Source organism: Vicia villosa, linkage group LG2 (genome assembly GCF_029867415.1).
Source record: "Vicia villosa cultivar HV-30 ecotype Madison, WI linkage group LG2, Vvil1.0, whole genome shotgun sequence".
Lineage (NCBI taxonomy): Eukaryota > Viridiplantae > Streptophyta > Magnoliopsida > Fabales > Fabaceae > Vicia > Vicia villosa.
Window position 1 is genome coordinate 147,322,683 of NC_081181.1, and position 72,089 is coordinate 147,394,771.

At 31.1% G+C, this 72,089-nt stretch overlaps 2 protein-coding genes, 1 long non-coding RNA gene and 2 pseudogenes across 3 annotated transcripts; 4 read left to right on the forward strand and 1 right to left on the reverse strand.

The window, feature by feature from the left end:
• The first annotated feature begins 8,461 nt into the window (after positions 1–8,461).
• LOC131646994 (glutathione S-transferase T2-like) lies at positions 8,462–9,545 on the forward strand (annotated as a pseudogene).
• Positions 9,546–9,940: 395 nt separating this feature from the next.
• On the forward strand, positions 9,941–11,251 carry LOC131650265 (uncharacterized; annotated as a pseudogene).
• A 2,558-nt stretch (positions 11,252–13,809) lies between these two features.
• Positions 13,810–15,991, reverse strand: LOC131646995 (uncharacterized). The gene is made up of 3 exons (XR_009297696.1): positions 15,889–15,991; positions 15,631–15,789; positions 13,810–14,083 (listed from the first exon to the last, which is right to left on the reverse strand). It is a non-coding gene; the product is annotated as an uncharacterized LOC131646995 (long non-coding RNA).
• A 9,122-nt stretch (positions 15,992–25,113) lies between these two features.
• On the forward strand, positions 25,114–27,859 carry LOC131646996 (uncharacterized). Its single transcript, XM_058916912.1, has 4 exons — positions 25,114–25,311; positions 25,510–25,672; positions 27,361–27,404; positions 27,511–27,859. The coding sequence occupies exons 1-4, from the start codon at positions 25,198–25,200 to the stop codon at positions 27,664–27,666; spliced, it is 477 nt and encodes a 158-aa protein (XP_058772895.1). The 5' UTR covers positions 25,114–25,197; the 3' UTR covers positions 27,667–27,859.
• Positions 27,860–41,522: 13,663 nt separating this feature from the next.
• LOC131646997 (L-lactate dehydrogenase B-like) lies at positions 41,523–42,991 on the forward strand. Its single transcript, XM_058916913.1, has 2 exons — positions 41,523–42,192; positions 42,346–42,991. The coding sequence occupies exons 1-2, from the start codon at positions 41,584–41,586 to the stop codon at positions 42,787–42,789; spliced, it is 1,053 nt and encodes a 350-aa protein (XP_058772896.1). The 5' UTR covers positions 41,523–41,583; the 3' UTR covers positions 42,790–42,991.
• Positions 42,992–72,089: the final 29,098 nt, after the last annotated feature.

The following is a 72,089-nucleotide window of genomic DNA, read 5'->3' on the forward strand; positions in this document are numbered from 1 at the left end:
TTCTGAAAAATATCAGTATGGATTTATGCCCAGAATGAGAAGATGAGAAGATCTTATGTATGGTTAACTTCTGAAATGTGTTGGGATTATGTGCATATAAGATGTTCTGAAAATGATCAGTTAGAAGTTCTGATTCTGTTATTACTAACGTTTCATTATCTAAGTTGATTCAGAATCTCTTTTAAAGTAAAACAGCTGTCACCAGTTTTCCAGAAAATGAAGACGTGTTTACTATTTCTGGACAAGCATGCGTGCAGTTGAGGAGACGCCGCCCTAGGTAACTGTGCAAATCATTTCATTTTGTCACTTTATCTCTCCTAACGTCATTTCTCATTAAATGCAAATTGATGTCATGTTTTTCTGTAATCATTTCACTTAAACCATATTGCATTTATTATTTTATACCCCGCTTCATCTTCATTTCATCTTTTTCGCTCTCTCTCTTCATTCGTCCCTCTCTTTATGCATTCATCGCATAAACCCTAGCTTGTGTCTGTAACTAAGCATTTCACCATGAATCCTACATCAAGTTATTCAAGCCCAACAGAAGTTTCTTCCACTCAACTGGTTCTGAGCAAGCGTGGTTTTGCTCCGTTGAAGACCTGTTCCATTCCTACTGAAGAGATGGAAGTTCTTTGTGAGTCGTATGTTGACTTTGAAAATCTGAAAGCAAATGGTTTCCATCCTGATGCAAGGATCTTGACACAAGGCTGGTCAAACTATCTTGGTAGATTGGTTGGACCAATTTATCCGACTCTTGTGAAAGACTTCTGGGCTCATGCAACCGTTACTCCAATTGCTATCATCTCTTTCGTGCTAGGGCATGAAGTTGTGATAACTGAGAAACTGATCAGGAAACTGTACAACTTGGATGATGAAGAAGGATGCACTGGTCCTCTTCATGGTAGAGTTAATTGGCTACAGGTTGAAAAACAAATCTCGTTTGCTACTGGTATTGAATCTCATAAAACTGGTACATTGAGGGCGTTCTATCAAGTTTGGGCTGAAATTATTCTGGGTTCTCTTCATCACAGAAGGCAATCGTTCTCCTCCTCTTACATCAGTCCTGATCACAAATACACTCTCTTCTGCATTGGAAGAAGAATTGAACTAAATATCTCCAACATTCTGTTTCAGAATCTGAAGTTGGCTATTGAAGAGTCAAGAGATGAAGAACGTGAGAAGTACCCTCACCTTCCCAGGTATATTATTCCTTTCGCCAGAATGATATCAGATATTCTGATAGAAAGTGATTTGATGGACTCTCTAAGGACTATTGGAACGTCCAGGTTCTTTGGAATGATTCATGGCCCTGTCATCAATGGTGTTGATTTGTTAAGATTGCAACTTATCAGGGAGACAACTTCTGCTCCTGTGATCCCCACAGATATTCTGTCTAGAAGAACTCCTATGGAAGGCTTTGCTACATTGTTCCAAGCAGAACTTCACAAGGCCGTTAAGCATTACTTGGAAGCTTCTGTTAGAACTCAATCTTCTGTTGATCCTGCGTGGATTCATGGAAGAGTGCTTCCTTCTCAAGCTGATCTTCAGAAGAAGGCTCAGAAGAAGCAAGAAGCAAGGCAGAAGAGAAAGGCTGCAGAAGAAGCTGCTAAAGAAGCTAAGAGGCTGAAGGTTACTTATGACCCTCTTAAAGTAGATTCTTTTCAAGCAATAAGAACGGGTAACTTCTCCAGGCAAGTATATCAACCACCTCCTTCTGAATCTCAATCTTCTATCCAACCTCCTCCCTCTGAACCTCAAAACACCTTCACCATTCCAAATCCTTCTCAACCATCTCTTTCTACACCTGTTTTGAACCCCACTCCACTAAATGTTTTCCTCCCACACCTTCTGATATCCCATCATCATCAACCCTCCCCACTGATTTACCATCCTCATCAACCATCTCCACAGATATTCCATCTTCTTCAACCACAACACCTCCACCTTCTATATCCCATCCCTTTCCTACCAGAAAATCCAACCCATACTGCCTTCTCTACCCTGACTACAAATTCACCTTCAACCCTCCTGAACATAAACCTCATATTTACCTGGAATTGTTCAGAAATGAAGTTATCAGTAGGCTGGATCTCTTGAAGGATGCCTTCTTCAATGATCTTGATGATGTTTCTACTAGAAACCTCTGGAGAAGCTTTCGCCAAGATTTTCAAGTTGAAGCCATGGCTGTTCAGAAGAGACTTGTGGCTGCTGCTCCTGGTTATGCTGGTTATCTTCTTGAAGTTGATAATGGTGTTTATTATCATCCTATCAGAAACAGGAGAATTCTTGAGGAGAAGATGTTTGTTGATGAGCTGCTGGACAATCCTTGCAGAGATATTGTGGTATGGAGACCTAAGTATCCAGTTCTGAATGGAGACTTCAAGTCCTTGTTCGACTTTCTGAGGGAAAATCCTTCTGAGAAAGACCCCAATTTGGTCATTCCAAAAGTTGGTGACCCGCCAGAAGTTGAAGGTCCTTCTGCTCCAAGGAATCTTGCTGCCATTCTTCAAGCTCTTGAGAATGGAGATTCTGATCTTCCTGCTGCAGAATATGAAGGAGATGCTTCTATGGAAGAAGCTGATGCTGAAGATCATCCTGCTGGGACTATTCCTGTTGAGGAAAATCAAGGTGATGATTGAAGGATAGAAAAACACTTAGAAAGGGGGGGTTTGAATAAGTGTAGTCTTAAAAACTTGAAAGATAAAAACAATTTGCACAGTTATTTTTATCCTGGTTCGTTGTTAACTAAACTACTCCAGTCCACCCCCACGGAGTGATTTACCTCACCTGAGGATTTAATCCACTAATCGCAACAGATTACAATGGTTTTCCACTTAGCCCACGACTAAGTCTTCTAGAGTATCCTGATCACAACCTGATCACTCTAGGAACAAATGCTTAGACACAAGCTAAGACTTTCTTAGAGTATCCTGACCACCACGTGATCACTCTAATTACAACTGCTTAGACACAAGCTAAGACTTCCTAGAGTATCCTGATCAACACTTGATCACTCTAATTACTTACAAATTAATGTAATCAATTCTAAGAGTATTACAATGCTTCTGAAAAGCTATAATCACAACAGTGATATTTCTCTTAACGTTTAAGCTTAATCTCACTAATATATTACAACAGCAATGTAGTGAGCTTTGATGAAGATGAAGTTTCTGAGCTTTGAGTTTGAACAGCGTTTCAACAAGTTTTTCAGAATTGGTTCTTTCAAAATCGTCAACCTTGCTTCTCATCAGAACTTCATATTTATAGGCACTTGAGAAGATGACCGTTGGGAGCATTTAATGCTTTGCGTGTTCCGTACAGCATTGCATTTAATGTTTCACGCTTTTATCAACTACCTCGAGCCTTGTTCACGCTGTGTCTACTGACGTTGCCTTTAATAGCTTCCAACGTTCCTTTTGTCAGTCAGCGTAGCCTGCCACCTGTACTTTCTTCTGATCTGATGTTTGTGAATATAATATTTGAATATCATCAGAGTCAAACAGCTTGGTGCATAGCATCTTCTTGTCTTCTGACCTTGAAGTGCTTCTGAGCGTGATACCATGAGAACTTCAGTGCTTCTGCTTCTGATCTCAAGTTCTTCTGATGCTTCCATAGACCTATGTTCTGATTCTGCCTTGACCATCTTCTGATGTCTTGCCAGACCATGTTCTGATGTTGCATGCTGAACCTTCTGAGACAAAGCTTCTGAGCGCTGATTTGTGCATACTCTTTATATATTTCCTGAAAGGGAATTTGCAATGTATTAGAGTACCACATTATCTCACACAAAATTCATATCCTTGTTATCATCAAAACTAAGAATATTGATCAGAACAAATCTTGTTCTAACAATCTCCCCCTTTTTGATGATGACAAAAACATATATAAATGATATGAATTTGTGATCAGAAAGAGCAGACGGCTAAAGACAATTACACAGCTTTAGCATAAGCATGTGAATATGTCTCCCCCTGAGATTAACAATCTCCCCCTGAGATGAATAATCTCCCCCTGAAATTAATACTAGAAGAATTTTAATAATAAAAGACTTCCCTGATTATTTCGGTAGAGACGTTCACAGTGCTTGATCTTCAGAACATTAATTACTTCTGATTTTTGCTTCCATAGGACAGCTTCAGAACATTGAATTTCTTTAGATCCTCAGAACATTCACAGCTTCTGATTCCTGCTTCCATCGGACAGCTTCAGAACTTGAATTTCTTTGATCTTCAGAACATTCACAGCTTCTGACTTCTGCTTCCATCGGACAGCTTCAGAACTTGAATTTCTTTGATCTTCAGAACATTCACAGCTTCTGATTCTTGCTTCCATCGGACAGCTTCAGAACTTGAATTTCTTTGATCTTCAGAACATTCACAGCTTCTGATTCTTGCTTCCATCGGACAGCTTCAGAGCTTGAATTTCTTCTTTCATCGCTTCATGCTAGATTGTATCAGAACATTGTTGAATGTACCAGAGCATCATCAGAGCATCTCTACATCCTGAAATGTTACAGAACAAAACTAAACGACAGAAGTCAGCATGAATGAATCAGAACATAAAATATGCTTCAGAAAATATAATATGTATCAGAGCCATATAAGCCATATAGAATGTATCAGAACAAATAGACATTCAGAATCAGATCATATTCTATCATCAGAATATCTGAACATTCTTCCTTCTTGCTTCTGCTTCTGATTCTGAAGCTTCATGGCACTCAGCTTACTTCAAGAATCCAAGAGCTTGATTCATCTTGTTGCTTCTTATGTTGCTCTTTAAAAGAGAATCTTCAATTCCTGCAACAACACAACTTAACAACATAGAACTTTGCAAGTTCTGTTAGAGAAGCAACTGATTAAATCAAATCATTTATCACATATTTCTCCCCCTTTTTGTCAAATCATCAAAAACATAAAAGATTCAGATAAAAACAAAAAGAAACACACGTAAGAAAAAGATGATTTTCATTTAAGTTCAAACAGACAAGTACAGAAGTACACGAAGAGAAGGAAAACAAGATGCACAAAATAGATGCAGCAAAAGCAAAAACAGAACAACTAAGACTCAATCTAAGATGACCCTAGCCTTGACAAGATCTTGGCCAACATCTCTTGAACCCCATTGTTGTGCTCATTCTGCTTCTCTATGAAAGCTCTAAACTCAGCATTGACTGAGCTTTGCTCATCCTGGTTCTTCTGAAGAACTTCCAGAGTCCTTGCAAGACGGGAAGGTTCATCAGAAGAAGCTTCACAGCTTCTATCCAATGGGATGGCATTGTGATCTGTAGCTTCCATTGATAGATCATTTGCAGGGATTTCCTCAACAGGAACTGATTCAGCAACATGATCTTCTACATCTGCTTCTTGCATAGAAGCATCTTCATATTCTGCAGCTGTAATCTCAGAATCTCCATTCTCAAGTGCCTGAAGAATGGCAGCTAGATTCCTGGGGGCAGAAGGACCTTCAACTTCTGGTGGATCAACAACTTCTGGAATGACCAAGCTTGGGTCTTCCTTAGAAGGGTTTTCCCTCAGAAAGTCAAAGAGGGTCTTGAAATCCCCGAGCAGAACTGGATATTGAGGTATCCAGACAACAATCTCCCTGCAAGGGTTAGCTTCCATTGCAGCAGCAAGTCTTGCTTCTTCCAATTCATCCACAAAGGGCTTCTCCTCAGCAGCAACACAATTTCTGAGAGGATGGTAGTATATACCATTATCACCCTCCAGAAGGTAACCAGGGGCAGCAGCCACTAGTCTTCTCTGTACTCCCATTGCTTCTACTTGAAAATCCTTGCGAAATCTTTTCCAGAGATTTCTTGTAGAAACATCATCCAGACCATTTAGAAATGCATCCTTCAGAAGGTCTAGACTGCTAATCACCTCATGTCTGAAAAGTTCCAGGTAGGCATAGGGTTCAGGTTCAGGCGGATTAAAGGTGAATTTGTAGTCAGGGTAGAGAAAACAGTAGGGTTTGGATTTCCTGGTAGGTAAGGGATGGGATATAGAAGGTGGAGGTGCGGTGGATGAGGAAGAGGGGATATCTGAGAGAATGATTGATGAGGATGGAATATCAGAAAGGATAGGTTGAGAGGAGGATGGAGTATTTGTAAAGGGAATTGGTGAGAAAGATTTATCAGAAGGAGTTGGGGGAAGAATACTTAGAGGTGTGGGGTTTAGAATGGGAGAGGAGAAGGATGATGGAGAAGGATTTGGTAAAGTGAAGTTTACTTTTGTTTCAGATGGAGGTGATTGGAGAGATGGTTTAGGGACAGAAGGAGGTGGAGTAAAAACCTGCCTGGAGATTTGTACAGAAGAAGAAGATCTGGTTCTGCGAAAGGAATCTCTGATCCTTTTATCCCTTCGTTCTTCAGAGTCCACCTTGTCAGGATCATAGGTGACTCTCAACTTCTTGGCTTTCTTAGCCTCTTCTTCTCGGGCTTTTCTTTTGAATTTGATGAACAAGAAGATGAGTTCATGATGATTATGCTTTGAGATCAAATCAAAAACTAGGGTTTGAAAAGAAATGCAACGAAGGGGATGCACAAAAGAGAGAGAAAGAGAGAAAAAGAGGGAATGAAGATGAAGCGGGTTATTTAAAAGATTTGAAAATAAGGAAATCATTATGCATTTAATGAGAAATGACATTAGGAGAGAGAACACAGTAAATGAAATGATTTAACACAGTTACCTAGGTCGGCGTCTTTTCAACTGCACGCTTTGTACTAACCGTACATACACGTGTTCACCATCAGATAATAGATGACAGCTGTAAAATTTTCAATAGACTTTACGCCTTCTGATTCTGATCACTGCTTCTGATTGTCATTCTTAAGGAATGATCTGGTTCTGATAGGATCATCTTTCTTCCCAAGAATCACATCTTCTGAATGAGCTGAGGCAAGTCTAGGTGATCTTCTGGCTGTTGGCTCTTCAGAAATCCTGAGATTCTCTAAAGATGCAGCAACTTGATCTTCTGATCCATTGCTTCTGAGACTGCCAGCTTCTGCAGCATTGCTTCTTGGTTCTTCAACTTCTGATATATCAATATCTATATATATATATATATATATATATATATATATATATATATATATATATATATATATATATATATATATATATATATATATATATATATATATATATATATATATATATATATATATATATATATATATATGAGATATGAGTATTGTTGGAACTTTTGGAAAGGCATATGTACTGATATTTTACAAAGATAGCCCCGTATTATTATATTGTGAATTATCTTTACCTTTATACACTAATGTCTTTCAACAACAAAAATTTTAAAATTTTAAAATTCCTTAATCATTTTATTATATAATAGTATAATAGTACTAGTTAATAGCAAGATGTTTGATAATGCATTGACATTTTATAAAAAACGCATAAGGTAGCATTGTGGTATGCACGACATTGGGATATGAAGGAGGTGTCGTGTTACATGGAACCTTGTTGAATTTGTATGAATTAATGTGGTTTTTGTGACTTATGGAAACAATCCATGGCATGTAGTGTATATTCCATGTGGTATGCCTCTTTGGTGTTACGAAAGTCATGGTTTTGCCATGCTCTGATTGTCCCCAAAATCTCTAGTCCCCACCTCCCACATCACAATAGGTCCCATGTGTAGCAATTTTTATGCGACATTGGTGGAATACTTATAGGTTAAATGTTCTTTACCTATACAATCATCTCTAATTCAACTTTTTAAATTATGTTATGTAAGGACAAGAAATTGATATGAGAAACAGTGCCATGTTGTATTATGTTATTGATTTTATTTTTTTTTTAAAAGCTGTATTTTAAAATTTTAATAAATTTAGCCATTACCTTTTTTGTTTGTTAAATTTATTCAGATTCTAAAAATATATTAAGCTTAATACATTTTTCAGTCCCTTACCTATACTTTTAGGTCTATTTTGGTCCTCTTTCTTTTAAAAGGACCAAATAAATCTCTTACATTATCAAAGAGAAACAAAGAAGTCCTTTATGTTAAATAATGACAAACAGTATTAGGCCATCTCCAACGGCTGGCAATTGCCGTTTCGTACGCCAGCTGGAATCAAATGGAAAAAATAGTGTTCCGCCACGCAAGCATACGTACAATTGCATTGCAACGGTTATTTTGAATAAAATATTAATATAAATTGAAAATTGTGCTATTCAACGGCTCTCTTGCTTTTTTTTTCTTTTTTTTTTAATAATGTGCTATGCAACGGCTCTTTTGTTTTTTTATTTTATTTTTTTATTTTAATAATTTATTTGGTTATAAATAGAAGCAAATGTTAGTCAAATTTTATCATACAAATTTATTCCTTACTCTTAGTATTTTAATTTTTTCTCTCACAATTTCATCTTATTAGCCTTCAATTGATCATATATTTTACCAAATTTTTCATCTTCTTTGTTCAAATTATTATTGTTAAGGTCAAATGGACCCTAATCGATATAATTTTCAACAATCTATGTTCCATCTCATGCAAAATCAGCAAAATTCTAATCCTCAAAATTCTCAATTTCCCTCGCCGTCAACAAACTCTACCGTATTTTTTCCGCCACTAAACAACCCAAATATTTATTTTAGACCACCGATAAATACTCATGGGATGAATTTTTCTCATCATGAACCCGAAACACCAAATGGGTTTATGTCTGAACGCCAAGTTCCACAATTTTCAACTCAAGTTGGTATTGAAAATATTACAGTTGAAAAAGAACAAAGGCGTTCTGTTAAAAAAAAACCTCGAGAGGTATTCACAAGGGAAGAGGATGCACTTCTTATGCAATCATGGCTCAATATTTCAAAGGATCCAATTGTGGGAGTTGATCAAAAAGTCGATAGCTTTTGGTTAAGAATCACCGATAATTATAACCAATATCGTGGGCAGTCACGAGAAAAGCTACAAGGCCAATTAAAATCTCGATGGCATCGAATAAATGGCCTTGTTCAAAAATTTGTTGGGTGTTACAAACAAGCTGTTCGTGAAAAAAAAAAATGGGGCATCAGAGAAAGATATCTTAGTCAATGCACATGCTTTTTTTGAACAAGATGAAGGTGCACCATTCAATCTTGAGTATGCATGGCGGCTTTTAAAAGATGAACCTAAATGGATGGGAGCATCCATTGAAAATTCTTCAAAGAGAACAAAGAATTCTGTTAGCGGTGCATACACGGCATCGCCAAACTCAGAGACACCTTCAAGTTATGAGTTTAACTCATCATCTCCAATGGAGCGTCCAATGGGACAAAAGGCGGCAAAACGAAAAGGTAAGGCAAAGGAAAATGCAAATGCAACTGAACCTCCTTCTAGTGTTATTTCTGATACAATGAATAAAAGAATGGAAGTAATGGAAAACCTTGCACGACTTAAGGAGGAAGAAAACAAATTAGTCAAGGAAAAGATGGAGTTTGAAGCAATGCAATTCATAATGTCAGACACTTCTAAGATGAACGATAGTCAACGTGAATTTCATGAAAAACGTTGTAATAACCTAAAAGAAAAATATGGATGGTAATAATATGCAATGTTCTAGTATTTATTATATTTAAATATTATGTAGTATCAACACCTATTGTAATAAGATGCAATGTTCTAGTATTTATTATATTTAAAAATTATGTAGTACTTGTTATGTATCAACAATTATTGTAATAATATACAATGTTCTAGTATTTATTATATTTAAATATTATTCAAAATTAGTCGTTATTCAAACTAGCCGTTATTATTCAAACTAGCCGTTATTCAAACTAGCCGTTATTATTCAAACTAGCCGTTATTCAAACTATCCTTATATATACTTTCATTCTTTTCTCACTTTTCTACCACCATCTATCATTCTTCTATCATTTTTTCTATCACCCTTCTCTCATTCTTCTATCATTTTTCTATCACTTTTATCTCACTTCAATGGATTCAAACAATTCAAACAACCTCAACAAACTTTTTTGGGAGGTGATTGAAGAAGAACTTATGGACAACACAGACGAAGAACTATTGTTGTCAATGCTCGAGAAGGAACGTCAATCTGGAAGTTCATCAAAGCGAAAAAGAAGATCAGTGATAGATCGGAATCGTGAAGAAGGGAATATACAATTATTCAACGACTACTTCTCAGAAAATCCAGTATACACTGATGCCCAATTCCGTAGAAGGTTTAGAATGCATAGGCATTTGTTTCTTCGAATTGTAGAAACCCTTGGAAATCATGATGAATATTTTCAAATGAGGGTCGATGCAACTGGTAAAATGGGTCTTTCACCATTGCAGAAGTGTACTTCTGCTATTCGTATGTTGACATATGGATCTTCCGCTGACATTGTAGACGAATATGTTCGAATTGGTGAAAGCACTGCAATTGAGTGCTTAGAGAGATTCGTAAGGGGCGTGAATGAGGTATTTGGGGATGAGTATTTGAGAAGGCCTAATTACAATGATGTTGAGCATCTTTTACAAATGGGGGAGTCACGTGGATTTCCAGGCATGCTAGGTTCCATTGATTGTATGCATTGGGAATGGAAGAATTGTCCTGTTGCGTGGAAAGGACAGTTTTGTCGAGGTGATCATGGTAAACCCAGGATCATGCTTGAAGCAGTGGCATCACAAGACTTATGGATTTGGCATGCATTTTTTGGTATTGCAGGTTCAAACAATGACATTAATGTGCTAAACCAATCTAATGTGTTTAACGATATTTTGGAAGGACGTGCTGCTACTGTGCAATATACAATCAATGGGACTCCATATAATATGGGATATTATTTAGCGGATGGTATATATCCTGAGTAGGCTACATTTGTCAAGACCATTTCAATGCCGCAAGGAGAAAAGAGAAAACTATTTGCACAACACCAAGAATCAGCTAGAAAGGATGTGGAACGGGCATTTGGAGTGCTTCAATCTCGATTTGCAATAATACGTGGTCCAGCGCGTGCTTGGCACATGAAAACCCTCAAGCATACCATATATGCTTGCATTATATTGCACAACATGATTGTCGAAGACGAACGACACACATATGGAGGTGATTTTGATTACTGTTACGATAATGGAGGTAACAACAACTCAACGACTGAAACATTTAACGGTCCTCATCCGAATCTTGCAACAAGACTACAAAGAAGGGCAACTCTTCGTGAAAAACAAGTTCATCGCCAACTTCAAGGAGATCTAGTCGAGCATATTTGGGAACGTTTTGGACATGAAGACGATGAAAATTAAATTTGAGTAATTATGTTATGTAATTTATTTTTATTGTTTTGATTATGTTTTTATTGTTTTTAATTATATGTCATGTATTTGAGATTAATTTAAATTATAATTTTAAATTTTATGTTTAATTTTATTTATTTTATATTAATTAAAATTTAAATAATTATTTTAAATCAAATAAAATTTAGCATGAATAAAATATTATTATACAAAGGAAAATTGTGGGACCCAATATGAGTTCTTTTGAATTACACCATTGGAGTGAAAATTGGAGTGAGTTGCTTCAAGATGATGTGGACTAATGGGTCCCACAAAGAACCAAATAATGGATTGCACCATTGGAGATGCTCTTAGTATTTACACTCGTGGCAGCTGACTTGGCATTGAAAATATTATTTTTTTCAAATTCTACATAATCCTATTTATTCAATCAATTAAAAATCATAAAAATCATAATATGATATTAAAAAAAATATAAAGATCAAATTTCATAAATTAAAGCAAATAAAGTTAAAAGAAAAATTGACATTTAATTGAAGACCAGACAAAATTCTTAAATCTTAATTCCATTCCAGCATAGTAAAATTCTAATTGTAAATTTAGCCTTTTTGCAGTATACAAATCTCTGTTTTTGGAACATTCACCATTGTTGCGTAGTAGTTTGAGAACGACTGAACAAATAAAGCTCTAAAAAAAAAATAGTACAGATTCTATTGTTGGAAAAAAAATGGCAGTTAGAATTTTTCCATTATTTTCTGAAATTTTAAATAATTGAAACAACAAAATTGTAGAAAGTAGAAGCAACAAATTCCTAAAAATTATTTCCAGATTTCCACATATTTCTAGGCGGAGCAGTGAATCCCGCGCGGTACAGTAGTCAGATCTCTGTTGTGCAAGCGGTGGCGATGGTACGGTGGTGGATATGAGCAGCGGTTCATGGTGGTAGGAGTGCACGGATCTGGACAAGAGCTTTATTGTTTAAATGGCTGAATAGGCGGCGGTGGTTTGTCTGGTTGTTATTGGAGATAGAGGGAGGGGACCAGATCTGGAGGCGGTCAGATCTTTTGAAGAGAAGGTCTTAGTTGTTTAGGTTGTTGAATAGGTGGTGGTGACTAGTGGTGATGTAAGGACGAATATATTTCATGGTTTGATATATTTCATTTGCAAATTAAATAACAAACTGGTATAGTGACTTGCCTGCAACCAAAGTGTCAATGGTTCAAATCTTGGTAAGAACTGACTAACAGATCTAACGGAAAGGACTAACGTGACACAGTCCAAAATGGACCCTGAGACATAGGTACGGGACCAAAAAGAATATTAAGCCTATATTAAATTGATCATTTAGTAAATAAAGACATCTTATTAGAATAATAAATATATGTGTGTGTGTTTTTTTTTAAATAAATAAAAAAGGATTAATTAGAATAAATAAGATCACTCTAACTTATTGTCCTTTTCAAAAGTTAATCGATTCTTAAGTGATGAATATAAGAAAAAGTCCTCAACTCAAGCATTACACCACATTTTATCGAAAGCGGTAGTTGCGGAGGTTTATGATCAAATCATATGTCGGAAGTGTTATCTTTGAGGAAGATACTAGTAAATGTTTATATAATGTTTTTATAAGAACCTTTTAAAAAAACGAGTACCGAAGGACTTAGACTAGGATAAACATACCAAAGATTTTGAGTAAGTACTCCTGCATACATTTCTTCAAGGTTTTTCTATAAAGTAGCTTTGTTCTAATTCTTGTCTATCAGAGCTAAATTGTTTGAGGACAATCATTCTGGAGTTTGATAAATAGTATTTTTACTACTTTAAAGTGTTTGATATGATTGTTATATTATTTATCTTTCATTTTTGTTCAATTTACTTTCATATTTCTATGTTTCTTTGGAGCAAAACCTAGAAGAGATTGTGAGAAGACTCCATGAAAGAACTTCCACCATAGTAAAAAATTGGGGACCAAGGACGTATTGTCTTAATGCGAAATTAAGTCTAAGTTTATGACTTTAAACCTATATAAGGCCTTTGTAATTTTTATATTGTTACACACTACTTTACACATTTCATTGCTTTAGATTTTCTGTATTTTTATTTTGTGCTTTCGTATTTCTTTGAAATTTTGTAAAAGCCTCTTTGGAACACATAATTTTTTGTATTTCACCTATTACTTCAATACATATTTAATCATATTATTTGCTTTATAACTATCTTGCTATTATATATTATCATTTATGTCTTTAAAACCAAAGATTTTAAAACCAAAGATGAATGCTTTTACCTTAATATGCATGTTCGAGTAGTTAACTTTTGAATTTAGTACAGTGGAGAATGTCCAAATGACAATTCTCATGTAAGTTTTTGTTTAAATAATGATAATGAGAATGATAGGCTTGTTTTGGTTTTTCTGCATTAAATATTACTAAAAGAATATGATTGATATTTAAATTAGAAAGACCAAACGGATAAGTCATTTATGTTTTTTGTTATTCTAAATTAGAAAGACAAAGAGAATATGATGGGAATACTAAAAAAATTAAATAATTGATTTTTTCCCGATAATTATCATTTAAATATATGTTTTGTAACATCCCATACATAATTGACTACTATATTATGCATGAAACGTTAAAATCGATATTGAGTACATACAAAAGCCATAGTTATAAAAAGATCCATATAAAATACAACATGAAATTCCAATAAGAATTACAAAACATGTGTCTTCAATGGATCTTGCACAGCGGAAAGTCAAAACCAACGAGGTCTTCGAGCCAACACCACTTCAAGCCATCAATCCGAACCTGCTATCTATCAAAAGCTACTAAACTGCACCTGAAAAAAAATATAAGTTGATTGGGGTGAGATTACTAAATCTCAGTGAGTCCTCCTATCCTATGGGTCCACTCGGATCTACAGGGTACATGCATCAAAACCGAATCCACCATTGATCCGGGGGTTAACCTCACATCCGGTACAAATACGAAGAAAAACAAAGTGACTCGTCCACCATTGGACTTGTCTCAAGCAAATACACACTGTATAGCAAACAAGTATGCAAACCCGCATCCACACACGGGGAATCCAGAAGTGTAACTACCTCGGCTAGATTATGGAATAAATGCATCCTCGATGAGTAACCTCCTGCCTATATGTCAAGGGACTTGTACAAGCACACTGCAAGACGGTTAAACGGGTTCGCACAAGCCTAAATGGCCGTGAGATGACTTTTGCCTAAATGGCGTCATTGCTCCGTTAACCTTCTTCACGCGAGTGAGTTACGCCGAGTACAAACCGCCACCTTGACGCCTGAGCCCATCGGGTGAAAGCCTAGTGTTAGTCTACGTGACTTCACTAGAGGTGAGTTACCACATTATGCATTAGCCTACATAGCCGCATAACCCCATCATACCGAGCACGCAAGTGTGTTAACGGCAAGTGAGTAGAACCCCGTACGGAAACTCACGAGCACACTGCAACGGTAGCTCAGATGCACACCATATCGAACAATACACATGAACGGGTTATTCCATTGGACTACACGGTCCGGGAGGGCTCATAGACCACATGGTCGGAGCAACGTCCCAATCTAGCCTTCCGACCACTTTGATTCAAGCATACAGAAATATGACGTAATGTCAAGGTCACAAACAAAGCAATCAATCCAATCGTTTAACCAAAACGACGACATCCATAGATTTCCATGTATAAAACATAATGGCATAACATTTACAATTATGGATATCACAGCCATGATAAGCAATAGATAATATATGCCACGCATAACATGAGAATTATTAATCGAATGATAGAAACATAAGTTCTCATACTAATTCATTGATTCACTAAGTGGGGTTCCACTATTGTTAAATCAAACATTCTGGTTTGGGGACCGATTTTATTGGAAAGTACACGTCGCTAGCTTTCCAACGATATAAAGGTTACGCAATTCCGATACCCGAGCCGAAAGTTACGAATTTCTGAAGTTTGCTGATTTTTCCCTTTTAACCCAGTGTAACGGGTTACGCCAAATCCGTAACCGGTTACGGGCACGAAAAATAGCCCAGAATTGCATTTTCAGCAGTGTAACCGGTTGCACAAAACCCCGTAACCGATTACACTGTATCAAAAATGAATTTTCTGCATTTTAAGGGTTCCAAGCTAATTCCAACTCTAATCCAAACACTTCTAACATCCTAATATCATTCCAAAGGAGTGCATTATCAATTATTAGTAGAATTAACATGGAACACAAGTATACTATCAACATGCAATATAGTTTTATCATCAAAGAACATATATCATGCATCAAATGTATCTCACCATAGCCCCATAACATGCAATTTCCCAATTTCTACCCAAGTTGCTATCTAAGGACTCACCTTGCTAAAAAGGAGGTTGAGAGGATGATCATGCAGCCATTGAACCCTCACCATAGTCAAAGTTTCACTCCATCTTCATCAAACCCGTATCCACTCTTTAACACACAATCAGCATGCATGTCCCAACTTCAAACTCGTTTTTCTCCTTCAAAACAGAAGCTATAAATGCGAACCATAGATACAAATCAAAGAGAAATTCGTTAGCTTTCCAATGGGACCAGAATCGTTACGATCGGAGTTACGATTTGAGAGTTATACCTGATTTAGTGGGGCTGTACCAAGGGTTGCGAAAATGCCAATGTTGAACATGAGTTCTTCTTCCTCTTCCATGCTTCTAGTTCTTTCTCTTAACAAAATTCTGGTTTGGTAGCATAAGTATGGGTCCTCCCTAAAATAAGACCTAATATTCCATGCATATAGTCTTAAGTGACAAAGATGCCCTCCAACTTAGTGGAAATCACAATTGTGCCATATGGTTCATTCATGACAATTTCATTATGTTTCTAACTAGGTCCAAATATTCCTCTTAATAAACTCCAACTACAATTGTACACATTCTTACACTTAGTAATTTGAATATAAGGATGTTACATGTTTAATATTTATAAATATATTAATTTTATTTTTTATCTCTTTAAAAAATAATTGATTTATCAAATTTTTATCGGACAAATTTTGTATTACTAATTTTATTTATTTTTTCAATTTAACTATAGCAGCACAAATTGAATAATAAAACATTTTGAATATAATTTTTTTAATTATTATAAATAAATAAAATAGTTAGTATTTAAAATTTTGAATTAATTAAAATATAATTAAATCAATTTTAATATTAAAAATATTTGTAACTAAAATAAAAAACTTAAATTTATTTGACAAATTATTATTCAATTAAATTATTTTAACTTTATTTTAAATAAATAATTTTTAATTTTATTTGAAATTTTTTTATTTTAATTTAATAAAAAAATTGTTTGAGGAAAATATTAATTATTGCATAATTAAAGTACAAAATCAGACTATTAAAATAATTAATATTTAAAATATTTGATTAATGGTTGAATTATTTCTCTTATCATTTATTTAATATTTTAGATATTTAAAATATTCAAAATGTCAAATTAGTAACATTTCAAGTTATTTCTGTAACAGAAACACTAGTAGAAAACCTGTGTGTCCGCACGGATAAGTTCATTCATAGCTTAAATCATTCAATAATACTTGATTGTTACTATCATAATATATAATTGTTATTATAAAATCATTAATAACTGTAAATATTTAAAAATAAAGGTTTAAATGCACCTTTGGTCCCTGTAAGTTAGCGAGTTTTTGATTTTCGTCCCTGTAAGTTTTTTTTCTGGATCTGAGTCCCTATATTTCACTTTCGCGTTTGTTTTAATCCCTGAAATCAAAATCCGCAGGAAAACCTGCAGAATTTCCTGCAGATTTTGGCTTTAGGGACTAAACTGCAATCAAAAAGTAAGATATAGAGACTCATACCAACAAAAAAAACATACAGGGACTAAAATCAAAAATTCCCTAACTTACAGGGACCAAAGGTGCATTTAAGCCAAAAATAAATATGTAACAAACCACCATGATAAATCTGATATGTTTAATCACTATAAATATTTAAAAATATTACTAATAACTATAAACATTTATAAATATTTATTGATTAAAATAAAAAAGTATTGCGGTGATACTGACCTGTGAAATAATATTATTTTGATTATTAAAAATAAAACATAAACTAAGCAGATAAAAAATTTAATTAAGGGTTATTCCAAGTCCATGCCAATATGCCAACAACTACTTTATTAGGCTCGTGGGAACTTCGTGAATCTTTCATGATTAATTTTTTTTGGACTAAATAGCATTTCTCTTTCATATATAACTAGTGTCTTACCCGTGCGTTCGCACGGGTACCCGTCGTTTTCGCGCATTGTGATTGAGAAAAATAAAAGATATTAGTAAAAGATTAAGTTTTGGGTAAAATTGAAAAAGTTATAAAAATAGTAATATTTTATTTAACAAATTATATTGAAGGAAAAGTTTTAAAATCGCAAATTCACGAATTATAATGAAGAAATATTCAATCAAATTATATAATTCAATTAGCGATAACTATTAGCCCAATCTCAAACTATCAGCTAAGGAGAATCGATTATTTTTTGCTAGCTAAGGAGAAAATTAATTATTTTGGCTCAATTATAACTACAAACTATCAGCCAAATCTCAAACTATCAGCTCTATCTTGTAGGCCAATGAGAAACCACTACAAACTCCATTTATAATAATGATTCATTCAAAATGCATAATTAATAGAAAAATACTTTGACCAGTTACTTCATGTTCCCGTTAATATTCATTATTTTGATAAGTAACTTCGTATTCCCGTTAATATTTCAAATGTCTTCCCGTTAATTTTCAAAATTTTGATTAGTAACTTCATGTTCTTGTTAATATTCATTATTTTGATCAGTAACTCCTTGTTCCCGTTAATATTCATTATTTTGATCAATAAGTTCATGTTCCCGTTAATATTCCAAATTCGTTTCTGTTAATATTCAAAAAAATTATCAGTAACTTAATGTTCCTGTTAATATTCAATATTTTGTCAATAACTCCGTGTTCCCGTCAACATTTATTATTTTGATTAGTAACTTTGTGTTCCCGTTAATATTCAAAATTTGTTCCTGTTAATTTTTAAAATTTGGATAGTAACTTAATGTTTTCGATAATATTCAAAATTTTGATCATTAACTTTGTGCTCCCATTAATATTTAATATTTTAATCAATAACTCCGTGCTCCCGTTAATATTCTATATTTTGATCAGTAACTCCGTGTTCCCACTAATATTCAATATTTTGATCAATAAACTTCATTTCCCATTAATATTCAATATTTTGACCAGTAACTTCATGTTCTCCTTAATATTTAATATTTTAATCAGTAACTTCGTGTTCTCGTTGATATTCAATATTTTGTTCAGTAACTTCATGTTCCCGTTAAAATTCAATATTTTGATCAATAACTTCAAGTTCCCATTAATATTCATTATTTTGATCACTAACTTCGTGTTTCTGTTAATGTTTCAAATTTGTTCCTGTTAATATTCAATAGTTTGATTAATAACGCCATGTTTCCGTTATTATTCAATATTTTTAGCAGTAACTCCATGTTCCCGTTAATATTATATACTTTGCTCTGTAATTTAATACTCACGTTAATATTCAATATTTTGATTACTAACTTCATGTTCTCGTTAATATTCAATATTTTGATTAATAACTTCATGTTCCCGTTAATATTCAATATAGTTTGATCAATAACTTTGTTTTCACGTTAATATTCAATAGTTTGATCAATAACTTCGTGTTCTCGTTAATATTCAATATTTTGATCAGTAACATTATGCTCTCGTTAACATGCCATTTTTTATTAGTAACTTCATGTTTCCGTTAATATTCAATACATTTAATATTTTGATCAGTAATTTAATATTATCTTTAATATTCAATATTTTGATTAGTAACTTCATGTACCCATTAATATTAAAAAAAATTCTATTAATATTCAATATTTTGATTAATAACTACATGTTCACGTTATATTCAATTTTTTTATCAGTAACTTCATGTTTCTATTAATATTCAATATTTTGATGATATTTTTGAAACAAAAATAAATTAATTTTAACATCATTTAAAAATATTTGATGATAATTAAATTTTGTTATAATAACAAAAATCTTAAATTGACAAATTATAATGAAGAAATATTCTATCAAATCATATAATACAATTAATAATAAATATTTAATATAATTGATTAAACTCAATTTACAAATCAAATATATTATTTCATATATAAAATATTTGAATCAATAGTTAATTATTCCTATATATAAATATTTTTGTTTTGGAATTATTTATAAAACTATTTAGGCTTAATTGCAACTTTAATCCTCCTATTTTGTCTTTTTCTTGATTTTGATCTCTCTATTTTAAAAATCACTATTTTAGTCCTTTTTTAAGTTTTCTGTGCAATTTTCGTCCCTCTATTTTGTTTTTTTCTGCAAAATTAGTCCCTATTCCTGTCTCTTTTTCATTAGAAAACTCAAAAAAGGGACCAAAATCGTGGTTTTAAAAATGGAGGGACTAAAATCGAGAAAAAGACAAAATAGGGGGACCAAAGTTGCAATTAAGCCAACTATTTAAATCAATTGTAAACTTATTCTCGTTATTACATTTAATTAAATGTGTTAATATCAGTACCATATGTGCGTACCATATAATTACCCGCGTGTATCCGTAATATATTATTTTGTATTTGGATAGAATTGACCCATTAAAGTTTTAATGGTAATATTTCAATTATATTATATTATATATAGATAAATATATATATTGATTATTGATGAACTTGTTCAATTAAATTTTAAATTTTATAAATGACAAACAAATTGTATGATTAATAAAAAATATCATACAATTTTGATATTATTTATTCATATATTACTTATGTTTCATTCTATTACTACTTATTCATACATTACTTATTCATACAATACTTATGTTTCATTCGATTACTTATGTTTATTAACACCCATAGTTATTTTTAAATATTTTCTTTTAAAAAAAGTCAATAGATCTAATATATTTATTTTATTTAATAATCTCTAAAAAATTTCATTTATATATATATATATATATATATATATATATATATATAACTTTCATATTTTATATTTTAAATAATTTAGTAGTATTAGTAAGAAATCTTATTAAAGTGAAAATAGAAAATAGTAGTTAGTTTTTCTATACAGAGAATGACGATGGCACAGGTTGTATTTTAAATATTTTGAAAATATACTTTATTTTTATAATAATATCTATGAATTTTTTATCAAAAAACTCCATACAATATATAAAAGCAATGATATGCCTAAAACATTTTATTAAAATATGTATCTAATAATATTTATCCTTTTGTTAAATGAGAGGTTAAAAATCTTCTAACCATATGAAATTTGGTTTCAAAATTATGTTGAAAAATTCATTATTTTGGAAAGTTTCTATTAAATAATTTTGAAGGAAATCAAGTGAGATAAATTATATTTATTAATTTTTAATGATAATATGATTCACTCAATTTTTGGTGATACAACATCAATATAATTGGAGTACTAAATATATTTGTAACGTATTTATTTTATACCAATTAAGATATTGGTAAGTAATTGATATGATTTTAATGTATTGATTCTATATCAATTAAATTATTCCCAACATACTGATTTTAAGGTATGGGTCGTTAAAAAGGCTTTTATATCTTAGAAAGTTAGATAATTCTAGGTAAATCATACAAAAGTACAATATTTACTCAAAATTATATTATTTTTAGGTAAATCATACAATATTGTAAAAACAATATAATTTTGTAAGATATAAAAGTACAATATTTTCTCAAATCTAATAATTGAAATATACATATGGTAAGTACTAAAAGAATAAGAAATCAAAAGTTGCAATCACATGCACTAAATCATAAATTAAAAGTTGCAATCAATCGATCAATGATTACTAAAGATAATTATGATATTTAACTTTTTTATAAGTAAATGATTTATGTCTTTTCATTCTAAACTCTTTATTTACCTAAAAAAATATATTGTTTTTTTCTTTATTCTTTGATTCTATTTTCTTATACATTTCAAAATTATGTATATGTTTTGAATTTGTAATATTTTATTATATTCTATAATTATTTTTTTTTGTTCGACCTTAGAATAAATAAATATCAATAATATTTTATAAAACTAACTTTATAAATTTTATATATATATATATATATATATATATATATATATATATATATATATATTTTGATAAACTTAATTTTTTTAATTTGACCTAACTAAAATATTCTTTAGTTATATGAATTAATATACAATATTATGTTATTTATATATTATAATATCTATAATTTTTATAGCTACTAAGATTTAATATAAATATCACTCAAAGATAAAATCAATTAATCAATGAAATTTATTTATTAAAATTTGAAATAATATACCAATTATTTCCATATCAAGAAAATAGGTGTGCTGCTTCATTATTTCAACAAACCATTCTTCATTATTTCAACAAACCATTCTTTAAAATCACGTTCAAATCGACCATAATGCTTGGATTATTATGGATAAGAAGTTAAAAATTGTAATCACATTAAATCAAAAAATTAAAAATAATAAATCAAAAGTTGCAATCAGATTAAATCAAAAATTAAAGTTGCAATCAAGTAAAATGATTATGATATTTAATTTTTTTATTGGTAAATGATTTATGTCTTTTCATTTCAAAACTCTTTATTTACCTAAACAAATATAATGTTTTTTTCTTTACTCTTTATTCTATTTTCTTATAAATTTCAAAATTATGTATACATTTTTAATTTGTAATATTTTATCTTTATTTTTTGTTTTGTTCGACCTTATAATAAATAAATATCAATAATATTTTATAAAACTAACTTTGTATATATTGATAACCTTAATTTCTTAATTTGACCTAACTAAAATATTCTTTAGTTCTATAAATTAATATAAAATATTATCTTATTTACATATTATAATATCTACAATTTCTATAATTACTAAGATTTAATATAAATATCACTCAAACATAAAATCAATCAATTAAGATTTATTTATTAATATTTGCACTTAAAATATAAAAAATTAAAGTTCATTCTATGAATTAATATAAAATATCATGTTATTTACATAGTATAATATCTACATTTTTGACAAAACTTGCGCAAGCATAACCCAGTAATTTCAAGCAGATTCTCCATTGTATATTGACATCAACCAACTTGATTTCTACTTCTACAGCTCAAACTTTCGGGACAGTCAAAGAAGAATATTTATTTCAAACGAATCGTATACGATGTTTTCTACTGTCTGCACCAGAAAAAAAATCCAAAACACATATTAGGACAATATTTAAATTGTTACTAAAAAAATAGAAAATAGGGATTGGAAACAACCCATGTAAAAAATGAACCTTATACTATGGAGTGACGCCAATTGGTACTTCAGAATGATACATTACAAATTACTTCAGAATGATACACTACAAATTCAACCTGCAAATAACATGAAAGATATTTTCTATCAAGATAAGAAAGAAAAAAATGTTAAATTCCAGTTTATCCATGAATAGTCGTGGGAATGGCTGTAATTGCAAAAATAGTATCAACCAAAATTTTCCACATGAATAGTCGTGGGAATGGCTGTAATTGCAAAAATAGTATAAACCAAAATTTTCCACGATTAGGTTTGATGAATATGATAGATACTGTGAAAGTATGATGGTTATATATAGCAATGATAAAAGTGTTTTGGAACGTGGAATGGTTATATATAGTAATGATAAAAGTGTTTTGGAACGTGGAAGGTGGAGGGCTTAGAAGGCAGAAGGGGCTTGGAAGGCAGAAGCATTATATGAGGTCATTAGTGCTGTAAGCAGTTGTGAATGTGAATGGCCAGAGAAAGTAAATAATTTGTAACTGCGAGATCATGAGAGGTTGGAGGTTTAAAGTTCAATCCTACAATGGGAAAGGAATGATGTGGAATTTTGTGAGAAGAGAGGCTGATGTGGCATAGCTAAGAGATGAGGAAATGGTAGACTTTTCTTATATGATAGATATAGAAACTTTTTAAATACGATTATATACAATATTGAGAATTTAGAGTACCAATAAATATGTAGCGAATCACCAACATGATAAATCCATTAGGTTTAATAACTATAAATATTTATAAATATTATTAATAACTATAAACATTTACAAATAGTTTGCAAATTAAAATAATAAGATATTGCGGTGATAGTGAATCGTGAAATATTGATAAATTTTGATTACACATGTAAATTTGAAATTTAAAATGAATTAATTTATTATAAAATAAATGATAATTATATAAATTCAATTATATTAAATAATAAAAGAATGAGAGAGAAAGAAAAAGAAGTGTGAGAATGAGATGATAGAAGTGAGTTTGAAAGAAAAGAAAAAGTTTTAAACAATTGTTATGATTTTATCCGGCGGGTAAAAGAGTGTTTCAACAAAATTTGAAAAAAGTTGGTGCCACTTGGATGAAAGGTGTTCTGGACTGGGCCAACGCCTGGCCCAAACCCAATCGGGTTATGGACTGGGCCAATGCCCGGCTCCGTTGGACTAAACGTGTGGCCTCCTCGTCAGCCGGACGTAAATATATGACCTTCAGTCATTCGACCCCACTAGCTCTGGGTCGAGCAAGACATGACCTGGACAAGGACACATGCCTGACCCTGGGCAGGCGCTCCCTGCGAGTGCTTCCGTCCAATCCCTCAGTCGGGACCCTCCTCCTCATAGGGCTCCTTCACTCCCAACCATTCGGATTAAACGGAGTCCACACGCTCCTTGAAAGACCGAGTCTCCTCCTTTAACTACAGAGTGGTTAACCTAGGATGGAGACCACGTGCTGGTGTCCGCTACACACGTAGGATCCTAGCAGTCTCCGAATCGGGGCCTGGGTATTCAGTCCAATAGTGAGACCTTGGCCCAGCGCTGGGGACTATAAATACCCTCTTCACTAGAGGGTCATGTAACATCATTCACTCTCTCTTTTACCTTGTACCTGCACTCTGATTGCTTCTTCTTCTCACTTTGACATCAAAGTACCTTGCAGATACACCCCCCAGTTCACAGAAGATCCAGTTCATTGCCGACCTTGAAGATACATCTGATCTGGTACGATCAAAAGGAATATTTTAATTGGTTAGTATAATTTCATTTAATCAATTATTGTAAAGGACTTTTTGTAGTATAAATTATATTTTGATAAAAAGGTATATTATGGGGAGACTAAGCATGTCTCATTCTTACTTAGATAGTTGACTTGTCAAAATGTTTTTTAAGAAAAAAACACTTGTCAAATTAACTTTACATTTTATGAATTGAAAAACCAACCAAAACAAATAATGTTTTAAAGTTACCTCTATAAACAATTAAAATGAATAGAATTGAAAAAGAAAACTATAGAGACACAAAATTTCTATCTACATTATATATCAACCAAACGACATATATTTTTGCATACACCAATTCCGCAATATCCGCAATAGTTTCAATCATGTTAATAAACCTCTAATTTGGCTAAAATCAAAATTCATTAGCAGTTATTTCAGTTATAGTAGCAGCCCTAATTGTAGGTAGGTATGGCCAATGAGGCATCCCTAGTGTTTAAAAACGATCTTCAAATAGGGTTGAGGGGACAATGGTGGACCCTAGATATCCTCAGTTTTGTTTCTTAGTTTCAACTCCCAAACATCTGCATGTTCTATTAAAGAGCACCCTCTATCCCATACAAAACCTACATTTAATGCACCTTCTATTCTTTTCTCTGTTTTTCCAAAACAATGCATCTTCTATCCCACCATTACATATAAGTGAAACCAACCCTTACCCTAGAACAAGCTCATAAAAACCTTTATCTTAAAACATGGCTTCTCTTCTTCTTCTTCTCCTCCTCCTCCTCATCCTATGTGGTTCTTTGCATGCATGCACCCCTCGTCCTCTTACTAAAAATGACACAACAAAACATCATTTTGATAAGGTGGTATCAAATATATTTCTAGTTCTGTCTGAAATTTTTATTTATTAATTCCTCTCTATCTACTTTTCAGTCACTACAATGAGCATAGAAATAAAAATAAAAATAAAAATTTTATAAATACTAAAATATATTTAACTTTTTGTATCATACTTTTCGTTTGAAATTATTGCTTTTCACTAAAATTTGTGATTATCGCAGGATTTAGACAGTGTTAAAACGTTGAAGATGTTAACAACATTAAGTGTGAAGGAACATAATAAGGTAGAAGAAAATACAACACAGCAACAGAAAATCGTAAATAATGACATAAATATTGGTGTCGGTTGTAGCAGTGCATCAACTTTGAAGAAAGTGATCGTAGGTGCTTAATTTCTATCACCCTATTTGTTGATTTTTGTGTGTATTAACATAGTGATTAGTAATTCATAATCCTTCCATTTTATATTATAAACAGATTTAAATTTTTTAAATATTAAATAATTAGTAAATATGTTAATAGGTAAACCAAATATATCAATTATTTAATAAATTTAAAAAAATAATTTTGTTTACTAAATATAGAGTGGAGAGAATACGATTTAACAAACTAATACATTTAGTTTATGCGTTTAAAGGTGAACACTGCTAGTGTAAAAAGGTTTTACACTCTCATCTATTAAAAATATATCGTTATATTATGTCATATAAATGATTTAAAAATTAGAGTTTAATTTAGTAGAATTCATTATCGTAATTGATTGATAGTGTAAAATTATTTTATACTCTTAATGCATCATCTCTCTTCTCTTAGTTTATATATACAAATAAAAAATGATTTTTTAAAAGTAAACGTGATATTAAATAATTGAAACCAATGTACACCCATAATTATTTGTCATTTTTTGTTATAAATAACAATTATTGGTTTTTTGTTTGTTTTCTTTGCCAATAAAATTTGATGCTTATCAATAATAATTGAAAAAAAATGTTATTTTGATCAAATTTTTATACCTTTATCATATGTCACGGAACACAAATACGGTGAGTGTTATTTATAATTTTTACCGTTTTATATTTTTTTTCTTTTCAAATCAATTTTAGTTAATGATATGTAAAAATTGATTAGTAGGATATATTGTTTGCTTAATATATCTTAACATTAAAAAGTAATATTATTGTGTTAACGAGGAAAAAAATAATATTAAATAGGAAACCAAAATTGATTAATTAATCGTAATAAATTGATTAATATAGGTTAAAATTTGGTTATTAAATATGATGATGTCAAAAAATAAAATTTTAGACATTGTAAAACTTTGATCAATGACATGCATAAGGTTAAGGTTAAGGTTGACTAATACAATTTATAATTTGGTTAATAAATTCTCAAATATAAAATAATTTTAAATAGTAAAATAAAGTTGGTTAATAGAATATAAATATTATTTAACATAGTTTTTAATTTAATATCTAAAAATAATTAACGTTATGTGATTTATTGGTTAAGGGTCATGTTAACTAGTGCTCTAGGAACACTTTTTAAAGATTTTAAATAAAAAAATATTTAAAAATAAAATTTTCATTTTCAATGCATTAATTACAAGAATTTTCAAGTAAACATATTTTTTTAAAAATTCAATTATTTTTATTTTTAGTGGATTAAATACAAGTATGTCAAAACAAAACATACATTTTTAATCATTTATTAGCAGTTTTCATAAAATAAATGATTAACAGAACAATAAAATCAGGTAATGACACAACTATATATTTGTATTTGTATCATAATCTTAAATTTATTTTATAAAATAATATTTTTTATAAAAAGCTTGCAAAAGAAAAATACTGTTCAAACAGTGGATGCGGTATAAATATTGGTGTTAAATTTGGTGTCAACGTAGAGCTAATAATACCTATGTTGCACTTGGTTGTATATATGTCATTATAGTTTGGCTAATAATTTTTGTAGCTGCAGGTGTGAAAATTATTTATTTTTTATAGAATGCATCCAATAATTTCTATTTATGGTAATTATATTAGTAAATGATGGTGGTCGATATTCTATTGCAGAGCCATCTTGCCAAACAGGTTCGCCATCTCTTCTTGTAGCAAAGGTAATATAAGACAGACAAATATTTTTAATTTTGAAGAATTGATACATACATCCGTGTTTGTTATTTCAGTGATTGAAAACGATGAGACGTATGCTTGTTTGTGTAGGATGAGAGGGGACATGCAAGGTCAATGCTTGGACCAGGTAGACACCATGTTGAAGAAACAATGGTTACAAACACCAATGAGAATGCAGAAGACATAGTTGAGATGGATTATGCACAACCACATCGGAAACCACCTATTCACAATGAAAACCCATGACTCACTACATTTTATGATTAATTACTTTACAAACAAAGGCTTTTGATAATGTGTGAGGATGTTATAAGTTCTTTAATTTTTGTTGAAGTTAGATAGGGTGAAGTAAATCATCAAATATAAGTGCACATGTAATGTCTTGTTGAGATGTATCTTGAAAAAAATTTAGAAAGATTCAAATCTCAAAGTTTTATTTCAATTGCCAATCATTAGTTTTTTTTCAATGGTCTAGATTTAGTTGATTGTGAATTTAGGATTTATTTAATGATGAGAATCTCGATTAAATTTTTTTTACTCATAAGATAAAGGTATAATAAAGAGTTTTTCTTTTCTCACCCTGAAATCTCTCAAAAACTTTTTGAAATGACAAAAATGTCTTCTAGATTTTAGAATAAAAAATTCTCATTTAAGTTCTGAACCCCATCTTCTTCCCCCTTTCTTTAGTATTTTGCAACTTAAAACTCATAAATCTCAAATTTCAACCTAATTTAATTTGGATCAAATCTTCCTCGAATCATACATATCTTCTTATTTTAAAACAAGGTAGTACACACTACTACAAAACAGGAAAACAACAACGCCAAAGTCATCACGATTTGCCCAAATACCGTGGTTAAACTTCTAAACTCATGTGCTAACAATTGTTTTTTATTTTTTATTAAAAATTTTAAGGTTATAATTACGGTTAATTACCTAACCGTTGTGATATAACCCAATTTTCTTAGGTTCGACCCTCAGGTTCCTCAAATAGTTAATTCTCTTTACGTTAATCCGCGCCTATTCAATTTTATTTATATTTAATTAAAAAATAATAGGTATATCACTACGGCTGCTTTATAAAACCGTTGTTACACACTGTCGCTTCTTTATATATGTTAAACACTAAGTATCCATTTTTCCACTGAAAAAAGAAACAAACCCTAACACCAACACCGTCGACATCGTCGGGAAGAAGACAATAACACTCATACTCATTGTTGTTGTCGTTTCAAATGTCGCATTTGAAGGAAAACTCATCCAAAGGTTTTACTATGTCTTCTTCCACTGTAAAATCTAGATCTAGAAATTTCTGTGGCTGTGATAGTCATATGGTTTCGCACCAATGCAAGAAGAGACATGATAAAGGAAGACTTTTTTGGAGTTGTCCATTTTGAAGGAGTGATGAAACATGTAATTTGTTCATATGAGATGAAGACGTGAGAGAAAATTTGGGAAATAAAGATGAGAGTAATAAGAAGTCGGAGTTGGAATTTGTGGGCTATTTGAAGGTCATGTATGAAGTTTTAAAAAAGAAGAACAAGAATTTGAAGAACAAACTGAAGCCAGAGGGATTTTTTTGGAAATTTGAAGTTGTTGTGTTTTCTTATCTCCCTCATGTTTAATATTTACTTTGTTATGAAATGTAATAGTTGAAGTAGGGTTTGAAATTTGAAAATTTTACATTGATTCTTATCTGCTTTATGTTTAATATTTACTTTGTTATGAAATGTAATAGTTGAAGATGTAGTGAGCTTGACAGGAATGCAACTAAAAGACGGTTTCTTACGAGTAAGTTCATCACAAATTGTTGAATTTTCAATTACAATTATTTGTTTGATAGTTTATCTAATTTGTAGTTTAAGCTGATAGTTTAAGTTGATAACCTTAAGACAGTTAAACAAAAATATTAAAATTTCATTACATAAACTTTCAATACATAATCAAAAACCATAATCATATATAAACCCTCGCACTGAGATAAAATTAGACCAACCATAGTCGGCCTCGTCATCATTAGAATCGAAAAAAATTAATTATTTGCCTCAACCTTCTTCTTCTTCTTCTTCTTCTTCTTCTTCTTCTTCTCATTCTTCTTCTTCTCCTCACCCTGAGATCTCTTATTACTCTAAACACAACACCCTCTTCAGCAACATCTTGCATTTGATGTTGGTTTTGCACCACAACACCATCTACAGCAACATCTTGAGGATCAGGTTGGTTTTGCACCACAGCTTCCTCTACAACAACATTTGGATTCTCAGCATTGTTGTAAGCTTAAGCAGGATAACACATGTTAATTCCTTTGAATGAAGTTGTTTTTGTGTTTTGGTTCTTCCGCTTTTATATTGTTCCTTCTGATTCTTCATCTTCTTCTCTTGGAAGTTTAAAAACCAAAGATGCTCATTATTGTTTCTTTAATTCTATACGCTTTCTATTCTCTTTGGAAGTTGGAAAGATTGAATACCTCGACCTGTTCAAATTTATCATGTGTACTTATAATAAAAGTTTTGATAACAATTCAAAAATGGTGTAGTGCTGATTCTGGTATGATACAACTGACATTTATTCACATTTAATATCACAACGGTTATTAGAAATAACTGCTGTTAAAGAGCATGCACTTTCCTGTTTACTACGATGGTCACTGGACCGTGATTGAAAGTGTCGCATATACTACCATACGCTACATAACAACGTTTGGTCCTGCATGATTATATATCTTTCCCAACCGTTGTTAAATGTCTTTTCCGTAGTAGTGACATCTTTGCATGATCATGTGATTAAATATATTATGTTTTGTCCTCTTCTGGATTATTAATATAGTTCAGAATGTAGAATCCTGAAATGTCCCAAGCATGGCTTCAAACCATAGAAACCAAACACGCTTTCAAGCATGCCTTATCTGAACCATGACAGTTCATAATGCTTAATTTTGGTTTATGCTATTTTGTTGTCGAATCGCATGACTAGTTTATTTTTTTTTTTGTTAGTAAAGAATAGAAAAAACATGTTTAGGATGCATAGTAGGGGAAACACACAAGAAATTACTATCTTTACAAGGTGGAATAGAAAAGAATAGAAAAAACATGTTTAGGATGCATAGTAGGGGAAAAAACATGTTTAGGATGCATAGTAGGGGAAACACGAGGTACACGCCGATAGAGATGGACTATTTGAGCCATAATATTAGCCTCGAAAGCATGAGGTGAAAACTAAAGAGGAATTGCCTAAGATGCATAAGATATACAAGGGAGACTTGTAAAACATATGTTTTATGTCAATATGGAGAAGAAATAGCTAGGCATGTTTTGGAGAGAGATATGATTTTTCTCAATGAATAATTTTATACAATTTTTATTTCATTCTTATTTGTGCTACTTATAATTTTTTCGCATATCGTGATGACCCCCTAAAATGTATAAACAATGGGAAGAAGTTTATCCCCCTGAAGATTCATGAAGAGGATTTGTTCACTTATGAAATTTGAGACAATAGAATAGATGACCTCACCATCAAAGGGATTAGAATAGTTGACCATAGCCTGCTAGCATCTTTCTCAAAGATGTGGCACAAGGAGATGACACATGACGATGTGTGATGGCATCTACATATATAGATCCATGGACGTCTCTTTGACAACATTTCTTTTACCAAAGAAGACAGATTGGAGTTAACATTCGAGCTACTTGGATCACACTTAACGAAGGCCCTAAAATAAATTGAAAAAGCAAAGGGGATCATGCATGGTTAAACTTGAAGCTGCATGTCTCTAATACATTAAGGGGGAAACCTCTATGTTGTTTTATTGCTTGAACCTTAAGCTTTACATTGAATTTAGTTTCATATTTAAGACTCCTCAAACTCAAATCAAACAAGCATAGAAGAATCATGGCTTTGTGTAAGCTTTGTGAATCAAATCACAATTTGTTCATGAGTCGAATCACAAGTCATATTTCAACCTCTGCAAAGTTTGAGTTGAATCACAATTATATGAGTCTCTCTTTAAGTGCAGATCTTGTTCCTTATTACTTTGGTGCTTGGCTCAAATCACCAAATGCTCTTTACTCGAATCAAATATGATTTTTCCAATAATTTTTTAGCTTCATCTCTAGCACCTATAGATCTTTTTCTCTCTAAAACCTTTCATAATGTTGTTGATGTTATAAAACAAGTTCTTTCATTAATGATTTTAAAAGCCACAAACCACTTGTTCATTCTTTTTCAAAAGAGTTTTGAATCTTTCTTGAGCACTTACAAACGATTTTTTTCATCTTCTATCTCATTGTTTTCCATGGTAGCATGAATATAAATCTTGTATTTGAATATTCCTAATTGATTCAGGACATTCATTTTGGTTTTAACGTTTCTTGGAAGATTTGTGTAAGATTGTAGAGGCTTGCAAGAGTGTGTGGTGTTGTGATTGGTTATGAGAATTTCAATGAAAAATAAGGAGGTTATTCTCTTCAGGTTCACCTTGGTAGTGCTTGTGGAAGTCTACAAATGGGGTATAAGTTCTTCTCAATCTTCGGACAGGCCAACGCTCAAGATATCGGCATAATTGTGTGAAAATTGTCGTAGACATAGACTTATGAGCAAGTTGTTATGGATGGAAGATTCAAGAAGCAATATCGAGTAAATATTTTTCCTAGAGTTCGGTTCATGGAGTCTTGTATAAGTCAAGATCCAAAAAAAGAAGAAATTTAATTTTTAGCATCTATTTTTTAGACTTGGTGAATGTACAAGCACTTGTAATATTGTTGCAATTCATATTGGAAAACTAACAAATTTTTCTATGGGAAACCATTATAGAGTGGTTTAAGCACAACACTAGGATGAACATGTTAAACCATTGTAAATACCTGTGTAATCTCCTCTCTCTCTCTCTCTCTCTCTATCTCTCTCTCTCCCCCTCTCTCACTTATTTAAATTCGTAGTTACTCGTATGATTATGTTATTTCTATTGATTTCTAGAATTGCATGTTGCTAGATTTATCTGTTAGTAGTGATTTGTTGCTAATGTAGTAGGTTTTGTTAGACTTGGAAATTCAACCTTCTTTTATTATGGATTAAGCCTGAAGACTTTGATAGTAGAATCTTGTGCGTGATTGAAAATCATTTGATAACATATCTTGGGGAATTATGCTCATTTGGAGAATTATGCTTATAGTACAATCTTGTGCGTGATTGAAAATCCTTAATAACACCACTTTTTAAAGAAGAAAATTATATACTTATTGGAAAGATAACATGTATGTTCACTTAATGTCTATTTACAAGAATCCTGGGTACCAATTACCGACATGCCTTTTATCCCTTAAAACGAAGTCGATAATGTTGTTAAACTCCCAAAAGATTGGACTAATGATGAAACCAAGAGGGCTTCATATGATTTGCTGAAAGAGAATATAGTTATATTTGCATTAAGCGCCAAAGTATATTGTACTCTATCTCACATCATAAGAATGCACAAACTATGTGGAACGCTCTTCAAACCATTTACGAAGGTACTAAAGACGTTAAATATTCTCAAATTAATATGTCGACAGAGCAGTATGAACTTTTCCGTATGGATCCCAGAGAATCTGCGGAATTCATGCAGACTCATTTTCTCCATTAATTAAAAAGCCAGAACATTTCCGAAAGACCATTTCTAACATAGATTTTGTTAACAAAATTATGAGATCTACAACTTCACCCCCATACTTTCATGGTCCCATATAAAACCATGGGTTGGATGCAACTTGATGGAGTGAAAGATATCTCCCTACATAGAAAATGATGATCTTGCAGGCGTACAAGGGGAATATTAGACAACCTCTTGCAAAAAGTATTTTGTCCACATGGTTTACTTCAGTTAAATAATAACCTTAGTCAGCCTCATTATTCTCAACAATACTGTCAGACCGCCAGATGGAAATCCTTTGGTGTAGAATCAATGGTACCTCTCCCACGCCTTGGATCCATTCCCATTGGAATAATAAGTTATAATTGGGTTGAGACCTAATGACCATAAACAAAGTTGGTTGACGATGGTGCCTACATCAATGTCTATTTGAGTCACTCCTAAAGCTTTACTGGTTTTACCCTCATAATTCGACAAAACCATTTTATGGGGTCTTAGGTTCGTATCAAACTTCCCAATTTTCTTTAGCAGAGAATATGTCATGAAATTCACCGCCACTCCGCCATCAACTAACACCTTATTAAAAACTATTCCATCTTGCTTAACCCAAATAAATACTGGTCTGAGATGTTGTTTCACACCTTCATCAGACATTTCAAGAGAAGCCTTTTCTTCCTCGACGTAACCATTTTTATTACATAATAACAAATATGTTTATGGATCGATAGTTTTTCTATAAGACCATTATCTTCTTCCTATGTTATCTCAGTTATTGTGTCATATTCTATTGGAAGGACAAAAACAACATATATATATATATATATATGATGTCTAATTCCTCTTATGACCCTGAATTAATGTTATATGTCAACATCTCATCATCTTTTCTTGGCACAAATTATTTTCCATTTGACTTTACCAATGGTGGAGGTAAGGGGGAAAGTCTTTCTTTTAGGGGCCTCTTTTCCATTTGGTCATCTGCCATCTTTGGAATTTTACCATTTTTATTTGATTCCTCGGCCTAAAGAGTCGTTTTCTTTTTTTCTTTGATATATTTTCCATTGAGTCTGAGTCACTGGGTTTTACCCAAATAGTTTTTTGAACCATATGAGTATTTATAAGAGATATGGGAATTATCATTGTATGAGGAACCTGTTCCTACCCCAGTCACCTTTCATTTATGCTAGTCAGCATTCGGTTTTTCCACAAGTAAAATCCACTCACTAATAGGAGCAACAACTGGTGGCACATAAGCCATTTGACTCCTCCATTGGCGTGAGGGTTCTTGTTATTTTTTTACAAGGAACACCTTTTTTGTAGAAGGCATATATTTGGGCTTTTTTCATTCCTATGACTCATCCTAAGTGGTGGAGTTTTGAAATCTTTGAGGCCTTTTGTGGCCTCTTTGATGAAGACAGTGTTGCATCAAGGGAAAAACATGACCTATGAGCCTTTTATTTTGCATATGTTAAGGAAATCTATCAACTCCTCTTCATCCTTTAGATACATAACTTTGACATTCTTAGCATAGTCCAACATATTCTGCTCTCCTGATTTGAAACTGGATTCTTCAATGATCTCGACCATCATAACATCGACAGGTTCGACGAAATTTGCTTCTTCGACTTGCAAAGGGTTAGAATCAATCTTCATGGGCATTTTGATTTTGTCTCCAAACTTCAACCTTCCATCTTTCAGAGCATTTTGTACTAGATCCCTGAAAAGGACACATTGAGAGCTTTTATAAATTATGATACTTGCAAAAACAAATTTTCTTTATTTATTTCAATGGTGGTGTCTTTAGGCCTTCTAGAACTACGATTTGACCATCAACAACCATAAGATAAAAAATTTCATCATATTTAGTTACATCAAAAGTATAAGTCTTTATGATGAAATTTTCATTCCTACTAGGTTCAATAAGATTTTTCCCATTAGAGGGTCTTAGGACCTTGCAAATATATGGAAGACCTAGCTTTAGTTAAGTCAAATTAACCTCACTTTCTTCGACACATTCAAAAATTATGTCTATTTCTTGTCCTCTTTCATCTACTTATACATAAGAAACTTTATCTCTCCTAGGGTGTCAATTTGATATGGCCTTCTTAGCTTTCAACTGTTTGACTTTTCTAATTCTGTATGTTAATTGGGTCATATCTCTCTCATATATTGGGTGTCCAATTTCTTCCTAATGGAATAGTCTAAGCAGCCAGCGATCATTTTGACTAACTCATGTTCAGACACCTGAGTAAAACATCTCGACTTCATTAGCCTAAACCTATTCAGATAGTAATCTATGGACTCATAGAATTTTCTCTTCATGCTAGCTATTTTTTTACTGGCCCATATATATCTGCTCATGGAATACCCTTTATAATTTTTTCTAGTTACATATGGAATTTCGAGGGAGGGTAGTGAACCAAATGAAAGCATTTTTTGTCAGAGAATTAGGGAAATATTTCATCTTCAAGTTATAATATTGGCTAGGTCACCAGCCTTAGTCTAGTATCGTGCAATGTCTACAATAGTAAATTCACTAGTATCACCTGCAAACTTAGTAAATTTGGAGATTTTCCAACCCCAAAGAAATTCAGTTTGCAATACATACTCATACAAGGCAGAAACAAAGTGTGGCCTATGCAGACCAACATTAATACCATTTTTGGGCTAGGATCTATTCAACCACATTGACTATATTATTTTTCCTCCAAATTATTTTGTTGGACATTCCTAACTACTTGATCTGCATCCTGGTTCCTATTTATCAACACTACTTCTGGGCCATTTCGACCTAAATCTCCTTCAACTACACTGTGTATAGGTTATTCGATGGGTTAAGGCATAACTTGGTATGGCATTTGGTCATTAGGAATTGGCTGAATAGGCGCTCGGGGAGCACAAAAGAAATCATCAATTCTACCCGTTTGATGTGACAATTTTTGGTAACTATGGTTTAAATTTTGGATCAACGGATTAAACATAGTGTCAATTTGCTGTGTAAGCATATTCACCATATCATGGTTACTTTCATTCATTTGTTGCCTCACAGACAAGAGAGAACTGGTAGTTATGGGTGGCATAACTTGAGACATATATTCTAACTCTCCTTGAGGTTGTGCCATTCGACTGGGATTGCTTATAGCAGATCCTGATGCTAAGCTAGGTAGGATTAAAAGGAGATGCAATAGTCATTGCATTATCTGCAAATGTAGATGCATTAATTTGTAGGTTTGTCATCATTGCAATTGGCATGCTATAGGGATATTCCCTACTATCAACGGGCATCATAAAGTTTGGGAGAAAAAAAGGTCTACGGTCTCGCATAATAGCTAGTTTGTATGACCTTGGGAGTAGTCGAAAAACTCGCTGAATATGGTGGAGAAACCATCACTTCTGGTAATGTTGTCAAAACTGACATTTGGCTTATAACCGGAGTAGTTACTCCAACACATTGAAGTCCCTGCATTACCGACTGTCAATTTGATCGATTATTCTTCTATATTTTGAGCATTGTTCTGGGGAGGGGAGGATATTTCAATGTTGAACGAGGTATCTCAACGAGAGTTTTACCACTCCTTAAACTCATAAACACTCAACAATTGAAGACATTGAGAAGAACACCTGTCAAAGGTAAATTCACATAAACTTTTGTCCAAAAACTTGATATTTTACACAATAAGGTCCCACTAGGTGTGCCAAATTGTTTACTAGTGTTTTCAGTAAATCAAATCACAAGTTTTAATTCACTTAGGAAATTAAACTTTCAAAAAAATTTTGTGAACAAGGGCAAAAAGTTTGAGAAAGTATGTTTTTATGTTTGGATATTAATGTTTGAATGTAGGGAAATTGGATATAAATTCCAATTAGAATAATGCAGAATTGTTTAAAGAGACAAAGTATAATAAAAGTAAAATAAGATACTTTGACTAAAAAGTTAGAAAAGCGTCGCATTTTCATACATGTTTCCTCACAAACTCTTTTCTCTCTGTGACTTGGATACTCGAATTCTATAAAGAACACAAGTAAAATTTGTGAATCCCTATTACATAACTCAAATTGACTTATATACTACATACAGCAATAACCTTTAATAACGGTTACTGCTTTTAATGGAGTATTTGTGTTAATTATATATGCTCATGGATTCAAGCGTTTGAGATTTTTTTTCAAAAAAACACTTTATATTCTAAAATGTGAATGTATTTTTATCAAATCTAGAGTTTATATATATATATATATATATATATATATATATATATATATATATATATATATATATATATATATGAGGAGGGATCAAATTACACCCTAAGAGTTACACCACGAGTTACACTCGTTCAATAACCTCATTTCGAATTAATATTTTTTAAATTCAACCGTTGGATTGAAACATAATATCATATAGATCATACCTATAAAGTTTGAGCTTAATCTATAATGATTTGTTATACGATCAAGATATCCAAAGATTAACGTCAAAATGAGCTTTCATATAACGTTAATTTTGATGTAATTCAATGACATAGTAAATCATTATAGATTAAGCTCAAACGTTATAGGTATGATCTATATGATATTATAGTTCAATCCAACGGTTGAATTTAAAAAATATTAATTCAAAATGTAGTTATTGAATGAGTGTAACTCGTGGTGTAACTCTTCGGGTGTAATTTGATCCCTCCTCTCTCTCTCTCTCTCTCTCTCTATATATATATATATATATATATATATATATATATATATATATATATATATATATATATATATATATATATATATATATATATATATATATATATATATTCGAGGGTGAGAAAATTAATTATGTATTATAACAATAATATCTTTTAGATATGATATATTTTCGTCTCATTCCACAAATTTACAATATTTGCCAACAATAATCCTACACACTTTTTCAATTTTCCCAACTATTCCATCTTCAAAACTCCTAGAAGAATTTGTGTATTCTTTACAAACTTTTTATGGATTCGTGAGTTTCTAGATAAAAATCTTCCGTCCCATATGCATGATGCCGGCGATCCTTTGACATACATTGTCTTCGATCCATAAAGCATCGAAACTTGAAACCCTACTTTTCTTCTCCCCAAATTGAAAGCAAAGCAATTTGAACTAAAACAAATACGAAAGAAAAGCAGAAATTTATTTGATTAAGAATCCTATAAATAAAATATTTTTCTTTTGTATTTTTAAATAATATTTTATGATTTTTTTAAAATAATAAAAAAGTGAGAAAAGGGGTCATGCACTGTTTTACACTGTCAATCAATCACGGCCATGTATCATACCAAGTCATACTGTTATTTTTAAATTACTGAGATGACATGGCAGAATGATATATTCTCATTGGATGACAGTGTAAAACTTTTTTACACGGTCAGTGCACCACCATTAAACCCTAAAAAATATTTCATATTTATTTTTAATGAATTAAAAGAATAACTTTGACATCTACTAACTTAAATCTTCATTAATAAAACATTTAAATATTTTTTTGAGAAACTCTATTTAAATTAATTTTTTTATTATTATTTTTTTCAATTTTTTAAATGAAAATATTTAATACTACAAAAATCATTAAAAAAAAAAAGAAAACAAACAGGTTGTATAAATATTATCGTACAAGTAGGAGTGAGAATATGTCAGGCCGAATTAGACTTTGTTAAGGATAAGTCTGACTTGTTAAAAAATTTAAAGTCTAAGTCTGATCTATGGCCTATCATAGACTTATTTTTTGGTCTGAACCTGGCTTTTTCGAATGTCTGATTAGCATATTAATCTGTTTAAAAAGCCTATATCATCTGAACATATGTAAATAAGCAATTCAACTAATGTTAAAATATACTAGAGAATAAAAAATATAATGAGACTAAATGTATGTTCAAAATGACTTATTTGAACTCACATAGTAGCATAAGTTTCATGAGATTATTTGTTTGGGAGAACTTATGAAAAAAACTTATGATATTATTGATAAAGTATTTTTAACTTATTTTCACAAGTTTTTCAAAATAACTAAACTTTACTTTTGTATTTTAATATAGATTTTTTTATGACATGTGCCCTAACATATTTAACTAAATAGGTTTATAAAAAAATCTATGCATTTTCAACTTAAAAAAACCTGACCTAGCCTTAACCTATGTTAGTTGGCGTGTCCTACTTTCACCTCTATCTAGGACAAATATTTTGTAGACCCAACTTTAGTATTAAATTATATTTTCATTATCATATATTTATCATTTTCAAGCCCAACTTTAGTATTAAATATTTAAAATTTAATATTATTAATAATGTTTTTATTTGGAATTAATTTTTTTTATCAATCACTTTAACCATTTAGAAATTTTATATCATATTGACAAAGTTATACCACAAGTGACAAGTAAATGAGAGTCAAATTTTGAGAAGTCTCCACATAAAATACAAGAGACACCGGATGAATCAACGATAACCTTCAAGTTAAAAATATTCTCTCATGAATAATCTAATTGTCCTAAATAAGAGGGAGAATCAATTCTCCACGGATATGAGGGAGTAGCAGAGTTAATAAGAGGTGGTTGAATTGGATATGTAAAGGCAACAGTGAAATTGTCTTATCTAGCATGCTTCCAAGTCCACCTATCCTTATCCTCAAACAAATTGACATCTAGGAGGAATTGGAAGGAATAAAAAACAAAAGGTTCTTCGTGAACAAATAAAGGTCTCATCCATCTTAGATCCCAAGAAATCCCCCCATCCACCCAACGACCACACTCCCTTCTTGATATTGAGAGATTGTAAAAAAATCTATAAAGTCTAATCTTTTAGGGGACATTCTAGAACTAGTGATCCTCCTAAAAGGAGGTTTTGAAGACATGATCTCATTATATTATTGATCTCATCCTCAAATCAATTAAAGATATCATCTACTTTGGACTCAAGAAGAGACATTTCTTTCCACTAAGAAGAACAAAATAAATCTTGAAAATCTACCCTAGACAAGGAAGAAACAATTGAATCGTCATATCTAGTTGCAAGAATATCATTTCAAAGACCAAAAGCACCCAAGATCAATTTGCACCTCAATTTGGCCAAAAAAGACTAACACATCAAACCACTTTACTCCAGAGATCTTAGAATCAGTTTTTACTCCATCCCACAAAAATCTCCCTGAATTCTAACTAACTTCTTCTACACCTTCACAATATTTTTAAAAAAACAAGAAAAAATATGTATAATATTTAGAAAAAAATTAAGAAGTATCACTCAGATCTTTATACTAACATACATATTACTTTCAAAAATTTAGCCTCTAGATCACCAGGTTAACAAAAAAATCTCAAGTGACTTTCAATCTAAAATTAGCCTCCGCCAACAATCCTAGATATTTAAACGGAAACAACACAATCTTACATATTTAAATCTTCTCATGCTATTTTGGTCATGCCTTCTCTCCTTTTTCTAATCTAATGGTTAAATATCACACTAAGTGAAAACAATAGGACAAATGAAAGAGAGAGAAATTTGAATAAATGGTTGAGATTGGAGCATGATAGAAACATGAGAGAAAGAACACGAGAAGATCCAAATTCCAATCCTACTAATCCTACTGTGAATAAACTATTATACTAAAAAATGATTGTGGCAAATTACATACTTTACATTTTAATTTTACATCAAAAAATTTCTTATTGTATTTCTTTATAATCTGAAATTTTATTTTAATTGTTTATAAATTTTTGTAATAAAAGATTAAAATAAATTTTAAAAAAGAAAAAGGATAAAAAAAATATTTGATACTTTAAATAAATGATGATAAGTATATTTTGACATAAACTATAATTTAATCATATTAACATACAAATGTTTTATGTATTTAAATACTATTATAAATAAAATAAAAATATGCATTATATTAAAGGCTTATTGTCTATAAAATATAATATAATATTAAATATTAAATTGGAGAACCTTTAGTTCCTTGCTTAAAAAAAATCAAACTTTTTAAAGTAAATTCATTAGTTCATTCGAACATATTACCTGTCACAAGTACATTTCCCTCCAAACATTTTAGCAAACAATTACAATTCAGTAAATATTCTTTAATTTCTCTAAAGAAAAATATAGCTCTTACTGTATAGTAGTTCAAACTTTTCAATGTTTCTTAGTGGTAATACTATTTGAAAAATTCTAGAAAGTGTTGAAAAGCCCACCTTTCACTTTCACCCCCTAAACTAAATGCAAGAAAGTTGGTCATAAAATAGAAGTTGAAGAAAGGTGGCTCAAGAAAACGGAAAGTAGAATGGTCTCACAAAGTGTTTGTTTGTGGACTATTAAATTATTCTTTAACTTTCCCTCCAAGAAATAGTCCAAAACCATTCACTTCCACCGTTGTTTCCAATTTCACTTTCTTCTCAAAATTTCTATAAATACACGCTTGCAATTAAGCAACATACAGCAACAAATTTAACTTTCCCGTCACAAGTTTCACATTTTACATCTCACTTTATTCTCTCAAAACTCAAACCACCAAAATGCATAAAAGCACATCAGGTTCATCCTTAGGGCCAGATGGATTGGACCTAACTCAATCCTTCTTCAAATCCATCTTAAACGCGGCGCCACCATCTCCAACCAAACGCCACAACAAGATCTCGGTTATCGGCGCAGGTAACGTGGGAATGGCTATAGCCCAAACCATTCTCACACAAGACCTCGTCGACGAACTCGTTCTTGTTGATGCAATCCCCGACAAACTACGAGGTGAGATGCTTGATCTACAACATGCAGCGGCTTTTCTCCCCCGCACTAAAATCCAGGCCTCGACTGACTACTCAGTGACGATGGGATCAGACCTCTGCATCGTCACTGCTGGGGCTCGTCAGATTAACGACGAGTCCAGATTGAATTTGCTGCATAGAAATGTTAATTTGTTTAAGAAAATTATTCCACCTTTGGCTCGTTACTCTCCTCATTGTGTTCTTCTAATTGTTTCCAATCCCGTTGATGTGCTCACTTACATTGCTTGGAAACTCTCTGGTTTTCCATCGAACCGTGTCATTGGTTCCGGCACTAACTTGGATTCCTCTCGCTTCCGTTTCCTCATCGCTGATCATCTCGATGTCAATGCTCAAGATGTCCAGGTACAATCTTTATACTTAGAATATGCATGCATGTTTGATATTACAGTAGATTTATAAATCTACTAAAATATCTTGCATGCACGCAATAGCAGTTGCAGATTGCAATTTAAAGTAACAAATTCAATATTTTAACGGTTTATTTTGATAATGTAGGCATACATAGTGGGAGAACATGGTGACAGTTCAGTGGCACTATGGTCTAGCATTAGTGTTGGAGGAGTTCCAGTTCTAAGCTTTTTGGAGAAACAACAAATAGCATATGAGAAAGAAATGCTAGAGAACATACACAAAGAAGTTATAAACGGCGCATATGAAGTAATCAGTCTAAAAGGATACACTTCCTGGGCAATAGGGTACTCAGTCGCGAACTTGGCTCGAACAATTATGAGGAATCAGAGGAAGATTCACCCGGTTTCTGTTCTTGCAAAGGGGTTTTATGGCATTGATGGTGGAGAAGTGTTTATCAGTTTGCCAGCACAGCTTGGTAGAGGAGGAGTATTGGGTGTGACCAATATTCATATGACTGAAGAGGAGATGAAGAGGCTTAAGGACTCTGCTACCACTATTCTTGAACTGCAGAATCAGTTGGGTATTTGATTCTTCTTTCAAGAAGATCCAATAAAGTTTGCATTTATAATTCTTGAAGTAAGAGTTAATCTTATTGTTATAATTTAACCAAAAGTTATAGTGCCCTTTGGCACTTCTGATTAAGACATTGTATTCAAATTTTTAGTTCAGTTTTGTTGATTCAAAGCAATGTGTGATGTGTGTTTCTTTGCCAAACAGAAAAATTACTATACTCAAGAAGTTTACTTAAAGTTTTTCATCCTTATAATTTAATACACTTTAACATATGAGGTTCCTTTGCTATTAAATTTGTTTATGACCATTCTTACTTCTTAAATTTGTTCCATCACAAAATTGCATTGAGCCACCTCTCTATAAACCAACATTCTCTCTTTAAGAAAAGAAAAGCTGATTAGGGGAATGAGTTTAGCAAAGATAAATTGAATCAAAGAATTAGTCACATAATAATATATCTTTGCCATGTACAAATATGGGTCCTATCTTTTTGCCATGTACAACTACATGAATTTGTCTCTTCTAATAACATTCAAGTAAAAGAACACGGGTCCTTCCTTTTTAGTGTTGTTTGAGTCTTGAAATATTCCTTATGCTAGATTGGATTTCATCCCCTCTCCCTAAATTTAATTTTATAAAATAAAATTTAATTAGGAGAACTATATATATATATCATTCTGTTGGACACATAATTAAAACATCAAAAGTGAATTTTAAAATCTTAAACAAAGAGGCCCAAAATCTTCATTAACACTATTTTTGATAATTATTTTAGTGCTAGAGTTTCTTGCACTCTAAAGAAAGAATGAAAATAAATGAAATTGTAAGAGAGAAAATTGAAAAAGTTGTAATTAATAATCAATTGAGTAGTTTATTAAGAAATATTTAGATTTGGATGAGGAAATTATTTATATGCTTATGAAGTATATCGTGGAATATGTTTGGTACTACGATGAGAGTCTCTCGTAGGTGGGGATGGGGTATACTTGCATAGTTAAAACTCCAACGCACAAGTCAGTGAAATTAAAGAGGTATAACTTGCAAAAATGAATGATTCATATCTTAGTATGAGGCCAAATCACAGTTTATATGGACAATGGTTTGAAGCGTCAATTGTGAATGTGGCGTGGAATGCGAGAGGCCTGAGTCGAATCTAATGACTAAGATAAGCGTAGAGTCTGACTTCGGTGTGTGACCCCCTCGTGAGCACCTATTTGTTTTCCAGGCTTGGCCGAATGATCCCTTGGATTAGGATCTCGAGTTGGGCTTGTCTAATTAGATCGTATGATCGGTCCATAACAAGAACAATGATACTATACAACCATTTATACACACTAACTTGTATCATGAGTTATTGATAATGAATCGGGAAGTTCACTTAGAACAATTATTGCATTAGTTGTTGTCAATCTGCAAAGTTATTTTCTTTCTTGTTAGAGGGAGTCACTAGGAGCATTGATACATAGTGTAGGAATGAACGCCTTTGTGAGAGGAACACCACTTCTCCACCTAAAACCTTAAGGTTTTAGGTGGACAAGTGGTGTGTCTCTCATAAAGTGCGTCTCAAGTTAAAAAGTGTTCCCTTGTTGACCCCCTGTGTTGCCTCTAACAGTGGTATCAGAGCCTTTGGTTCGAGAAAAGGACCGACTTACTTGTATCGAAAGTATCTCCACATGATCGTTGGTATGTGTTCCGCATATGCGTAGAGTGTCACGTCACGTGTGTCCATCGGCGATACAAGTGTATGTGGAAGAGGAGTTTCCACATGGAGGGGGAGCATTGTAGACTCACACTTGAAAGGGAGTGTTGAGAATAATGCAAGTGTGAGTGTGGATAATAGTCCCACATTGAAAATGCATGATGACTTGAGCATATATAAGTGGGAGAACTCAATCACCTGTCACCTTAAAGTTTTAGGTGGACAAGTGGTGTGTCTCAAATTAAAAATTGCTCCCTCGTTGACCCCTTGTGTTGCCTCTAACATTTCTAAGCTATCTTTCTTCACAATACTATTAAGCTAGGAATGGTTGCTTTTTTTAGCATAGAAAAAATGTGCTCCAAAGAATTGAAGCGTAAGAAAAACAAGTGATCAACATCCCCCCTTATTTGGAGGTGCTGAGAACATTAGCACATTGTCCTATGTTCCATTTAGACCCTAGAAGCTTGTTTAAGGTCATAGAGTATTATTACTCTCATAATTGAGAGATGAAACATAAACAAAAAATGTCATATTATTCATTATGAAAAAAAAAAGCTAATTATACACTATGAAATAAGTTTATTTATACAAAAGGATAATCATAACTAAACTAACTAACTTAGATAAAACAAGAAGTTGTTATAACTAATTAAACTAGGTTTTTTCTTTACCCACTTTCCTATGGAGGTCCACTCCAGCGAAATCTCCAACTTACCCCTGCTTCGGAGATTCATCTCCGAAGTAATTTTTTTTAAAGATTTTTTTAGACTTCGGAAATGCATTTTCGAAAACACCAAAAAATTGGTGTTTTTGGAGATGCATTTCCGAAATGCATGAAAATTCAGTTATTTTTTACAATCAGGTAAGAAAACCATTACAGGACAAAAATTGTAATCGCATTGATAGTAAATTGGGAAGTCTCTTAATTATTCACCATTACAGGACAAAAATTGTAATCGCATTGATAGTAAATTGGGAAGTCTCTTAAATGATAGTAAATGTAGAACGAGTTGTAATCAACCTGATTTGAAATTTCGAAGTTCCTTTTCTTTCTCCCCCACCACTCTCAGACGGTTACCTTCTAAGAAATGTGGTAACACTTTCCTACTTAAAAGCCTGCTCTCTCACCCATTTTTCTTCCAATCACATCCAAAATCATTTTCGATCTTTACTCTTTTCCTCTACTAAAAACATTGGATGAATAATCAAAACAAACCCTAAATTAGGTGTATTTTCCCATTAGGGTTTCATGATCATGAGAGTAGTGTGAGGGTTTTATGATAGGGTTTCATGATCATGAGAGTAATGTGAGTGGAATGTAAGAACAAAAAAACAGTAAAAGTAAAGAAAGTGTAATTACCGGGAATATGAAAAGGAGGAGGTAGGTGAACAAGGGTTGGGTTTGGTTCAGTGATGTTGAGTTCAAAGATCGGGGGCCGACGTTATCAAAATGTTGACTCATCCTCACCTACCCGTGTTTAACAATATGTAACTTTAATCTTATGTAATGTGATCGATGTAATCTTCATCCGATTAAATAAAGCGAATCGTTCTTGTTTGTTATTTTTCTTCTGTCCAGACCTTATTTCGGAAGTGCATTTCCGAACTCCTCCAAGGGGGTGAATTCGGAGATGCACTTCCGAATACACCAATTTTCTGAAAAACAACTTTATTTCGGAGAAGCATCTCCGAAATCAATATTTTTCATTAAAATATTCACCTTTTCGGAGATGCATTTCCGAAAACACATTTTTTTCAATAAAAGTACGTTTTCGGAAATGAACTTCCGAAACAAGGGGTACTTTTGTAAATTCACCAGAGGTGACCAAGAAGGTTAGGAGGTGGGTAAAGAAATTTCCTTAAACTAACAATATTTACAAGATGCATAATACGTAATAGGTTTTTTCTTTACCCACCTTCCTATGGGGTGACCCCAGCGAAAACCCCACTTTACCCCTGCTTCAGAAATGCATTTCCGAAATATTTTTTTTCTAAATTTTTCCAGACTTCGGAAGTACATTTCCGAAAAAATCCCAAAAATTGAGATTTTGATTAATTCGGAGATGCATCTCCGAAAAAAAATCTAAAAAATCCCAAAAATTAACTTTAGGATATTAATTAATTCGTATATCATAAATTTGATATAATTTATGAGTAAGGAATAATAATAATTATATATTTTGATATAATTTATGAGTTATGAATAATAATTATTATATATTTCTATTCTGATTCATATTTTAAAATTTAAAATAATTTATTTTAAAAAATTAAAATAATTTCACTTATAAAATGAGTTATAATTTTTTATTTATATATTCATATATTTATAATAATTATTATGTATTTACAAAAAAAATTTAAAAAATGAGTGTTTTAATTTATATATTTATATATAATTATAATAATTATTATATATTTATAAAAATTATTATATATTTATATATTTATAGAGTAATTATTATAATTATTATATATTAGTTATAAATATATTTATATATTTATATAATAATTATAAAAATTAAAAAAATGAGTGTTTTAATTTATAATAATTATTATATATTTATATATTTATATAATAATTATTATATATTTATATATTATATATTTATATATTTCACTTACAAAATTAATAATTATTATTATATATTTATATATTTTTATTTTGATTTATAATTAAAAATGAGTTATAATTTTTTATTTAGTTTAAAAAAATTATTAAAAAAAAATTTGTCTTAATTTTATTTAATGAATAAATTTTATATTTAATTCTATATAATTCAAAATTTACTTATGAAATTAAAATGTTTTTTATTTATATAAGTTAGTAAAATAATTTTTAACTTTAAAATTGTTTAGGAAATTTTGATTCACCTTGATTTTATTGATTCACCTTCATTTTATTGAGTTACCTTGATTTTATACCTATTAATTGTATTGATTCAACTTGATTTTAATTTTTTAATAATTATTGAAATCTTTCGGAAGTGTATATCCGAAACATTCCAAGACCAATTTGGTCCTGGAATATTTCGGATATGCATCTCCGAAGACACCCCTCTCCCAAAAAAAGGTGTTTTCGGAAATGCATCTCCGAAAACCCAAAAAAGGGGTGTTTTCGGAAATGCATCTCCGAAAACACTTTTTTCGTGTTTTCGGAAGTGCATTTCCGAAATAAGACAAATTTTGAAAGAAAAAAAAAAACGTTTCGGAAATGCATTTCCGAAGTAAGGGTATTTTAAATTTTTCACCAAAAGTGACCAAGAAAATAGGAAGGTGAATAAATAAATTCTCTACCTAATATCCCCCTTCAAGCTGGAGCACAAATGGAGGCTAAACCCACTTTGCATATAAAGGTATGAAATGGGCCAATATCAATAGGCTTGGTGAAACATCAACCAAATGTTATTTAGAAGTAATAGGCAGTAAGTGAAATAGATTTTGTTGGTGTTTTTAAAAATTTTATTTAATTATTAAATTTAACAACTAATTAGTTTTTTTTTTTTAAATTGATGATACAATTAAATAAAAAGTTTAATTAAAATATTAATTATAAATAGTTACTAAATTAAATAAAATAATATTCACTTAATAATATTATAATATAATAATTAAATTAAATATTTCAACAAATTTATCATTTTCATAAACAATTAGTTATACATTTAAATTTATATGAAATTATTAGGGATTTATAATTTCTAAGAAAAAGTGATCCATATTGTTTAACTATATGATTTTTATCTATAAAAAGTTTTTGTTAGTGCCCCTAAAAATATGAGAGAAAGTAGAGTAGCTCATCTTAAACATGTTCAAAAGCTCAATTGCATCTAATTCTAACATTTAGAAGCAAACATGTTGGCATTTACAATGGACCTCACTTTAAAGCCAATCATAGAAAAATTGTTTTTTTTACCTACACAAGCATCTTAAGACAATAACATTATAAAACACAATTCATTTATTTATTTTTTCTTTAAGATAATTATGCTTTATTTTAATATTTTAATTTAAAGTCTAAAATATAATATGATAATAATAAATGAATTTAATAGAAATACAACGACAGTGTAAAGCAGTTTTATATTGTCGGTGAAATTATAACCGTTAATTTTTGTAGAAATTTGATTTTTTCTTTAAATCACATATAAAATATTTCTTTTTAAGAATTGTGATGTAGTGACCGTGCAAAATATTTTATACTGACAGTCCACTACCTTTATGCTCCTCATAATAAATTTATTTATATTTATTTAAATAAATCGATCTGATATACTTGAAAAGATTTTTTTTATATAGTATGTGGTATAAAAAAGTATGAGTATTTTTTACTTTAAAAAAATTGATCTAACCTAAAGTTGTGTAAAGTATATCATAATGACCATCGATGCAAATGCTACCAAAACGAACATGTATAATAAAGCATTTTAATTAATTTTAAGCCCCGGCCCTAGATACGAACTTCCCCCCACACCTAGGGAAGTCTAACTATCACGTGTCTCCACAAAAACAAACACGTATCTTTATCCATTTTCAACGTTTAACTAGCTAATGACCAAACCCAAGATACTAGTATTAATTAATAGGCACGTCTTCAAATTATACATTACTAGTATATCCATAGCCACATATATGAACTTTTTGTTGGTGCCAAAGGACATACGAATTTGTAGTCTAGACATAAAGCACGCCGACAACAAAATAAAATGCAAATATCAACTCCTCTTGATTTAGTGTATATATGCTACCTATTGCGTAATGAAAGTCAATCTTACTAATGATACTTTTCTAGGGTAAACTAATGCAATCATACACTTTATTATAAGTCAACTTTTGAGGATAAATAATTCACTTATACAATTTCTAAATGCACTTATACTTAAAATAATTAAAATGTCGGGGTGTAATCGGTAGATAATCGATTTTAGAATTGGTCAATAATTCTCTAGGAGAGGGAGGGAGGGAGGGAGAGAGAGAGAGAGAGAAATACAATTGGATTTTAATCAATCGAATTCTTTTCAACTCAACTGAAGTCTATCATGGTTGTTAAGATTTTAAACTTGGTCAAAAGCACACTCAGACTGAATAATTGAGTTTTATAGCCTCATTCTATAAATGGAACACTACTAAGCCAGTAAGACAAAGATTGTAGGGTCACTTAGGGTCACTTGATAGGAAGGTTGCACACCAGTGGACATAGTTAACTAAATATTCCTAAGAGTAGAATATTACAACCAAATGTTGGGTGTCACATAACCCATAAATGGAGAGAACAATCACTCTCTACCCATGTAAATAGTCGAATAAGAAAATATTTTCTACACGCTATGATGATATGTCAATAAAATTGTTTCATACTATGGTTCTATGTGTTTTGCATGTATAAGTGGTTTTGATGTTGATAAAGAGAATAAAGGAAAATTATTATAAATATCATCAAGAAGGAAAAATATTGAAGTAAATCAAAAAGTGAAAGAAAAAAGTTAGATGTTTGGCATAGAGAAAATCAAATGATTAGAACAACATCAAATGAACTGAAGTCTATGCAAGCTCGTGTGTGATCTTGTGCCTTTGATTGTTTTTATCTATTTAGGATCACTATTTTGTAATAAGTCTGAGTAGAGCTCTGAAACTACTAACATAATGCGTGCACACACATACTTAAATTTTTTTCTAAAAATTTCATCTATTTTCAAATATTCTTAAAAATGGTTTTTGCCTAAGACTAACCGATTAAGAAACGTACTTAATCAATTGTTAGTGAAATTTGCTCTCTAATCGATTTAGAACATTTATCTAACTGAGTATGGAGCATACTCACCCTATAATCAATTAGGAAACCTCATTCAATTATGCTCCAAACTAGATTTTTATTTTTAAAAAAGTTAGGTCATAAATCGATTAGCGACACAAGTTACCGATTAGAAAGCGGCTTCAACGAAAAATCCTTTTCATTTTTGGCCAAATTTTTTTCTATGCACAAAATTCTTATGTTCACTTATAAAACACACAAAAAATATGATATATCACTCTTCTCTCTTACTCATTCTCTTAGAAAAATTTTCTTACACTTAGAATTGTTTTAGTCGTGAGAGAGAGCAAAATTCATAAGTAAGATATCTGCTTAGGTTACTGCTATTTGAATATGACTGTGTTGTAATTTTAAATCAAAATACACTCCCTTATAACATTGGCATTACTATAAAGGTTGCTAGCTAGATGATCCGCTGTCGCGCGTGGATCAAAACGAGTAGTTTTTCAAAAAACGTAGTACAACGACAAATTAACTCGGATTATCGTTCTCACAAGGACTCTTGAGTTTACTAACCGAAATCGAAATTGGGGGGTTGGTTTGGTTTATGATTAAGAAAAAGTGCTTAAAATAAGTTATTCTAAAAATAAGTTGTTGTGAAAATAAGTGATTATGGGATAAGTCAATCTACCGATTCGATTCCTACCAATCATCGATTATTATAAGATGATTATCCTAAGCGGATTCCATTCCCGTTCGATTACAATATAATTGACAAGCGCAACAATATTATATGAGTTATATTTTCTGCTTGCCGAATTAAGCATTCAGTTAAGCAGTAAGCGGATTAACGATTAAGCAACGATAACACGCATGTAAATTGGGAAACGTAAATCAATCGAACCAAACAATACACCTTGTGAATAATCAGATTAAGCAAAAGATAAACACAACATATAATTGAAGGAATAGGAATTGTATTGCAAAATTATAATAATCTCATAGTTTTGGAACCTGAATACGGAAGATCAACTCGAAAGATTAGTTCGCCATGGATCAATTCGTACAAACTAGAATTCTCTGCGTGAATGGATGATCATGAACAGTCAAAACGTGACAGTATTTTCGGCTGCCTAACCTAGGTAAAAACACACAAACCCGTTTCACAACTTAACCGGGTCAAATGTACGATCCAAGGCCAATACAACTAACCCAAATAAAATATAAAAATAATGCAGAAGCTTCAACGAATTTTCTGGACCTGTTACAATCCGAATTAGCTTCTGACTTCTTCATAAAAGTCGTAGCTCTTTCTCTTAGCTTTCCAACAACTGGTAGCACGCCTCAATTTGATACTCCAAGCTCCAGTTATGATTTTTCTCGCGAAAGCTACTAAACCTGAAAATTAAATACGAAAAACAAATAAAGGTAAAAATAAAATAAATTATGAAAACACATTAAAACATAAAAATAATCAAAACAAACCAAGGAAATGGTTGAGTACAAACATGAAAGGACGTGCATAAAAATGCACTGATCACTAGATCTGGGTAAAAGATTGATGTAACAAGGTTACGGGTTAGTCGTGTGATAAAAGATCAAGTTGATAGTGGAACTCTCAAGGGAAAATCCTTGGGGGGCTAGAATAGGTCGTATGGTTTAAGGTTGAATTAGTATAAATCCTAGAGTTCACTTTGTGGAACTATATGCTTGCAAATATAATTAGGAAGTGATCAAAGCTCATAGATAAGAAATATATGCTTAGCCTTAATAATGTCACGATTTTGACGATGACAACAATGCATGAAGACAAACAAGTACTAAAGCTAGCTCAAGCGATCAAAGATGCACAAAGTAGTTGATCAAGCTATTCCTTTGAATCAATATTAAGAATTAGGATTTATGATTACGAGTGATATATTTACTCTTTGTTGATGGTGACTAACTTGAAGATATTTTAACTCTCAAGAAGATTCAACTGAAGTGCTTATTTGATTGGTATATCTGGCAAAATGACTTGAAGGTTCATAGTACGTAAAAGAGGAAGTGGGAAAGCTCGTCAAACCGTATATGTCTGAGTGACCACTATATGGTAAATACACAATGGCGTTTTCATAAGTATTATGGCTAAAACACACACACCCTTAAAATTAATTTGCGAAGTCTCTCTTTTTCAAATAAAATCACCTAAAGTATTTTTGGAGCCTAGCCAGTTGATTTGAAAATTGTCAAATTGATTAGGAAAAGTTTTGGAATTGTCTTATCGATTAGAAACACATGCCTAATTGTTATATGAGGGTGAATCAAGTCTATATTCTATTATTACAATTTTTTAATGAATGGTAACATCTCTCTATCAAAACTTTTCAATTTGGGCAATAATCATAAATTTTGCTAGTACTTAATCAATTAGCTAATCGATTAGGTCAATTATTTTGCCCATAGATTGTTTCCTAAAATGAACCTTCTCCTGGCCTATTAAGAAGGCTTCCATTTCATTTCATATCATTCACAAAAATGTGAATATCTCACTTTTCATATTTCTCTCAATCTCTCTAAAAATTAGTCTTTTTCTTTCACATTTTTAGCCATAGTAATTTGAGAGCGTTCTTAAGTTTAGTAAGGAAACAGTTATGGGTGAGGGGTTTCTTGTAAATTTACCAAGAGTTCTTTTTCCTCTTTAGTAATTTTTTCTTCCTTAGGAACTAATCATTTAGGTTTCGAGTTAAACCTCTATAAATGTTGTTTTGGGAGCTTCTTCATTGAAGAAAAACTCTTATTTTGGGTTCATGAAGAATAACTAGTGAAAAATCTTCACAATGGCTCTTGAGCTTCGCTTAATTAAATCTCAGTCACTTCGAGATTAACCCGGTATAAAATATCAATTGGTTTATGAGTTCATTCTATATAATAGCTTAGTAGTTTCATGATCAGATCGATAAAAATACCAGCTCATTTTGTGGTCACCCGTATAAAACCTCGGTCCAGTTTAGAGGATATCCAACTTAAAACTCAAACTTGGTTTGAGATCAGCCTATGTAAAATCTCAATTTGGCTTAGATACTAATCGCTCGAAGCTTTGTTTGTTGTTAGGAGTGAAGACTAATCACTTCATCCCTCGGCTTGTTGTTTTGTTATAAGTTAACCTGGAAATTCTGTTTCCTTGTATAAGGGGTTTCATTGGCTTAACCTTCTAAAAACTCTCAAGCATTATTGGATACCCTCAACACCAGGTCTTGGGGAGAGGAGTAAGTCAATTCTTTAAAACCAAACCTCTAAAAATCGTTAGTGTTATCTCTCTTCTCTTAACTCTTTTATTTTCTGATTAATTTTTTATGTTCATTCAAATATTTTGTTAAAATGGTTCCAAACTCTACTTTTGAAGATAATTTTGTTTCAACTATCATTTTCAAACCTCCACACTTCACCCTCTTCCTGATTTTGCGTATGAAGTCATATACTCAGCAAGTGGCCTCGGAGCCTGACTTCTGTCTAAAGACTAATTGTCTCAAGAAAAAGATGACTTCCAACAGTGTTTTTAACAAGACGACTTTCCTAAGTACATATTCACCTTTAAATGATGATAGGTTTGAATTATGGAAAGGTGGATTTAAAAAATTTATTTAGAGTTTTGGTCTTGATTTTTTGGGAAATCATAATTAATGGTCAGTTTATCCCTACTCACCATGTTAATGCAGACGTATTAGATAAACCAGATTTCTTTTGGACCTTATAGGCAAAGAAAAAGTTTAAATTGATTTTAAAACTAAAATTTTGTTTGTTATGTCCTTAGATGAAAATCAATTATTTTATGTTCATAACTGTAAATCCTCCAAGGAAATGTGGAACACTCTTGAAATGATATATGAAATTTCTCCAAGTGTCGTGCAAGAGTGAATGAACACGTGAGATGAAGAAGAATATCGCTTCATTCATAAGTGTTATTCAATTCTTAGAAATTTTAGAACATTTGTCACTAACAAATATCTAAGAATTATGAACTGGAATCAGAAACTTGATCCAATCCTTAAATCAATAAATGTGAATGTTTGTAGTTTTCAGAAAAAATCCAAGAAGGAAGAAAATGTCACAAATTTAAATGAATTAATTGTTTCAATTGCTAAAGGATGAAGGCATGAGCACAAGTCTAGAAGAATCCTTATGAATTTTATCAACAAACTCCTCTGATGAATATTCAACTCCAATACTTTCCTTCGAAAGAATAGTAGCCTATGGTTACTATATGGGGTTTTATCATGAAAATTAAGATGCATGATGGGGTTAGTTTAGAAAGGAAAAGGTTCGACTCAACCTGCTCGGTGATTGGAGAAAACACTTTGAGGCAGATTCAGATTAAAGTCAACGATGGGTTTTTAGAGCATGATATAATCTTGGAAGCTTTTGACTTTGATATTTCTCACACCCCTTCAAGAGAAGCTTTGTTGAATTTCAAAACATGCTTTTTAGAGCAAATGATATGAAAACATGTTGAATGTCAGAACATGGTTTCTCATGTTTAACCATCATATTTGTCGTAAGACGTTTTGGATATATATGAAAAATGCACAATTCATTGTAGAGAGTTTTCAGATTTCAAATGTAGCATGACCTAGTTAAGAATGTCTTGTTTTATGTATTTTGGCTAACCCGAGTAAACATGTGAATTTTTAGACTGGTTTGATTTAAAAACTATTTTTACATTTTTGTTTGTAACATCATTTTCATCGTGGCATTTATTAATTAGGTTTATGCAACTCATGGATAAGCTTCTCGATCTATCATACACTTATATAAGCTCTTTATATAACTTTTCTTTTTGTCTATCCTTATAATTTTCAAAGTTAAAAAAACAAGTGGATGTAAATAAAAGTGCATTATTTAAATGATATTATTGAATACGTGTTACGTCACCCATTGGTTGGATCTTTGAGCAACCTGAAAAGCCGATTTATGACCTGGCTAAAATGGCCATGCATCCATTATATCCATTACGATTAATTTATCAAATAAGACAAGATTGACGCCGACAAATAATTTGTTAAAGAATAAAAGTTTCAAAGTTTTATTGAAAAAGGAACAAATCTGACGTACTTATGTTATTACCTCTTTACTTTGTTAAATTATAATCATATGAAAATAATAAAAAATAAAGTACTGTAAGTGTTTGTCTTGCCACTGGATCCTTTAAAATATAAAATATACAGTATATATGTCTCTATGTTATTGTTTACTTTTATAAATAATGCAATAGTTGAATTAATTGAATTAATCAATTCAGATACTTGGTTTAGGGTTTTTGGTATAGGGGCAGTTTGTTTTGACTTTTTTTAAAAATGATTTTTAAAGTGTTACAAAAATTTTGTGTAAAAAATTTTAAATAAAAATTTGGTTTAAATAGTTATTCTTAAAATGTGATTTTAGGTATTTCATCTACTTATGAAAAAAAAAATTGGATATCAAAATTTTAAAAAATCACTTAATTTTGAAGTTATTTCAAATAGATTTTTATAAAAATCATTTTTAAAATATAACTTTTTTAAAAACTACAATTTTGACTAAGTTTCGATTTTTAATAATTATGTTTATGTTATAGGATGTCAAATATATTGTTTCATTTTAGAAAAAACGAATATAAAAAACTTATAATATTTTAAAAAACAACTTTAAAAAATCCATTTTCAAAAATACAAAAAAAAATCCATTTTTTAAAAACTGAAACAAACAACCCTAATCTCTCACCATAATATCTTTTGTATTTTTGATAATATATTAATATAAATAAATTATAGATTATAAATCAATAATCTTTTAAAAAATAAATAATAAATGATATAATATTATACAAGAGTTATAAGATTTAAAATGCTTAAAATGATTTTATTAAGATGTCTTATTTAATATATTTCGACGTGTCGGAGTATTTATTAAAAAAGAGACGTCTCTGAAATTTTTGATTGATAAAGAAATATCGATAATTAGACCATTAAATGGTGACTAGAAAAGAAACACGTGTATGTAGAATTGATTGGATTTTCACATTAGTTGGACTAAGAATTTGATGTTTTATTGTGGAAGAGACAACCAAAATCTCTTCAAATTAAGTGATTAAACATGATAAAATATATCGTGACAATCAACATATTTTCATTTCATTCAACTTTAACACATTAAATTTTCTAAAATAAAAAAGTGAATGTTTTTTTAAAAAAATGTAAAGACTTATGCATAACTATTTCTTAAAAAATTAAGTATAATTTGTTTTTCGTAAAATATATATATATATATATATATATATATATATATATATATATATATATATATATATCAAAAGTTATTTTAAAAGGTATCATAATTTTTTTGTTATAAGTATTTAAACTCATATAAAGCTTATACAAACGGATCTTAATTTTTTTCACGTATTGCTTAGCTTATTACGTTTAGTCTTTTAACATGAGTCATTCGATGATTAATTAACTAACTAAAAGACGAAACTAAACTCAAGATAGATGGCGTCACAGACCGCCCAAAGTGTTTTCAATCATTCTTCATTTTTGTCAAGACTTGATCTCATTAAGTAGTACATTTTTTAGTCTCGATTTTAATTATTTATTTCTATAATAAAATAGTAATGAAAATTTCTTACCCAGAAAAATAATAATGAAATGGAACCAATCGACATCCATCACATACACATGTGACATGAGTGATTACGAGGAAAAGTGTGTGGTGACAATGGATCCGGGTGTCAATATTTGAATGGTTACCCTCCTTACATATAAATTTTAAAAATACTAGTTTGTTCAAATGGAACTTTTTCCTAAAATAAGAAAAGGAGAACATTTTTTCGCATAAACATAAAAAGTCATGATTTATAAAGTTTCATAAGACAATAATTTTACAATGCCCTCATTTTTACAAATAATTATAACTATTTTGTTATATTTATAACTATTTTGTTATATTATATTGAGTTAAATATGTTTTAATTTCTATAAAATATTAAATTTTACTTTTAGTTCCTATAAAAATAAATGATATGTTTTGCTCCTTACAAAATTATTATACATGTAGTTTTAGTTCTAACTGTTAAACGAATGTATATTTTTGAATGATTATTTTGCAGACATGTTTAGAACGTTTTAAAAAGTTCTTTGAAGAAAAACTCAAAATTTAATATTCAAGTCGAGATTTTTATTATTTTAATCATTATCTTTTAAATTTTAAAAAAATTATGTTTAATTCTTCTTATTTTAAAAAAATTTAAATGTACGAAAAAATTATTAAAAAACTTAAAAAATTAAGATAATTAAAAACTTTTCAAATTTTTAGAACATAGCACGGACTAAAACTACATTCAATAAAAAAATTTAAGAAATAAAATATATCATTTTTTTAATAAGAACGGTTTTAAAAGTTATTTATTTTTGATAAAGTTGTTTTTAAAAGTTATTAATTTTTGAATAAGCAATGACGGTTTTACTTTACTCTATTGAATATGTGATTCTAATACAAAATTGTTACATGACTCGAGTTAAGTTAGCATGCATTGATTTATGATATATATATATATATATATATATATATATATATATATATATATATATATATATATATATATATATATATATATATATATATATATATATATATATATATATATATATATATATATATATATCACCATCACGCCTCCTACATACTTATTATTAAGTGGAGCCAATTTCTTCTCCAATATGAACGTGGGACATCATATTTATAACGCTATCATATTAAAATGAGTTTAAATTATGACATAACGGTCAAAAGTTCCTCAAGCGCAAGGCTTGTAAGATCAATATGGATTTAAGAAAAAGTTTTGCATTTTATAGTCTCTCAAGCACGACTTTGTAAGGGTGGAGTAGTTTAAGGCAAAGTTATGACGATTCACAATCCCTCAAGCACGTGGTTTGTAACGCGGAGTGGTTTAAGGCAAAGTCACGAGGATTCACATATCTTTGTTGGGGAGAATGTGGACTCGAATGGTCTAGAATGAGAGGGGTTGGATACATTGTTCTAAAAATGACCAATCTAAAAAACGTTTGCTTTTCAAAATTAAAGTTTTATAAAATTGTTCGACGTAGTGGAATTTTGTACAATATATGTGATTGGAATGATTGTCATATACACTTACACCATAAACAAAATGAACTAAAGTTGAAAAGACTAAAACAATCAACGCTTCAATTGAACTAAATCCGTTTTATACGATATGTGTAAATCAAATTTATTTGATTGATTAAGGAATCTATTATTACTGTTTCCATGTTTAATCACAAGTAAGATCGTCTATAATCTTGATCAAACACATACCTAATTTTATACACAAAATTTCTATGAAGGCAATAATACCTAACATCTTGTAATTTCTAAGAAAATGATATAACCTAAGCATATGATTATAACCGAAATATATAAGAGATAGGGAGAGAGAGAGAGAGAGATAGAGAGAGAACACCAGATTTATAATGGTTTAGCACATTCGTCCTCGCTTTTTGCCTAATGCATTCTTTAATGATTTCCCATTGAGCATTTGTAGTCTTCCATTTTGATTTCACAGATTTTACAGAGTCTTTTAATACAATCACAAGATTCAAGATAATACTGAAAATTAAACAATCTTCGAATGTATACAATGTCTAAAATGGATCTCTACAAGATCTTTACTCGATCTCAACGTCCACCTTCTTGATTCAAGAATTATATTCCAAGCGTCTGTTCCGCGATAACTTCTTCTAAATCCTATTGGTTCCTTGTTTGAACCTTGATCTGTCTATAGGAAATAGAAACTCCGACTCTGTTTGTAGTAATTCCATACAATTATACTGATGCAATCTTGGAGAGAAAAACTCCTCTTTCACTACTAGATTATCAGCCCAACATAACCACACAAAAACTGCCAAGCTGAATTCACAAAACATTAAACACAAACGAATATTCTCACATATATATGACACTTGAGGTTGAGAAGCTAAACCAAGACAATAATTATAGAAGCTAGAGGTTGAAGATGAAGGAAAATTTCAAATGCAACCTCAAAACAAAAACTCAAAATGATTTTTGAAAGTTCCAAAGAAAAGTATATTGTGTGCGCTATGATTCACAAAGTCATATGCATGCTTTGATAGTGATTTAGAGAAAAATTTATATATGTTCTGGATATAAAGCATAAAAAATGAGAGAAAAGTCTCATTTGATTTAAATCAATAGAAAATTGTATGGTTTTAGTCAAGTGGGTGAATGACTTTCAATAAGAATTAAAAACCTAGAAAATTGCTTCTATGATTTGAATCACACTATTTCACGATTCAAGTTTTTGATTTGAGTAAGAAAATTTGATTTAGAATCATAAATACATAATCAAAATCCAAATTCTACATCCAATTTTTTATTCAAGTTAAGCCATATTATGATTCAAATCAAGACCTCCATGATTTGAGTCATACCTTTCTATGATTTGAATCACAAATACAGAGGCAAAATCATGTTTTTTCAGATTCGATTTTTTTATCCAAGTTACTGTTTTTCATGATTCAAATAAAAAATACATAATCAAATTTTGATTTTCACATTCAACTTTTGATTCGATTCAGTCAATTCTCTGATTCAAATCACAATTCAAAATTTCAAATTTTAAAAAAAATAAAGTGTTTATTTGAATCAAGACTTGGCACGATTTGAATCATGATTTCATGTAATTCTTGATCCAAAACTCTAACTAATTCACTAGAACCATATTGCGTTAACTTTAAGCAAATAGTTCAATTTATGCATGTGTTAAACGATTTAGTATTCAACCCTAGAATATGCAATTACGAGAGGAGACTAAATTACGACAAACAAAGCAAAAGACTTAATTAACAAGCAACAAAAAATAAACTAGGGAAAACACTAGGAGGCAGAGCAACATCTATATTTGGTGATACTTGAAATTGAGTTCACATACACACGTTAAACATACTATTTGGCCTAATCATGGTTAAATATAGTAAACATCCTATGATACCTCTATATTTACATGGAGATTCATTAGTGGATCCAAAAATAATATCAATAACGTAAATCTAAACTAATAAGATATTCTCATACTAAGCTCTACCATGATTAAATCCTTTCTTAATCAAAAGTCACTAAGGCGCTCGTACCAAGCTCTAGGAACCTGTTTGAGATCATAAAGTGCCCTTTTATTTTAAGAACAAAGTCAGGATTTTCAGGGTCCTCAAAACTCAAAGGTTGAGAGACGTAGATTTCTTCATTGATAAATTCATTAAGGAAAGAGGGTTTAACATTCATGTGATACAACTTAAAATCTAGGCAGCAGGTAAATGCCAAAAGGAGTTAAATCTCCTCAAGACAGGATACAAGAGAATATGTTTCCTCATAGCCTGTCCCTTCAACTTGAATGTGTCCTTTCCCACTAGCCTAGATTTATTTCTAGTAATTATTTCATCTACATCAATCTTGTTCCTAAATACCCATATAGTGCTTATGGCGGTTTTGTTTGTAGGATGCAAACAAGACCCCAAACGTCATTATGTTTAAATTGAATGAGCTCTTCTTGCATAGAAAGGAATCATCCCTTGTCAAGTAAAGAATCAAATATTATTTTAGGTTCAATTTGAGAAATAAAAGCAGAATGCTTGCAGAAATTGTTAGATCCATGGAATTTTGGTTGACATTAATTTTGCTAAAACATTGTGCTTAACTGATGTTGAGCAAAATGTTGAAACATCTTGACCAACTGTCATGACAAGTTTTGGTGGCATGAGTTTTGATAGATGTTCTGCCAGATGTTGTGACAGTTACACCAGAACATCACGACACTGTAGACTGGTTTTATTCCTTGAAGAGTTGATTAAAAAATATGAGATTATGGAAGATTCAGGCACTCATACAGGCGCAACCAATCAAGGAGTTTTTAGGGACAATGAAGATTTGATTGAATTTCATAAAAAGTATCTTGGAGACTTTTTTTAGGCAACTTAGATTTGATTTGATTTGATTTGTTCCTATTTTCTGTGATCTTGCAGCTGATTGACAAGGAGAAGATTGTATTTGTTTCAGAGTCCAAGCCCATACTACAAGAGTCTATAAATAAGGACTTGCTAAACCTAGTATAACAAGCATTCACATGAAGAAATCGTGAATAAGGGTTTAGGTTTTGAGTGGAGTTCAAGTTCTTCGTGTGTTTTTTTGGTATGTCACTAATGTATCTTTTGATGCATTGAGTTTGATTGATTGTTACTTGATTATATTGTGAAGCCAAGACTCTCCATCTATTTTATTTTGATGAAGAGAAAGTAATAATCAAATGATCATGGCAAAAGTATGGAAAAAGCCTCATGTGCATTTAATCAAATCAAGTACTCAAGATTCATCATGTGTAAAAGCTATCATCAAAGAATGCAAGAATTGTAATCTATTTACTTGGATAAATCAATAGATGTTGCATAAGGTTGGTTCAAATAATTAGACAAATTACCATGCATAAAAATCCTTGATTCAAATGTATAATAAAATAAAATAATTATTTTTTTAAAAAAGCTGTCAGCACTTTTTAAGTCAGACCTGGTTAATTGACTTAACAAAACCTAATGCTGTTTAAAATTTAAATAATTATTTGAAATTCAAAATTGTTGCGAACTTGTTAAGTCAGGTATCCGTTTGAACCGACTTAAAAAGTTATGTAGGAATTTGAAAAAAACATCAACTTTTTAACACCTTTTCATGAATCATTTTTATTTTAACATGACATTTGTTCATGATATTTTTCCATAAATTCACCATGATTCATAAAGGTGTTATACTCTTATAAATACATTAAATTTCAAATTACATTTCACCTCTTCCATTGCATTAACATCATTATATTCATTGATTTTCAAAATCAAGTGTTTTGATACTTCAACTTTTATTGAGAATTTTTCTACATGTGTTCTTCATATTATTTCAGAAAAAATCCTCTCTCATTCATAAACACTTGAGCACTTATATATCTTTATAAATTGCTTGTTTGGAAGGAAAGATCAATCTTAGTGATTGATACATATTCATCAATTTTATTACTCAAATATATTTCCAGATTTTGGTTATTATTATCTTGCTATCCAGGATTATTGGAAGTAAGGGTTTTTTATTAGTGAGAGGACTGTTCTCATAATCAAGTTAGTTAATCCAAGAGGATTGTTCTTGGTGGTTGAAATCTTGTTGTCCAGGATTGTTGGAAACAAGTGAGTCATTAAGGGATGATTGTTCTCTTAGTGTACTTAGTGAAAATCCAAGGCGATTGTCCTTGGTGTTTATGTAGGTCTTGTACAAGTCACCAGCAATAGTAAAATCTCTTTCATGTTGAAAGGGGACTGGAGTACTTTCGGATTATGAGGGGAACCAGTATACATCCTTGTGTCCTTTATTTTTCTGCACTTTATTGCTTTTATAATCTCACCATAAACAAGAAAAAAATAATATCCTTCATCACTAAAACCAGATAGTTTTTCAAAGTCCTAATTCACCCCCCTCTTAGGCGCACTCTTAAACTTACAATTGGTATCAGAGAAGGTTATAGGTAACCTGTTCCTAAAAGATCCTGATGGCTTCCGAAAATCAAAATCCAGTTTTTAGAGACGGTGGTAGTAACAATAAACCTCCATTATTTTGTGGAGAATACTTTGATTTCTTGAAAATTCGGATGAAGGCTCACTTAGAAGCACAAGGAGAAGAAGTATGAGAAGCAATCCAAAATGGTCCCTTTGTTCCTATAATTGTTGTCGATGTTTTTGAATTAACAAAGCTAAAATTTTCATGGAATGATGATGATATGAAAAAATTCCTCAATGATAAAAAGGCAGTCAATCTTCTTCAAGGTGCACTTAGCATGGACGAGTTTTTTCGTGTCTCTACATGTACAACGACAAAAGAAATATGAGATACTCTTGTAGAAACTCATGAAGGAACTAGTGAAGTCAAGAGATCTCGATTAAATCATTAAGTCAAGAATACAAGTTATTCATAATGCAGCCCGCAGAATCCATTCTTGATCTTCAAAAAGATTTGTTTACTTAATACATCATTTTAGTGCACTTGGAAAGAAAGTCACTACCGAGGAACAAAATCTAAAAGTTATTAGATCCTTAACCAGAGAATGGCAACCGAAAGTAACAGCGATATCCGAGAAGAAGAACCTATCTAAAACGATTTTCAGAACATTATTTGGAAAACTACAAGAATACGAGACCGAACTTAGAAGACTTGAAAAGCATGAAAGTCAAGAAAATAAATCCAAAGGCATCGCTTTAAAAGTAGATTCTAAAAATAATAATCCGCCGGAGGAAGGTGAAAGTTTCATGGACATCGTAAAAAGACATGGTAAGTTTTTTGGTAACAATGATAAATCTCCTTATTCAAAAAGAAAGAAACATTTCAGGAAAAGGGAGGCTTCCACTTCAAATCAAGATGTCACATGTTATGAATATGGTAAGCAAGGTCATATAAAGCCGAATTGTCCTAAACTCTTCAAGAATGGTGCTTTCAAAGACAAAAGGACTTCAAGAATAAAAAGACCTATATTGCATGGTAAGACAATGAGATAAGTTCATCATCCGATTCGAATAATGATGAAAATGCAAATCTAGCATTGATGGCTTCACACCACTCCGATGAGGTTAGTAATTAATTTTCTCTCAATGATAATGATGCACAAGGTTCCATAAATGAACTCTTGAATGAATGCAAAATTCTATACAAAACAATAGAATCTCAAAAGAAACAAATTTAGTCTCTAAAAGAAAAAGTCGAGACAATGGAAAAAGAATTTAGGGATGAAAAACAAAGATAATTAGTGATCAAAAACAAAATCTTGTATGTAATATTTGTGAATCACTTTCATTTCAAATTGTTCAATTAAAAAGAGTTCTTGAAAGGTATGAAAATGGACAAATTGGATTGGAAGGGGTCCTTAGCCAACAAAGATTTTCTAATGATAAAAGTGGTCTTAGTTATTCAAATTTTAATAAACCAAGTACTAGTAAAACTATCTTTGTTAAAGTAAGTGACCAATCTAACAAGTAAGTGAATAAAGCACAAAAGGTTCATTATTATCATAAAAGAAAAAGTTTTGTTAAGAAGAAATCTTATGTTCTAAGATATTAAAACAACTTTGTACTTACTTGCTTTTATTGTGGTATTATTGGCAACACACCTAATGCTTGCTATGTTAGAAACTTTAGGGTAGCAAGTGGAATTTATGTGTGGGTTAAGAAGAGAACTAACTATGATGGACCCAAAGCATATTGGGTACCAAATCAAACTTAATTTGTTTTGTAGGTTTTCTTATGGACCACATTAAATCTATTATATTTTCACAAGTGGGGGTTCTAAGCAATTGATGAGAGACATAAACTAACTTTCAAATCTAGTTCTAAAAGTCCAAGGATTATTTCATATGGGGAATACCTTAAAGGAAGAATTCTTGGCATTGACAAAGTTGGAGTACTAACTTTCACATCCATTTGAAGATGTACTTGATGTTGAAAGACTAAAGAAAAATCTTCTAAGCAAAAGCCAACTTTGTGACAAGGACTTCAAAACTATATTCACCAAAGATGAATGTTTTGATGAAGTCACTCATGAGGTAAAACTCATAGGTATAAATTGTTTTTATTTTCATAAATTTCTCTATATTTTTAAAAGTATTTTCTCATCCTTTTTGACATTGACAAAGGGAGAGAAGATATATATGTGTATGTGTATGCTTGTCTTTAACTATTGCAGCCCAAAAGATAGATGCAAAATCTATATGAATCAAAGGAGAGCTTTGATCACGGGGGAGTTATTAAAGATATGGGAGCATTCACATAAGAGATTCAAGTTTTTCAAGAGATCCAAGCATTTTAACTTTCAATTGTTTGTCATCATCAAAAAGGGGGAGAATGTGAATTTAAGACTCTCCATCTATTTTGTTTTGATGAAGACAAAGTAATAATCAAATGATCATGGAAAGAGTATGGAAAAAGCCTCAAGTGCATTTAAACAAATAAAGTACTCAAGATTCATCATGTGTAAAAGCTAGCATCAAAGAATACAAGAATTATATTTTGAACACTAGCATTGATCTTGATTTGTTGAGGTATAAACATGTAATTAATATTGATAAATTAGTGCTCAATATTTTCCATAATTCACTTGCATGCATAAGTCATTTATGTTAAAGTTCTCAAATTATCAGGCTTAAAAATATTTGACTCAAATGCATAAAATGCTTATTTTTTTTATCATGTATTTTAAAATTTATTTCTCATGTTTAAACAATTTTAAATAACTTTCACATATATTATTTTTTATGTTTGAACCATATTAAATCACTTTCAAATATAATCTATTTACTTGGATAAATCAATAGATGTTGCATTAGGTTGGTTCAAATAATTAGACAAACTACCATGCATAAAAATCCTTGATTCAAATGCATAATAAAATAAAATAAAACATGTTTGTTAAAAAAAGCTGTCAGAACTTTTTAAGTCAGGTCTGTTTAACTGACTTAACAAAACCTGATGATGTTTAAAAGTTAAATAATTATTTGAAATTCAAAATTGCTGTGAACTTGTTAAGTCAGGTATCCGTTTGAACCGACTTAAAAAGTTCTGTACGGATTTGAAAAGAAAAAAAAAACTTTTTAACACATTTTCATGCACCTTTTCATGAATCATTTATATTTTAACATGACATTTGTTCATGATATTTTCCCATAAATTCGCCATGATTCATAAAGGTATTATGCTCATATAAATACATTAAATTTCAAATTACATTTCACCTCTTCCATTGCAATTAACATCATTATATTCATTCATTTTCAAAATCAAGTGTTTTGATACTTCAACTTTTATTGAGAATTTTTCTACATGTGTTCTTCATATTATTTCAGAAAAATTTCTCTCTCAATCATAAACACTTGAGCACTTATATATCTTTATAAATTGCTTGTTTGGAAGGGAAGATCAATCTTAGTGATTGATACATATTCATCAATTTTATTACTCAAATATATTTTCAGATTTTGGTTATTATTGACTTGCTATCCATAATTGTTGGAAACAAGGGTTTTTGATTAGTGATATGATTGTTCTCATAATCAAGTTAGTAAATCCAAGAGGATTGTTCTTGGTGGTTGAAATCTTGTTGTCCAGGATTGTTGGAAACAAGTGAGTCATTAAGGGAGGATTGTTCTCTTAGTTACTTAGTGAAAATCCAAGAGGATTGTGGTTGGTGTTTGTGTTGGTCTTGTACAAGTCACAAACAATAGTAAAATCTCTTTCATGTTGAAAGGGGACTGGAGTACTCTCGGATTGTAAGGGGAACCAGTATACATCCTTGTGTCTTTAATTTTTTTACACTCTATTGCTTTCATAATCTCACCATAAACTAGAAAAATAATATCCTTCATCACTAAAACCAGATGATTTTTCAAAGTCCTAATTCACCCCCTCTTAGGCCCACTCTTAAACTTACATATATATCAAGTTATTATTCTCACTCATGAGATTTTAAGCAAGAAGTTGAGTATTGCTCTTGACTAAATATTATTTATTGGAAAGTGTAATCTTTATTTTTAGTTCTTCTAGTAACTGGGATTGTGACTGGTTTTGATACAATTGATAGGATTGTAACTGTTTTTATCACTGAGATGATAGTGATAAGTGAGAGGGGGTTCTCATATCTAGGAGGTTCCTTGAGAGAAATTGCATAGAAGTAATGATTAGGAGATAAGTTGTAAACTAGGACTGTTTAGGCTTTAAACTAATACTATTACAGTGGATTTCCTTCCTGGCATAGTAGCCTCCAGAGTAGGAGACGTTGCACCGAACTGGTTTAACATTTGATTGTGTTATTTATCTTTCTACAATTTATTTTCTGCATAATCTATTTTTTATCAACATGTGATGTTATAACATTTATCCTGACATTGTGATTTGTATTGAGACATATGTATTGTAATTGAGCAGACACCCTATTCTGTTTATTGGGTGAGCTCCTGGGAGAATATTTTCTGGTACTATGGACAAAGAAGGAGGATACAACAATAGACCACCTCTGTTAGATGGTTTAAATTATGACTGGTGGAAAGTCAGAATGATGGCTTTTCTAAAATCCATGAACATCAAAGCTTGGAAGGCTGTTTTTAAAGGATGGGAGGATCTTGTTGAGAAGGGCAAAGAGGGGGAATATGTCCTTAAAACCTAAAGAAGATTGGTCTGATGAGGATGATACATTAGTTTTTGGAAATTCCAAGGCTTTGAATGCTATATTCAATGGAGTGGATAAGAATGTTTTCAGGTTGATCAATACCTGTACTGTAGTCAAGGATGCTTAGGAAATCCTCAGAACAACTCTTGAAGGCATGTCTAAAGTGAAGGGTCTAATTTAAATATTGAATAATAACGGGAACAAATTTACTATAGATTTAAATACATTTTATGAATAATTTCAAAACAAAAAATATTTATATAAATGAATAATTATATTGTTAATTCAAATAGTTTTTATATACGAAAGAAATTATAGAAACCAATTTATCATCTCTTTTAAAAATAATAAACTATTTTGGTTAGACAATTTTGTCTTTTTTCATTTTTTCTTATATCTTTAAACACAAATGCATGTAACAGACCAATACTCGTGTAAACGCACGGGTAACACAACAATACCGTGTGAACACACGAGTAACCATACCAAAATTCGTGCGAACGCACATATTATTATACTTTTTTGTACAATTAAAGAAAACAAAAGTAAAAATAATGTATTAAACCAAACACGAGAAAAATGTGTTGTTTTATAGTAATTTAGAAAACAAATGTGCATAACACACCAATACATGTGCGAGTGCACGGGTAACACACCAGTACCGTGTGAACACACAGATAACCATACCAAACTATTGTTCCAATATTCCTAAGTCATTAAGTTATTGATAAAACTATTGAATATTAACGGGAACGTTGATTTACTAATTAAACTATTGAATATTAATGAGAACTTGACTTCATTGATCAAATTATTGAATATTAACGGAAATATGAAATTACTGATCAAAATATTGAATAATAATGAGAACATGAAGTTACTAATCAAAATATTGAATAATAATAGAACAACTTTACTTTAAATATTTTTGACAATAATTCTAAAACAAAAATAATATTTATATAAAAACACATGTATATTATTGATTCAAATATTTTTATATATTGTTTATTTTAAAAAAAAATATTTTTTTTTATTATATTTTAGGAACAAATGTGCGTAGCATACCGGTACCCGTGCGAACGCACGGGTATCCCACTAGTTGACCCCATATAAAATATCTTAATGTTCCCACACCACTCATTTATTTTAAATTTTATGCTCTAGGAAACATAAATCTAACACTTAATTTTACTTTATTGTTTTTATTTTCAAAAGTAAATGCAAATTAAAAAGGCTTGAGGAAGTTCTATAGTTTCTTTTAACTAAATCTGCATAATAATATGTAACCAAAAAAAAAAAAAACTGCATAATACAGTAGCAGCATATTTCTTTCATTTCTACTCTCTTTTTTGTGTCCTTCTTTCTTCTACACACTACTTTATTTTTTCTTCACAAATCTCGTACTTTAAATATTTTTTTTTATCTTTTATCAAAGTGAAGCTAAAAGACAATCATTCAAGTAAGTTTCTTCCTTCATTATGTTTTTTTTCTTTGGTTATATTATATTTTTGTGTTAGTGATTTTATATTTTTGTCTTAATCTTTATGATATTTATAATTTTAAGCTTATGCTTGTAATTGTATTAGAATCAAATAACTAATTAGAGTTATATTTTTATGTGTTAGAAATTGAAAAGTATTTTAAAATAAAATCAACATTAGAGTCTTAACAAGTTAATGAAGTGGAAAATACATCAACACAACAATTAGATCCATCTTTGAAAAAAAGATTTTTAGATGTTAATTTGGATAATCTTCTTGCTGATCCTGGAAAGAGGAATCAAATGTCATATTATCATCCAAATGATCGAGATGAAATCCGAAGAGCTTATTTACAAAAAGGGCCTTGTCAACCAAAAGAGCATAATTTTCCACGACGACAAATTGGTACGTCTTTACATAAGTTCAATCCCGATTGGTTTCTTGAACTTGGTAGTTGGTTTGAATATAGTGTATCAAAAGATACCGTGTTTTGTTTATGTTGTTACCTTACGAGATATGAGAACACAAAGGTTGGGATGCATTTATGACTAAGGGATTTTCAAATTGGAAAAAGAAAGATAGACTCAACGTCCATGTGGGAGGTCCTAATAGTGCTCACAATCAAGCTTGGAGAAAATGTAATGCAATATTAAATAAAAAACAACATATTGAAGTTGCTATCAACAAACAATCTGACTTGATTAAGAGGGAATATCAGATTCATTTAGCTGCAATAGTTGATTGTATTCGAATTTTATTAAATTTGGGATTGACATTTCGTGGTGATGATGAATCGATGAATTCAAAGAATACAGGTATTTTTCTCTAGATTCTACAATTTCTTTGTAATAATAATGATGAAATTGATAAAGTATTGAAAAAAGCTCGTGGAAATCTCAAATTAGTGTCACATAACATTCAAAAAGATATTGTGAAAGTTGCTACTTATGAGTATGGGTGGCAAAACGGCCCGCCCGCCTCACACTGTCCTATGCCCGCTAAAAAAAAAGCGGGGCGAGGAAGCCCGCCAAGTCAAAATGTGCCTAAAAGTCATGCATGCCCCGCCTATTTTTTTATTAATTTATTTTTACATTTTTTAATAGATTAATAGACTTTTTTTAACCTTTCAGTTAAATTTTTTATTTATTTTTTAAAATATTTTTTTATAAAAATCTCTTTAACAAATTTTACTTAGAAAAATATTACATATATGTACAAATATATGTATAAAGTAAACGATCAAGAATTGGAATTACTAGAATTACCTAAAAAAATGCAAACTTAAGGCGGGATGGGATAGGTTAAACGAATAGGCGAGGCATACTTTGACGGGCGGAGGGCTTTGACGTGGCGAGCATGGCGGGTGGATGGTTTTGGCGGGGCGGACTTTGGTGGGTGGCGAGCCTAAAATCTCAACCCAACCCGCCATTTTATAGCAGGTGCGCGGCCGGCCTGGCGGGCCACCAGCCGTTGTGCCACCCCTACTTGTGAGACCACAAATGCTATTATTGATGATTTTAGCAATGACTTATTCTCTATTTTAATTGATGAATCTCGAGATGTTTCAGTTAAAGAGTAAATGGCCGTTGTTTTACACTATGTAGACACGAAATGATGTGTCATTGAGAGATTTCTTGGCATTGTCTATGTTGCAAATACAAGTGACATGTCTTTAAAGTTGACACTAGGGTCCTTATTGGAAAAGCATAATTTAAGCTTTTGAAGAGTTTCTGGACAAGGATATTATGAGGCTAGTAATATGCGAGGGGTGTTTAATGGCCTCAAAAGTTTGATTTTAAAAGAAAATAAGTGTGTATTCTATGTTAATTGTTTTGTTCACCAACTCCAATTGGCACTTGTAACGGTTGCTAAAAAGCAAGATGATATTGCTTGGTTTTTTCTTGTAGTTATCAATTTATCTAATGTTTTTGGAGCTTCATGCAAGCGTAGAGATATTCTTAGAGAAATACAAATTCTTAAAGTAATGGAAGCATTAGAGAGTGGAGAAATTTTAATTGGCTGCGACTCGAATCAAGAAAATACACTAATAAGAACTGCAGATTCTAGATGGGGATCACATTATGGTACATTGCTAAGGTTGGTTTCTTTGTTTCCTTCTCTATGTGATGTGCTAGATATAGTTTTAAAAGATAGCCTTAGCGCAGAGCAACGAGTTAAAACTCGTCAATTATTGAATACTTTGCAATCCTTTGAATTTATTTTTAAATTGCTTTTGATGAGAAATATATTGGAAATTACTAATGATTTGTCTCAAGCACTACAAAGAAAAGATCAAGATATTGTAAATGCTATGACATTTGTTAAAGTATCAAAGGAAAGATTGCAAAATATGAGAGAATATGGTTGGTCTAGTTTACTTGATGAAATGACATTGTTTTGTGAGAAGCATAATATTGACATTATAAATATGAGGATGCCTTCATGTTACATGGAAAACCAAGGCGTAATGTTGAAATAGTTTAAAACTTGCATCACTTTCAAGTCGAGGTATTTTATCAAGTGATTGATCGACAACTTCAAGAGTTAAATAATAGATTTACAAAGGTGAATAGTGGATTGCTTATTTGTGTAGCAAGTTTAAGTCCACGGGATTCATTTTGTGCATTTGATAAGGAAAAATTGATCAAGTTGGCTCGATTTTATCCGTCTGAATTTTCTCCAATAGAATTCATGGGACTCAACAATCAACTTGCAAATTATATCATAGATGTTTGTTCTAGTGAACAATTTTCTAATTTACAGGGAATTAGTGATCTTTCAAGAATGATGGTGGAGACTAAAAAACACATTGCTTATCCAATGGTGTATTTACTTCTGAAGTTGGTGTTACTTTTGCCTCTGACTACAATAATAGTTGAAAGAAATTTCTCAACTATAAATTTTGTGAAGAATTCAACTGCGCAATCGAATAGGGGATGAATGTTTGAATGATTTCTTGGTAACATATTTAAAAAATATATAGAAAGTGATATATTTGATGATGTTGAAAATGAAAATTTTTTACAACAGTTTCCACATTATTTCAATTTCTGAATTTAATTTCCAAAATTTTCATCGGTTCTTTGACTGAAAGAACTAT

What these genes read in the sequence shown, in the direction of transcription:
- LOC131646996 (XM_058916912.1), top strand. Translation starts at nt 25,198, where the DNA reads ATGGCTTCTCTTCTTCTTCTTCTCCTCCTCCTCCTCATCCTATGTGGT. An exon ending in CAAAACATCATTTTGATAAG is followed by an intron (nt 25,312 to 25,509) that starts GTGGTATCAAAT and finishes TGATTATCGCAG; the next exon opens with GATTTAGACAGTGTTAAAAC. An exon ending in TTTGAAGAAAGTGATCGTAG is followed by an intron (nt 25,673 to 27,360) that starts GTGCTTAATTTC and finishes ATTCTATTGCAG; the next exon opens with AGCCATCTTGCCAAACAGGT.
- LOC131646997 (XM_058916913.1), top strand. Translation starts at nt 41,584, where the DNA reads ATGCATAAAAGCACATCAGGTTCATCCTTAGGGCCAGATGGATTGGAC. An exon ending in TCAATGCTCAAGATGTCCAG is followed by an intron (nt 42,193 to 42,345) that starts GTACAATCTTTA and finishes TTGATAATGTAG; the next exon opens with GCATACATAGTGGGAGAACA.